The 72089-nt window shown below is 38.2% G+C and overlaps 1 pseudogene; it reads left to right on the forward strand.

Annotated features, from left to right (window-relative positions):
* Positions 1 to 24246: 24246 nt before the first annotated feature.
* On the forward strand, positions 24247 to 33867 carry LOC100718620 (vomeronasal type-2 receptor 116-like; annotated as a pseudogene).
* Positions 33868 to 72089: the final 38222 nt, after the last annotated feature.

The following is a 72089-nucleotide window of genomic DNA, read 5'->3' on the forward strand; positions in this document are numbered from 1 at the left end:
TGTGAGGAATCTCCAAACTGAACTCCACAATGATTGCACCAGTCTACATGCCCACTAACAGTGCAGGAGAGTTCCTTTTTTCCCACAGCCTCTCCAGCACTTGTTGTTGGTTGTTTTCTTGATTCTGGCCATTCTTTCTGGAGTGAGATGGAATCTCAGTGTGTTTTAAATTTGCATTTCTCTAATGACTAATGATGACAAATATTTTGTCATGTATTTACTTACCATTTGTATTTCTTCATTTGAGAACTATGTATTCATCTCAGAAACCATTTTTGGATTGGATCTTTGATTTTGGGGATCTGATTTTTTTTAATTCTTTGTATGTTTTAGACAAAAGTCCTTTGGCAGAGGAACAGTTCACTAAGATTTTTTCCCAGTTTGTGGGTTTTCTTTTACTATGCTGGAGATTCCTTTTGACATGCAAAAACTTTATAATAAGATGTAATCCCAGTTATTGATTCGGGGGAGTATTTCCCATGTGGTTTGATTCCTGTTCATGAATTTGCTACCTACTCCTATGTCTGCAAGGTTTACCGAATCTGTCTCCGAATAGATTTCGTGTTCTGTTTTAATATTCAGATCTTTGATCCATTTAGATTTTAATTAGTACATGGTGATACACATGGTTCTAGTGTTAGTTTTCGGCATATGGAGAGCCAGTTTTTCCAACACCATTTATTAAAGACATTGTCATTCTTCCAGTGAACATGTTTGGCACCTTTATCAAAAATTAAGGGGGTTGAGTGTGTTTGTAGTTGTGGCCGTATCTTCTAATCTATTCCATTCATTTTGGACTCTGTTTTGATTCCAGTACCATGTTGATTTTACTACTGTTGCTTGTAGTATAACTTCAGCTCAGGAATTGTGATGCCTCCTGCCTTGCCTTTGCTGCTTAGAACCGTCCTTGCTATTCTGGTTCTCTTCTCGCTCCAGATGAATTTTAGGAGTGATTTCTTGAGTTCTATGAGGTGTGTTGTTGGTATTTTTATTGGGATTGCATTAAATCTGTATAACAGTTTTGGGAGAATGCCCATTTTCAAAATATTTATTCTTCCTATCCGTGAGTAAGGGGTATTTTTCTATTTTCTGAGATTATCTTCAATTTCTTTTTTCAATGGATTATAATTTTCCCCATATAGATCTTTCAGTTCTTTCAGTAGATTAATTCTTAAATATTTCTTTTTTTTTTTTTTGCTTACTAGTCTGAAGAATGTGGCTTCTCTTATTTCTCTCTCTGTGATTTAGATGTTATTGTACAGAAATGCGATTGATTTTTCAGTATTGATTTTGTATCCACTTACACTGCTGAATTTATGTATTATATCTAGGAGTCTTTCAATGCAGTTTTGGGGTTTTCTATGTACCGTATCATGTTATGTGCAAATAATGATACTTTAACTTCCTTTTTTCCCATCTTCTGCCATTTTATTTCTCTCTCTTGTCTAATTGCTCTGGCTAGTATTTCCAGTACTATATTAAATAGGAGTGGTGATAAGAGATACCTTGTCTTGTGCCTGATTTTAAGGAAAATGCCTTCAGTTTTTGATCATTTAGTATGATAGTGGCTGTTGGTTTGTCATAGATGGCCTTTATCATATTGAGATAAAAACCATCTATTCCAATTTACTGTAAGGTTCTTATCATAAATGAATTTTGGACCTTATCACAAGCTTTTTCTGCATCTGTAGAAATGATCATGTGATTCATACTTTTGGTTTTATTGATATAGTGGATTACATTTATTGGTTTACGTGTGTTGTACCATCCCTGCATGCCTGTGATCAATCCCAGTTGGTCATGGTGTATAATCTTCTTGATGATTTGCTGCATCCTATTTGCCAACATTTTATTGAAGATTTTGCATCTGTGTTCATTAGGGAGACTGGCCTGTATTTCTTTTTTTTTTTTAATTTTATTTAAGGAGAAAAAGGGGAAAAAAGCAGGAAAAGGGTACATTTTATACAGAATTTCAGAAAAAAAATAAACAGTAGGAAATCACTAGTTAATGGAGTACATATTGTCATCTTAGAAATAGTTGTTCAAGTTACAAAATTAAAACATATAAAGTGGACATTCAAACAGTGAGACTGCAAACAGTTCTGTTCAATGATCCAACAAAACTCAGTAATATCATTGTCTACCTTATACACTTAAATATACATGCAGTTATATCATTTAGAGCACTTTCTTTTCCTCTCTTTTGTACAGTGACTATTACACATTTTGAGTTTTATTACTCCCACAGTGCTTATTACTTTTTTTTTGAAGAGAGTAAAACCCAATGTGATATAATAGAACAGAATCAGTCAAATCAAAAGGGTGGACATAATAGATAATGTAAAAACATAATACAAGGTGATCGATAATGGTTACCACAATGCCTCCCACTATCTCAAAAAGAATTGCCTATATCATCAGTTATAATAAAATTATAACTGATGAACAAAACAGTAAAGAATGAAACCAACAAAACCAAAACATTGGAGACATTGCAGGTCTTCAAAAGGAGGTAATAGTCAACCAGAATGGGCCTCATAATGAATCCCACTATCTTCACAGCTGTTGCCTAAACTTTCGAACGTGGTACTATCAAGTAAAACAGAATAGAAGGACATCAGTCAAAACAAGATGGTGAGAGCAATACAGGGCTTCAAATCAAGTTAACAGAAAATCAGAGTGGGTTACTATAATATATCCTGCTATTTTCTATTTATTTTTCCCTTAATTAAAAGGACAAAAATAAAAAAGTAAACAATAAAATGGAGATTGGGATAAAAGAGGGCATAACAACAAAACAGCACAGATGAAAACATAACCATTTAAGCAAAATAGTGTTTCACCACAAGATAATCCTGACATAAAAGTAGTTACCATATTGTCTCTTTCCTTGAAATCTTTGAGTATAACTTTGTATACTGTAGCATCAAATATATCAAAACAATGTAAAACCATTCAAGAAAATGATAGTATTACAGGGTATTTAGAATCAACTAACAGAAAATGAACAATGGTTTCTGCAAAATCTCCTTGTCTATAAAAGTTTTTGTTTATACTATCACATATAATAAAATCCAATAAGATACAACATGTTAAGACCTATGGAGACAGAAGAACAAAAGCTTGATGGGACTTCAAAACAAGATGATATTGGGCTGGGGGTTCAGGTCAGCAGCATAAGCACCTGCCTTGCAAGCAGGCAGTCATGAGTTCATTCCCAGTATCGATAAAAATGAAAAAGACAAAAAAAATTATAAAAAAAAACAAGATGATATTAAGTCAGCATTATGTATTATGACGTCGTTTTCTCCAAAATAGCTGTTCCTATCATCCGATCTTCTCTGCTTCACTTCTGTTGAGCTCTTTTTCTGTCATTAGTTGTCAGTTTGTCTTCTTCATTTTGTTTTCTGCTCCATTCATTGTGTCCTCTCTGCCACTATTTCTGGATTCTTCGTATTTTTCTTTTTTAGAATATCCTGCAGTATTCTCTGTAGAGTTGAATTGGTTGGTTGCATATTCCCCTAGTTCCTCTTTATCCTGGAAGCACCTTGTTTTTTCCATCAATTTCCAGGGACACTTGTGCAGGGTATATCAATCTTGGCTGGAGGTTATTACCTTTCAAAGCTTGAATTATTTTCCCCCATGCTCTTCGTGATTTGATGGTCTGTGCCCATAAGTCTGCTGTAATTCTGATGGGTGTTCTCTTGTAAGTGATCTGTTTCTTGTCTCTGGCGGCTTTTAATATTCTCTTCTTATATTGGATTTCTGGAATTTTAATTATTATATGCCTGGGTGTAGCTTTGTTTGGGTTGTAGGTGGCTGGGGTCCTGTATGCTTCATACATCCGAGTATCTTTACCTTTGCTAAATTAGGAAAATTCTCTTGGATTATTTCTGTGAATAGCCTTTGTGGTTCATTTGTTTGTGTCCCTACCTCTTCTTAAGTTATAGATCCTCTTATCATCTTCTAGCCTTTGTATTATTGCTGTTTGTTTCTTTGTTATTTTTAAGAAGTTTTTCATTTCACGCTCCCATATGACAAATCTGCCCTCCAGTTCAGATAATCTAGCCTTAGTTTCTTGAAGTTTCTTTGAACTGTTATGCCAGTTTTCGATAGAGATTTTAGTTTCCTGGTAATCTCTTTGAACCTGCTTCATGTATTCTATGTTTTCTCTATTTTCTCCATCAAACAATTCTCCCCTTTTTTTCTGTTCTTCCATTCCACCATCTGTTTTTTCTTGGGCGGTGCTTAGCATTTCTCTAGCTATTCTGCTTATGTCTCGCTTCAGGTCATTAATAACTTCATTCTTGAACTTGTCTATGAGGCTCTGGAGATAGCGCTTTATGTCTATTGGTGTCGTGTCTGCTATTGCATGCTTCTCAGGATTAGGGGGCCAAGGAGCCTTTCTTGTTACTATCTCTTCCCATATTCTTTGTTCCTTATATACAAGCATATATAGGAGGCCGAGCTTCCTTCCCTGTTGGCCACAGTCTGATTGAATTGCGCCAGCTAGGTGTTCCCGTCCACCACAGCACACCAGGGAGATACAGACCAGGCAGCCTATGCGGGGCCTGCCCCTCCAGGTCAACCTACTGAAGGCCTCACCACTAGGGTGCACCTCCAGGCACTGGGACCTGGGTTGTGCTAACCTACTGGGTCTCAGCCAGCAGCGTCACGTAGGCTAGGCACTGCTCACCAATCCCACTTGAGAGGGGGATATGTGACAAAAGTCACTACAGTGCCCTGTTCCGGCAAGTCTGCCCAGTCCCAGAATGTCCTCTGTTGGAGCCTCCTATACCGTGGAAGAGACCCCGTTTCCCTCACTCACCGCAGGTGGGTGCACGGCTCCCCACCCTTCCCACTTTCAACTCCGTTCACTGATTTCCATTCTCAGAGCTTGCGCGTGTCTCTCTCCCTGCCAAGCCGATTCAGACGCAGCAGCAGCAGGAAACCCAAATTGTAGCTTCCAATGGTGCAGGCTCCAGCTTCCATGCTGAGGCTTTATCTGTTCCTGTTATAGCACCAGGATTGCATTCCCAGTTGGTTTCTCTCAGCCCAGTTCGTACTTGGGTCAGCAGGGTATATCTCCTCTTGCTTAGGATTCCTCACTCCGCACCATTCCTGGATTCTAAGCTGGATCTTTAGAGAGCCTCTGTAGCTGCTGCTATCTGTCTGCCATGTTCTCCCGAACTAGTTCTCTTTTTCAACTGGGTCTTTCTTAGGTTTTGGTACTAGAGCAATATTTGCTTCCAGGAATGACTTAGGAAGGATTGCTTCCCTTGCAATTTCATTGAATAGTATCAGCATTAAGTCTTCTTTGTACTTCTTGTAGAATTCTGCAGTGAATCCATCTGGGCCTGGGCTCTTATTTGTTGGTAAGGACTTAATTACATTTTCAATTTCATTAATAGAAATTGAGTTGTTCAGCAATTTTATATCTTCTTGACCTAGCTTTGGTACTTCATATGTTTCTAGGAATCTGTCTGTCTCTTCTGTGTTATCAAATCTAAGAGAGTAGACATTTTCAAAATAGGTGTTGATGATCTGTATTTCTACAGAGTCTGTAGTGATTTCACCTTTTTCATTCCTTATTGCATGAGTTTGAGCTTTTTCTTCCCTTTTTTAAATAAGGTTGGCTAGGGGCTTATCAATTTTATTTATTCTTTCAAAGAACCAACTATTTGATTCATTGATTCTTTGGATTTTTTTTAGTCTCTATTGCATTAATTTCTGCTCTGATTTTTATAATTTCTTCTCTTCTTTTGGCTTTGTGCTTGACTTGCTCTTCTTTTTCTAGATGTTTGAGGTGTAGCATCAGGTTATATATTTGTATTCGTTCTGTTTTTCTGATGTGGGAACTCAGTGCAACAAATTTTTCTCTGAAGACTGCTTTCATAGCATCCCACAGATTCCATGAAGTTGTATTTGTATTTTAGTTTTCTTGTAGGTATTGTTTGAATTTCTTGTTTAATTTCCCCTGTGATCCACTAATTTCTCAAGAGTTTGTTATTCAGTTTCCATGTGTTTGTGGGATTTTTGCAGTTTCTTTAATCATTAATGTCTGGTTTCATGGTGCTATTATTTGATAATATGCATGGGATAATTTCAACTCTTTTACATTTATTTTTAAATGTTCTGTGGGCTACTATATGGTTTATTTTAGAGAATGACCCATGTACTACTGAGAAGAATGTGTATTCTGGTGTTGTTGGATGAAACACTCTGTATATGTCTATTAAGTCCATTTGTTCACAGGTGTTCTTCAGTTCTGTTATTTCTTTGCTGATTTTCTGTCTGATTGATCTGTCCCCTGGTGTCAGTGGTGTGTCAAGGTCTCCTGTTATAATTGTGTTATTGCTAATTTGGTTTTTCATTTCTATTAATACTTGCTTTTTATAACTGGGTGCTCTGGAATTTGGTGCATACATATTTAAGATTGTAATCTCTTCCTCTTGAAGTTTTCCCCTAACCAGTATATAATGACCTTCTTTATCTCTTCTGATCATTATTGGTTTGTAGTTCACATTGTCTGCAAACAGAATAGCTACTCTGGCTTTTGTGAGGGAGAGGGTGTTCCTGTTGCATGAAGTATTGTTTTCCATCCTTTGACTTATAGTCTGTGTGTATCCTTTTGGGTTAAATTGGTTTCCTGTAGACAGCATATGGTTGGATGTTGTTTTTTGATCCATTCAGCCAATCTGTTTCTTTTAATTGGTGAATTGAGACCATTTACATTAATGGTTATAACTGTTATATGTTGGTTTATTGTTGACATGTTATCTTTCTGCTGCTGCATCTTCATCTTTCCATTCTGTTTAATTGTCTGCTTTGCTTAGTGGTTTTTTCCTAAGTGTATCTAAACTGTCTTTCAATGTTCTTTGCAGGGTTTGCTTGGTGATCATGAAGTTCTTCAGCTGTTCTTTGTCATGGAAGTATCTTATTTCTCCATTGATTTTGAAGGACAGTTTTTCAGGGTACATCAGTCTAGGTTGGAAATCATTTTCCTTTAGGATCTGAAATACTTCACTCCATGCTCTTCTTCACTTAATTGTTTGTGCTGAGAAGTCTGCTGTGATTCTGATAGGTTTTCCTTTATAGGTGATCTGTCTTTTCTCTCTGACAGCTTTTAATATTCTATTCTTATGTTGGATTTCTGGGATGGTGATTATTATATGTCTGGGTGTAGTTTTATTTTGGTTTTGGCTATTTGGAGCTCTCTATGCTTCACTGATCCTGATATCAGTTTCCATTCTCATGTTTGGGAAATTTTCAGCTATTACTTCTGTGAATAGCCTCTTGATGTCATTTGTGTTGTCCCCTTCTTTTTCATTTATCCCTATCAATGTTATGTTGTTTTTCTTTGCATCATTTTTCAGCTGTTTAATTGTTATTTCCTGATTCCTTGTTATTTTTAAAAGATCTTTAAGTTCCTGATCACTAGCTGCAAATTTGTCTTCGAGGTCTGAAATTCTGTCTTCACTTTCATTGAGGTGGTTTTGACAACTTTCAATGGAGTTTTTGATTTCTTGTATATCTCTTTGTTTCATGTATTCTGTTTCTTATATTGTTCATCCAGGGATTCTATCTTTTTGTTTTTATCCTCTAATTTTTTAACTGTGTTTTCTTTAGATATGTTCAACATCTCTTTCATTTCTTTTATCATTTCTTCTTTTATCTGGGAGATTATTTCTAGTTTGAATTCCTTTAAAGCTTCCCATAGCTGCTTCTTTATTTTAGTCGCTATTATTTCAGGTATTTCAGGTGTATGGCATATATTTTTTTCTATGTACATAGCTCCTAAGGTTTCTTAGGATGGGCTGAAGTTTTGAGATTGTATTTTGGTCTTTCATTTTGTCATTTTCTTATATTTCCGTGTTTCAAGTGTTATTCCCAGGCTTCCTGGGCCTGTTGCAAATTCTCTTCTATGCCCTAAGCTCCTGGGACTCTGGACACCCAGTTCCCTGGATTGAAAGAGGATCACTGGGGATGGGGTAGCAGTGTGTGGCAGGAAGCTGTGAAGTTCCTTGGCTGGTGGGAGCAAAAATCTTAAATTCCTGGGGCTTGGGATGGTGTGGGGACACTCACCTCCCCCTGCTCAGTTTCCAGAATTGAGGGTGCAAGCAGGCCCAAGGTCCCCTGTAGCCAGCTGAGCACAGCCGGAAGCTGGGAAGTTGATCCAGGCTGGCCCAAGACCCTCAGAGTCTGCAGAGGGTGGCAGGAAGCCAGGAAATTCCATGACAGGAGGGGGCAATGATCCCAAACTCCAGGGCTCGGGATGGTGTGGGGACACTCACCTCCGGCTGCCCAGTCTCCAGAACTGAGGGCACAGGCAAGTCCAAGATCCCCAGAGCCGGCCAAGCACCAGTCTACTCATTTTCATTCAAGTAAATTAATATATGTATCCCAAGGGGAATACAATTGTTGTACAAATGAAGAAACTAGAGATAAAAGATAATGAATTTATAGAAAAAGTCCAGATGAAGGCTGGGCATTGCAGCCAATAATCCCACCACTGGGGAGGCTGAGGCAGGAGGATTACAGAGAGGATGCCATCCTCGAACTACAAAGTAAGTTCAAGTCCAGACTGAATTTCAAAGTGAAATCTTGTCTCAAAAAGATAAAGATTACAAAAGAGAGGAAAAGAAAGTGCTCTAAACGATATAACTGCATGTATATTTAAGTGTATAAGATAGATAATGATATTACTGAGTTTTGTTGGATCATTGAACAGAACTGTTTGCAGTCTCACTGTTGAATGTCCACTTTGTGTGCTTTAATTTTGTAACTTGAACAACTATTTCTAAGGTGACAATATGTAATTTGTCAACTAGTGATTTCTTAGTGTTTATTTTTTTGGAATTTTGTATTATTGCTTCCCTTTTTTCTGTTTTGCTTTTTTTCTCTTTAAATAAAATAATTTTTTAAAGATATCTGAGCTCTAAAGATAAGCACTTACCCACACATGAAGGACAGAATGATTTCTTAAACAGAGCCCCACACTTGACCCACTTGATCACTTTCTGGTTATAAGGCTGGGATATAAAAGAACTTTAGACTGTAAGCAAAAAGTTGTGTAAATGCTTTAATACTGAATTTATTGAGACATCCCGAGAATAATACAAGTTACCTTTGGCCTCTATTATTACAAGAGATTCACAATGTGATGACTGTTAGCTTATGGGTATTTACTATTATGGTGAATTCAAAATGTATATTCTCTCTCTCTCTCTCTCTCTCTCTCTCTCTCTTTCTCTCCATATACATGCTTTTTTCACTGACTTTTTTCCTTTTGAAACCCCTCAAACTCTAGTCTTGAAAATTTCACTTATTTTATGGCCTATAGATTGTAGTTTAAATACTTCTTTAACAGTTAGATCTCAAATAGTGAGTGAACTTTGGCTAAATCCCCCAAAAGCCTCCTCCTCTCCCTTAATTGGCCATAAAAACTATGCAAAGGGAAACAAACGGGTTTATCTCAAGGCATCAGATTGTGTGGTGTCCACATTCTGTGTGTCAGTTAATCAGATGTGTAAGAAGGTCTTGTAACATTCAAAAGCAATGATAGTTCTGCAAGGGTGGTATCCATGGAAACTCCCCGACCACATGAATTCATACAGGGGTATACAAGGGAACAAAGGAATCATGCCAGGCAGCCAGTAGCCAGGAGTTTCCAGGACAAAAGCTGACTGACCACTGCAGTTTGAAATAGATCTTGCTTGTTCCTGGAACTCGGTGTCTCATGGATAAATTTCTTGAGAATGCCATGACAACAGGAAATTAACAATAGTCAATATACTGCATATTATTATCTTCAAAATAGTTGTTTATATTACAAGATGGGGCATGCAAAACAGATCAAACGATATAAAGCAATCACAGTTTCTTTCCTTGAACTAATAGGATCAATAGTACACTTATCTTAGCTATCTTGTGTATATATATTTTTTCTCTTCCTTCTTTTCTCTTTGCTCCCATCCCAGTTGTTCTTTCCTTGTGAGCAGTTTCATTCTCTTTCACAATATCTTTCACTATTGTACCTTTTAGATCTTATTTAGTCTTTCAGTTTCTTATGTAAGGGAGACAACACAATGTTTACACATGTGAGTCTGACTTATTTCACTTACGATCATGGTCTCTTACAATCATGGTCGCTAGTTGCACCCACTTACCTATAAAGGTTTCTGGTTTATCCTTCTTTGTAGCTGAATAGTATTCCATTGTATAAAAATACTAACATCTTTTTATCCATCCCTCAGTTGATAGGAATTTGGGTCATTTCCAAGATTTAAGTATTACAAATTGTGCTGCTTTGAATATAGGTGCACATATATCACTGTGATATGATCTTTTTAATCCTTCAGGAAATTACCCAGAAGAGGAATAACTGGGTCAAATGGAACTTCTAATACTGGCTTTTTGAGGAATCTCCATACTGATTTCCACATTGATTGGAGCAGTCTACCCTCCCATTGACATTGAAGAAGGGTTCCCTTTTCCCCACGGGCCCATAAGCATTAGTTACTGGTTGATTTCTTAATGATAGCCATTCTTTCTGGAGAGAGATGCAATCTCAGTGTGGTTTTAATTTGTATGTCTCTAATGACCAATGATGCTAAACATTTTTTCATATATTTATTTGCTATTTGTATTTCCTCATCTAAGGAACATATATTCAACTCTGATGCTCATTTTTGATCCACTCTTTGCATTTTGGGGGCCTGATTTTTTAAATTCTTTATCTGTTCTAGATAAGAGTGCTTTGATGGACAGTTCGCTAAGATTTTTTCCCAATTCATGAGTTTTCTTTTCACTGTTGGAGACTTCTTTTGACATGCAAAAGAAAAGACAAGATTCTGGCTGATGATTCTGTGAAGTATTTCCCATGTGGTTTGGTTTTTGTTCATGTACTCTCTGCCTATCTCTACATCTTCAACATTTCTACCTGCTTTGTCCTCTAGCAGGTTCAGTGTTTGTTTGTTTGGTTGGTTGGTTTTTTTTTTTTTTTTTTTTGAGACAGGGTCTCACTCTGCAGATTAGGCTGGCCTTGGGCTCACTTTGTAGCCCATGCTGGTCAGCCTCAGAAGTGCTGGGATTACAGGAATGCACTACCATGCCTGGCTTTATTTTAATAACCACCCATGTTGGAGTGTTAGGATACAGAGGATCCCCTTTGTCCTCTGGCAGTGTCTTCTTGAGAACAATGTGGCCACTGCAGAGGATTCAACTCCAGCTTTGCTGACATTCTTCCTGGATCCATTTTCCCAGAACAGGTGCCCCTGAACTGGGACATGAGACTGACAGAGGGAAAAGTTGCCTTCATGGGTCCCTATTGCTGCTTGGGTTCTGAGCACTCCTGAATCAAGCCCAGTTTCTCAAGGCCTTTCTTCATGGTACTACAGCCCATTCAAGGTGGAAATTCCAAAAAGGGAAATGCACAGTGGTGAAGGCCTTCAGATTCCAGGCTGGATTTCCCACAGTCTGCATTGTGGGTGCTAGAGACTCATCATCCATCTGTGGAGAAAGCAACTTCTCTGACCCAGACACTGGCTGATGACTCCTTGGAAAAACCTAGGAGGCTTGCAGAAGAATGAGCCCTACATCCCTGCAGACTGCCACTCTCTGGGCCACCTGAAGAAGAGGAAGAATAAATAAGGAATTAAAAATGAAGAAAATCAACGAAATCACACTGATGAAAAATATCGGTTAAGGAAAAGAAATTATGAACATGAAGAAACAATAATATATTATTTTAAATGAATGTTCTCTATTATTTAACCTTTTTATACAGTGAAATCAAAAAGAGAGAAAGGGAGAGGGAGAGGGAGAGGGAGAGGGCACCCTTGTCTTCCATGAAGCCCTAATTTCTAAATTACACAATGGAAGGGCTATTTGTGCTACTAAAATCTCCAAATTTATAGGTTATTTTGAAATGTATGCATGAATGTTTGCTCTTATAGAAAATAATCCTGTGGAGAAGAAAGTATTTAAATATATAATTAAACAATTTAGGAAAGAATCTTCACTTAGAACTTGGACATTTCATAAGATATCTTTGGCTTGCGTATTGCAGAATTTCTTCAAGTCAAATGATGCTAACGCAAACAGGAAAAGCCAGAGGCTGCCTGGAAGCCCTGAAGTTCCTTCTCTGCACCTGCGCCTTGAACCTGGCCTGTGCTCAGTGGACCCTGTCTGCCCCCTGCTGGTGCTGAGCGGCCCTGCAGAATTTCGCCTGTGGATGCACACTAGTGTCCTCTGACTCTTGCACCGTGAAACACTGCCAGGTCCTCGGCTCTGAGGCCGTTGATTTGCAGATATAGCATTTTTTTCTTAGAGAAAAGTAAACAAAAACAAAAACAACAATACAGAGTTTCTAAACAGGATAATGAGGAAGTCATACTGGCTACTATATTGCATATTGCCATCTTCAAAGTGGCTGCTTCGATGACAAGATATAGGCAAGCAAACTTAATCAGCCAATCTAAGCACCAAGCAATCTTTGCTGCATTCCACTATCTATACATTCTATCTCAGAGAGACTCTTTTTCTGCTGTTCACCACCTGCCATTTTCCATGAATAAAAATTTAAATTTGCAGCTAGTCAAAATAAAAAGTGTGCTTCAAGTTCAAAATACAGGAGTTTTAATTTTTTGTGTGGAAATAAATGACTCATAACTCAGTAATTAATGTTTATATTATGACCAGGTGTGGTAGTGGATGCCTGTATGCTCAGCACTTGGGAAGTGGAGACTGGAGGATCGCTGTGAGTTTGATCCCAGCATGTGCTTCATACTGCTCCAAGGCCAGCCTGAACTACATACCAAGATCCTGTACCAAAAAAAGTTTTGTATACTGGGCAAAAGTCATGTTAATACCAGATGACTCTAGAGCTCACATTCCCTACCTCACCTGCAAGGCTTGTGGACCTGGCTCCCCACCTGGTGGATGGTCAGGTGGGCTGCCTGGAGAGAGAGGAGGGCAGGGCTGGACAGTCAGCTTACAGACAACTGTACAGAACTTCTGCAAGGCCCACAGCTACATGCAGAAGAACGCACAATCTGACCTGGTCGTATTCATGTTCCCATGGAATCTGGTCAGAGTTACCAGTGCAGGAGAGAAGACTTAGGAGACAAAATACCTGGCCAACTAAAGGAGCATTACTGGCTGTGCACGAAATGCTCAGAGACCTCTGTAACCCACAGAGCTAGTCCATACAGGACAGTTGTTTCAGATAATACAGGATCAACAGTATGTGATCTCAATGAACCATTTGAACAGTCCACATAATAATAACACCAGAGTACTGAACATAAGAAGAATTGAAACTCGTGAGCAGGAAAGGGCAGAAGCAATTTCAGTGCTTAGTATCTCAGTGCAGAAGAAATGGGTGATGAGCAGAATGAAGACATTTTACATTTAGCGCTTAGGAGGAAAACAAAGAATAATTACAGTTTCTTGCTGAGATTTTGCTTCTTTGGGGGAAAGGAAGCATAACTCCGGATGGCTATGAGACTGGTAAGATACCTGAAGCCTTTTACTTCTGAGAAATTTCAAGCACAGCCTTTGCACACCATTCCAATAAACACCCAAGTTCGAGTCATCTAGTGCAATCCATTAGCAATGCTCCAAATGGCTTCAATGCAAAGGACTCAGGCATGGCAGCAAATCCGTCCAAGAGGAGGTGACTCTTGGGATGTTGCTATTTGTGAATTTGTTGAAATGATAGTGCCTCTAGGTGGAGATAATGTTGCTCAAATATTATTTCCAGCTTGTGTCTTTCACCTGGACACCAGGCCTCAGATGTAGAGCCACGAGAGAAATGATGGCAACTTCCTCCTGGGGCATGACAAAGGCTGAGTTGAAAGAAATCTGAGGGATAAGAGTGTCCACCTGGGTCACACATCCACAGAAATATAAGATACGCACAACCCTGACTGACGCTGCGTGTTTTCTCTTCTTCAAGACTTAAGGATTTGTGGACACTTCTAAAATGTTCCCTTTCATTGTCATCTTCCTTCTCCTCCAGCTTCCTTTCTGGGTGTGCAGTGTGGAAAATGATGTCTGCCTTCGCAGTAGGAGTACCAAGGTGCAGAAGAATGGAGATGTGGTGATCGGAGGATTTTTCTCCCTTTTTGTCTATTTATACTATACTGGCATTTTTGATCTAACACCTGTGAAGGACTTCTTTATTATGCCGTAAGTGTCTTTTCATGTATTCATTTCCTTCTTGGATATCAGGAAGAGTAACTTCTATGTCCTGTGGATAGATACATATATAAAAAGATGCTACATGCCCTCTGCTGGTCTTCCTACTCACACATGAACAGGAATGTAGATAAATTGCTGTGCATTTTTCGTGCTTTTTTTCACTTTCTGAAAGGAGGAGGAGGATATTGTTTTTATTTTCTTTTTTTTTTATTTAAAGAAAAGGAAACGAGAAAAAAAATACATGGAGATAAAAAAAAAGGGTAGAAATAATACAAAATTACAGACAAACAAAAGGTAAGAAATTGCCGGTTGATAAGTTACAAATTGTCATCTTCGAAATAGCTGTTCAGGTTATAGAATTAGAATATTTAGAATTTAGAATCAAAAAAGTGACCCTACAAACCATTCTGCTCTATGATCGAACAAAAGCTCCGTAATATGATTATCAGTCCCACCTATTTGTTTTACATCTCAAAGAGGGTAAGGTTAACCATATCAAAACAGAACAGAACATTTTAAAAAGATAAAAAACAATTTAAAGAAATACAGATTTCATAGCAAGTCCACTGGAGATCTTCCTTATCTAACTGTCTCTAGCTTCTTACAAATAGTTGTCCCTAACTTCACCCACTTTATATACTTATTGCATATTATAGAACTAATCAAATCATTACAGGATGATGAAGTCTTTTTAGGTCCTCAAGTTCCAAATTAGGGAAGACAATAGCAACTACCATCGCATCTCTCATTCTCTCTGTGATAGCCGTCCCCATCTCTGCATATGCTAAAGTTGAACTGAAGAAACCAGTCCAATGTCATTCTAATCAGCAAACAATAGATTGCTATAATTTATATTATAATGCTACAAAATAAGCCTCGGGTTTTTCAGGTCTCTTCCTCAGAGTATTTGTTCCTATCCTCTCTGTATTATAGGGAAAACCAAGTCATAACAAGACAGCAAAACAATTTCCTAGAAAAACATGCAATGGATAAGACATATAAAACTATAATATAAATGATCTTCCGTAGCTACTATGTTTTCTCTTGTTATTTTCAATAGATTTGTCCACAACACTGGCTTATTATAGTTAAACATACTATCACCTATTTTCATAAAAACTTAACTTTGACTGCATTGTAGTATTTGAGAGCTGTTACTGATTCGTACCAGTATGGATATCCTTTACATCTTGTCATGCTCAGAGTAGTTTCCTCTACTTTTAGGGTTGATTCTAACATGCATACTAATTTCAAATAGGATCAGTCAAGGCCAACCAATAGTCTTATGATTCAGATACAATTAAGATCAGTCATAGTAAGACAATGTAAGTAATACAGGATTTCAGCCTAAGTCGATAGGAAAGTAAGGATAGTTACCATGGTATAACCTGCTATTTTTGGTTCTAGAGGTCTGTGTCCTCAAATCTGACATGAGTGAACAGATCAGAACAAATTTAATTCAATCTAAATATGGCACTAGGACTACTGTGTCTTTTAAATCGTTATACACCATTAGCAATGACCTCTGCTTTTTTTTTTTAAATATAGTTTCAGAGCTGTCTCTACTAAAGACTAGCTTACCGTCTCTGCCTTATGTCTGCTACTCCACTTTTCTGCTATAATTTGTCCACCTTATTCCCTCATTCCATTGTCTGCCCCGTTCACTGAGGCCTCTCTGCCACTGTAGCTGGAATCCTGATATCTCTTCCTCTCTTTCTCTATAATGTCCTTCAGCGCTCTCTGTAGGGTTGGATTGGTGGCCACGAACTCCCACAGTTCCTCCTTGTCTTGAAAGTATCTTATTTCTTCATTAATTTTTAGAGAGAGTTTTGACGGATATATGAACTTCGGTTGCATATTTTTTTCCTTCAGGACTTGGAATATTTCTCCCCACTCCCTTCTTGACTTAAGAGTTTGTGTTGATAAGTCTGCTGTTATTTTGATAGATTTCCCGTTATAGGTAACCTGCATCTTTTCTCTGGCTGCTTTTAATATTCTGTTTTTATTTTCCTAGCTTCTTGTTTTGAGGGTTACAACTTCAGTGAGATGTCACCCAACTCTGGTCCACTCTCTGTGCCCCTGACCTGTCTGGTTGAGTGCATGATACTGAGACAGGTTCCCTAGAAACACAGCCCAGACATTGGATTGAAGTCACTGCTAAGTGACTAGAGCAAAATACCCTTATATGGGGCTGGAGATTTAGCTCAGTGGCTCAAGTGTTTGCCTGGTAAGCTCAAGGTCATGAGTTTGATCCCCATTACCAAAAAAAAAAAGAAAGTAAAATACCCCTAGGTTCAATCCATGGCCTGGTGGTTCTTTGATGATGCACATTATCCCATTGATGCGGTTACTCTACTTGTCCAAGATATTTCTCTAAAAATTACTCTTCTACTTCATCGGTGTTTTCAGCTTCATGTGAATTTCATTTTTGTGATATGAAGCATTTGATGATGTGTCCATATGCACAGTTATTTTACTTCTTGATATCAAGGACAATTCATAAAACACTTATTCCAATTCACTTCATGTATGTGGAATTTAAAAAGGACCTCCTGCATCCCAAGTTGTGTTTCGTATGAGAAATTCAGATTCTCAGGTTTTATGTGAGCCAGTTTTTCCAAACACAGGTTCTACTTTCTGGTAGTTTGTCTTTAATTAAGATACTGACATAATTCAGCTCGCTGCATGAAAACAGACCACAAATTGATTGATATGCAAACTCAGAAAATCAAGAGAGTATCATTTTCAACTTTATTTTCTAAATTAAATTTATTGCTAAATTTTGGTTATACATAATGATAACATTCATCATAGAGAATTTGCTCCAGTGCATGATATATCTTTATTCCACACAGTGATGGTTCCTACTTAGTAATGACTGTCAATATATCCTCACATAACTGAAGGATGAAGCATCTCTCTCTCTCTCTCTCTCTCTCTCTCTCTCTCTCTCTCTCTCTCCTTAAAAGGGCATTAATAGAATACATGAGAGATCTACACTTGGACTCCGCTACTGCTAATTACCCCCTAAAAACTTCTAACAGTATCACATTTTGTCTTAGGTTCTTATGAAACGATGTGGGGAAGACCATAATTGTTTAGTTTATATTTGGTCTTATGCTAGTTTGGAAGATAATCATGAACTAAGTCTTTCACATAAAGGCTTCTATACTCCATTTGTAGGCTTCTGTCCAGCAACTACCAGCATTTCCTAGCCTTCATTTTTGCTATAGAAGAGATCAACAGTGACCCTTATCTTTTACCCAACATATCTTGTTGGGAGCCGCGTCTGTGATAGCTCGCCTTGCGTGGCGGACGTGCGGCCTGTGGTAAAGAGCAAAGCCTGAGGTAGATTACCCCTCCCATCGAATATGTTAGTTTCCTGCTTACCGCGTAAACAACCCGCTCAACAATATAGTCTGCCTGGCAACTGATGATGTTAGCCAATCAGCTTGCCTTGCTTACTTTAACATGATTGGACACTGTACCCGTATATATACCGGTGCCACCCCTGGGCGGAAGAAGAAGCCAGGTAGAAGCCCAGAAGTAAAAACCCAAAAGGAGCCGCGGAGAGCGGACCGGTAGAGGCTTTGGGGCAGACTGAAGCACAAAAGGAGCCGCGGGGAGCGGACCAGAGGAGGCTTCAGCTGGGAGAACCCAGGGCAGGCTGTACGGAGAAGGAAAATAAAAAGAAAAGGTTGTCCACTACCAGACTTTGTCGTGTGTCCTTCCTGCCGGCCGGGAGCGGACATCGACATTTGGAGGCCCGCCCGGGGACTGATCACCCCCGAGACGTGGAAGTGGACAACGCTCCAGTACAGAGCTGCGAGACAGGTGAGTTGGGGATAAGCCTGGGCTCTGGGTGGCGCGCACCTACAGGGCTTTTAGACTCCCCTCAGGCTCACGCGTAAGTGGCGGATTCCTTGGGCCTCACGCGGTGAGTAACATATTAAAAGATGGGAAACATGTTAGGTAGCAACACTAAGAGCGAGGGTGGTTGTGGAGAAAGCTCTCAAGAGCTTACAAAAGTACGCAGGGTATCTGAGCAGGCCCAGTCAGGGAGCTCCCGAGAGGGGTCCGTCAAGGGGAACAAGGATGCTAAGGAGGAGGACGGGGCTCTAGCCTCGGAGTCGTCTGACTCCGAGGACGAGGGAAAGTTGAATGGCAAGGAGGCCAAAGAGACCAGCTGTCAGGAGCCTAAATCGCTCAATAAGGAGTCGCAGGGTTCTTTTCCAGCGTTGCCCCGCGAATTGCGCTCTGCTCAACCTGGTCTGCGGAGGAGTAGAGAGCTCCTGAGCGCTCCCCGGCGCGAGAGGGAGGCGAAGCCTTCCGCCCCACCTTGGGGGCCGTTTCCGGAGGCGATTCCTTGCCACGAGGCGGCCGCCTGGGAGCTCTCTCCCCTTTCGCCAGAACAGGAAGTGATGCACGGGCCCCCATTTTCCGCCCAATCACGGCCGCTGTCTTATGCTCCGCCGCCGGCGGGTCGGTATTTTTACAGGCGGCTTTGGCAGGGGGGACGCTTGTCTCATGAGGTACATCCACCTGGGATAGATAGTGGCCCCTACGGGATATTTCCTGTACAAGTAGCTATGGGCCAGGGACGCAATGTATGGGAGCCTTTTGAGATAAAGCAGATTAGAGAACTTAAAAATGCAGTTACAACCTTTGGGCCGACTGCGCCTTACACCATTGCCATGCTGGAGAATCTGTCTTCTGGGCCCCTCACCCCCGCGGACTGGATTCAGCTGGCAAAGGCGTGTCTGCCCTCAGGCAGTTACCTGGATTGGCGAGCCTGGTACGCAGAGTTCTCTGCAGAGCAGGCTGAGAGAAACGCCAATCGGGGAAACCGGGGGTGGAACAAGGAAATGCTTATGGGAGAAGGTCGGCACGCTGATGACCAGACCCAGTTCCCCGGCGCTGTCTATGAACAAATCAATGCCATAGGGCTCCGCGCCTGGAAACAGGTAAGTGGTGCCGGAACAGCCTCCTTGTGTCTTTCAAAAATAATTCAGGGTACCACAGAGCCATTTGTTGACTTTGTGGCCCGAATGCAAGATGCTGCCGATAAGATATTTCCTGATCCGGGAGTGGCTCAACCGCTGGTAAGACAGCTGATTTTTGAGCAATGTACAAAGGAGTGCAAGGCAGCGATAGCTCCTCATAAGAACAAGGACCTCAACGCCTGGATTAGGATATGCAGAGAGATAGGGGGGCCGCTCTCCAACTCGGGAGTGGCTGCTCTCCTGGCCGCGGCTGTACAGCAGAGGGGACCTCGCGGGTTAGAAGGGGAATGTAAGGCTAAAGGGTGTTTTGCCTGCGGGGAGCCAGGACACATTAAACATCATTGCCCAAACAATGCAGATGCTAGGCCTCGCCCTAGGAATGAAGAACCATATGTTTGTGGGCGATGCAAAAAGGGATCACACAAAGCTGAGGAGTGTAGGTCGGTCTTTGATGCTCAGGGCAACCGTATTTGTGGACAAGATGCTAGAGAGCCAAAAAACGGCCAGAGGGGGCCCCCTTCACAGGCGGGCCCCCGCCCCAGAGACAGGACAGCTCAGGGTGGCAGCCTTCAACAAGGGCCACCCCTGGGTCAGCAGGTGTGGACCTCAGTGTCGCCTCAGGACTTATATTAGTGCCTGATATGGGTGTTCAAGTGGTTGAAACCACCTTTAAGGGACCGTTACCCGAAAATTCCGTGGGTCTGGTGATCGGGAGATCCTCCACGGCCCTTCGGGGTCTCACAGTAGTCCCAGGGGTCATAGACTCAGACTACACAGGACATATTAAAATTATGGTTCAATCTCTTGTGGGTACTATGGTAATCAATAAAGGAGACAAGATAGCGCAGCTCTTGCTGCTCCCCAGTCTCCACAAGAGATTTCCCTCAAAGCAGAAAATTAGAGAAAGTCAAGGTTTCGGTTCCTCAGGGGAAGTCTTTGAGGGACTCCATATGACACTTGGTAAAAGGCCCATGCTCTCACTTAAGGTCAATGGCAAGAATATAACAGGGCTCCTAGACACAGGAGCTGACCGTTCCATTATCTCCAGAAAGGATTGGCCTTCCAACTGGCCCACCAACACTGCAGATAACACGCTGCAGGGCCTGGGGATGGTGTCAGCTCCTCAGGTTAGTGCTTCAACCCTGCTCTGGTGCGATGAGGAGGGTCATCAGGGCCATTTCCAACCGTTTGTGTTGCAGTTGCCAGTGTCTCTATGGGGAAGGGACATCCTCACTCAGATGGATGTCACGCTTACGTCAAACTGCTCCCCCCAGGCTAAGGATATACTCAGGAACCAGGGATATACCCCCGGCAAAGGCTTGGGCAATGCCCTGCAGGGTCGGACATCCCCAATACCAGTAGAAAACAAAAAAGGTAGGCAAGGATTGGGTTTTTCTTAGGGGCCGCTGAAGAAGCTCTCCTACCCACTTTGATCAAAATCACCTGGAAATCAAATGATCCGGTTTGGGTACCTCAGTGGCCCCTGCCTAAGGAGAAGCTATTAGCCTTGTCAGAAATAGTCAGTACACAACTTAGATTAGGACATATTAAGCCGTCAACCTCCCCATGGAACACCCCCATTTTTATAATTAAGAAAAAGTCTGGCAAGTGGAGGCTGCTCCATGATCTAAGGGCGGTCAACGCGCAGATGCAGCCCCTGGGGGCGGTCCAGAGGGGGCTGCCAGCTCTCTCAGCCATCCCTCAGTCCTGGCCAGTTTATGTTATAGACCTTAGAGACTGTTTCTTCTCAATTCCCCTGCACCCAGAGGACACTCATAGGTTCGCCTTTACTTTGCCCACCATTAACCAAGAAAGCCCTGATCTCAGATACGAGTGGGTAACGTTGCCCCAAGGTATGGCCAACAGTCCCACTATGTGTCAGATTTACCTTGATTCCCTACTGGCCCCCCTACGAAAATCCTTTCCCAAGATAAGATGTATGCATTACATGGACGACCTTTTGCTCAGCGGCAGGGACCCAGACATGCTAAATAATATGCTCAGCCAGTTGGTCGAGGCCCTGAGACAAGCTAATCTGCATGTTGCCCCTGACAAGATTCAGGGAGGAGAAATGGTGACCTACTTAGGCGCGAGAATCTCCCCTATGCTAGTCTCTCCGCAGAAGGTCACCATTAGGATGGATGGCGTTAGGACCCTAAATGACATGCAAAAGCTATTGGGAGACATTAATTGGATTAGGCCATATTTACATATACCAAATTCAGATCTCAAACCCCTGTTCGACCTTCTGAAGGGAGACCCAGATATAGCCTCCCACAGGAGGCTCACTCCTGAGGCAAGAGCTGCCTTACAGAGAGTGGAAAAAGCCTTAGGTGGGGCTACCTTACACAGAATTGAACCAGGGCGACCCTTTGATGTCTGTTTGCTACAGACTAGTCTACAGCCCACAGCGGTGATTTGGCAGAAAGGACCACTACTGTGGATACACCCTAAGGTCTCACCTACAAAAGTCATAGAACATTACCCAGAGGCAGTCGCTTCATTGGCCCTTGAAGCGCATGATAGAGCTGTCCAACATTTTGGCTCAGGACCACAAGCCATCCGAGTACCCTATACCGCCAGCCAGATCAAGACCCTGGCTGCCTGCATAGATACCTGGGCCATTCTGAGATGTGTTTTCCATGGGGATATAAACAATCAATACCCTAAAGACCCTATCTTGTCATTTGTCACTCAGCACCCTATAATTTTTCCAAAGGTTACTGCCTCTGAGCCATTAGTCCTAGCAACTACAATATACACAGATGGCTCCAAGACGGGGATAGGCGCCTATGTGATCCTAGGCAAGCCCCCGGTTACCATACAATTTAAACCAGATCAGCCTCAGGTGGTAGAACTGCAGATCGTTAAAATGATTCTTGAACGGTTCTCAGAAGCCATTAACATTGTCTCCGATTCTAGGTATGTGGTCAATGCTATGCAAGTGCTTGAGACTGCCAGTTTAATTAGATCCACTTCCACAGTGGCTGGACTGTTCCTGTCTATCCAGACATTGCTTCAGAACAGACACCATAAGGTCTTCACCACCCACATAAGAGCACATACATCCCTGCCAGGGCCCATGGCACAGGGGAATGCGGCTGCTGACACTGCCACTCGCCCGTTATGGATTTTTACCTTACTAACACCAATCGAGCGAGCCCGTGCCTTCCATGATAAATTTCATGTTAATGCCAGGACACTAGCAAACCATTTCCATGTTTCTAGAGCAGATGCACGAGATATCGTGCGACTATGTGACTCCTGTGCCACATACAAACCTGCCATACCGATGGGAGTAAACCCTCGAGGTTTGATCCCTGGTGATGTTTGGCAGATGGACATCACACATATACAGGAGTTTGGGACTCTTAAATATGTTCATGTTTCCACAGACACCTGTTCTCACGTCATATTCGCAACAGCAGAAACAGGTGAAAAAGTGTCTAATGTGATCAATCATTGCCTGGCAGCTTGGGCCGCATGGGGCAAACCAAAAATATTAAAAACTGATAATGGACCAGCCTATATAGGCAAAGCCTTCAATGAGTTCTGCAAAATGATGGAGGTTCAATTAAAACATGGTATCCCATACAATCCCCAAGGTCAAGGAATCATTGAGAGGGCTCATAGAAGCCTCAAAGAAATTTTACAAAAACAAAAAGGGGGAGTAGGCCAAGGCCTGGCCCCAAAGGCACGATTATCCATGGCACTATTCACACACAATTTTTTAAATTTAAATAATGATAATCGCTCCCCAGCTGTGGAGCACTGCAACCCTTCCCCCAACCATAAAGGGTGGGTGAAGTGGAAAGATGTCCTGACAGGACAATGGATGGGCCCGGATCCAGTGGTCAGCTGGAACCGAGGCGCGGTTTGTGTTTTCCCACAGGAACCGGGACGAGAACCACTGTGGATACCGGAGAGACTGACACGGGCAACAAAGCCCTCGACTGAAGATCAGACCTGCCCTACTGGAGATCCATCACAGACCAACCAATAAGATGAATAGAAATAGCGGTAGCCCGAAATGGACAAGAAGATCCTCAGGCATATGCATGGCTTGCTCAATTGGCCCACGACCGAGTCTAGATATGGCGGGCATCCCTCATTCTCCTCCATAAGGTGACAATACACAGCAGGGTAGGTGAGTCAATGACGGGTAAGAGCATGCCTCCCCAGCACGACTCGACCTAAGCCAGGCCCTACCCCATCCTGCACGTAAGCCGCTGGACTGTTAGATGCTGCCCAGGTCTAAATTTCTCTCCGAGGGGATTTCTTTACGGAGAGGAAATGAGTGCAAGCTTGTGTGCATCCAGGTTCCGTCCAGTTTGTGCCTGGCCCTAGAAAAAGGACGAGGGCCTCAGGGCCTTGGCAGACCATGGCATGGCCAACCAGGGTCTAAGCCAAGGACCTACGGTGGACCTACACATAGGGCATAAGCCTCTGCACCCAGTCCAGGAAGGGCTACGATGCGCACATTCATAAAAAATAAAATAGGGGGAGATGTTGGGAGCCGCGTCTGTGATAGCTCGCCCTGCGCGGCGGACGTGCGGCCTGTGGTAAAGAGCAAAGCCTGAGGTAGATTACCCCTCCCATCGAATATGTTAGTTTCCTGCTTACCGCGTAAACAACCCGCTCAACAATATAGTCTGCCTGGCAACTGATGATGTTAGCCAATCAACTTGCCTTGCTTACTTTAACATGATTGGACACTGTACCCGTATATATACCGGTGCCACCCCTGGGCGGAAGAAGAAGCCAGGTAGAAGCCCAGAAGTAAAAGCCCAAAAGGAGCCGCGGAGAGCGGACCGGTAGAGGCTTTGGGGCAGACTGAAGCACAAAAGGAGCCGCGGGGAGCGGACCAGAGGAGGCTTCAGCTGGGAGAACCCAGGGCAGGCTGTACGGAGAAGGAAAATAAAAAGAAAAGGTTGTCCACTACCAGACTTTGTCGTGTGTCCTTCCTGCCGGCCGGGAGCGGACATCGACAATATCTCTGGGATACGAGTTCCACAATTTCCTTTACAGTCACTGGAGAATGCTGGAGAGTTCCCTCATTTTGCTCACAGGCCAGGATGAGATCCCCAATTACTCCTGTAGGACAGAAAGCAAGTCCATAGCAGTGCTAACAGGAACCTCATGGGACACAGCTACTCACACTGGAAGCCTGCTGGAGCTCTACAAATTTCCACAGGTGAGGGTTGTGGGACAGGGGAAGATGAAACTCTGTGTTTGCTGGTTCCTTTCTCATGAGTATCAAAGAGGTAAAAGAAAGAAACTGGGTTTATGCATCTTTCCATGTGCATAATTTCAAAGAATAGGTACACAGAGACTTGGTGTGTTAGCTGTAAATTCTATCTCTGCACAAGGAGGAGAAAAAAGCAATACAATGAATTTTCCTGAAAGTTTGTATCTGATGCGTTACGTTCTAAAAATGGTATTAAAAATGGTAGTAGGGGTTGAAATGCACTATTTCCAGCTGTTATTTACTATACTTTGGTTCTGATACTTTTGGTTTGTATCAGTGATTTTCTACAGACTGTTTCCAATTCTTTTCCTTTTAGGTTTCCTTTGGCTCATTTGACCCTATGCTGAGTGACAGTGCCCAGTTTCCTTCTCTGTATCAACTGGCCCCCAAGGATGCATCTCTGGCCCTCGGCATGGTCTCCTTGATGCTTCATTTTGGCTGGACCTGGGTGGGACTGGTCATCACTGAAGGGCATAGAGGTCTTCACTTTCTCTCAGACATGAGAGCAGAGATGGACAGGAACAGAGTGTGTGTAGCATTTGTGAAATTTATTCCAACTCCTCTTGTGTCGTATGTCTCAAGTATACAGTCCACTGACATCCTGACAAAGGAAACATCACTAGTGAACGTGGTTGTCATTTACTATGACAGTGGTGGTTTAAATAAAGTAAACTATAACATAGGGCAACATTTAGTGACATGGAGAGTGTGGATCACAAACTCACAATGGCAAGCTGACATGACTGGGACCAGTTTCATACTTGACCCATTCCATGGGACTCTCATTTTTTCCAATCACCATGAAGAGATTTCTGGTTTTAAAAATTTTGTCCAGGCAGCCAACCCTCTCAAATACCCAGAAGACACTTACCTCACTATGTATTGGCACAAAAATGTCCACTGCTCATTCTCTGACTCTGACTGTGCACTGAGGAACTGTACACCTAATGCCTCTCTGGCATGGCTGCCTGTGAGTCATTTTGACCCAGCCATGAGTGTCACGAGTTACAATATATACAATGCCGCGTAGGCAGTGGCCCATGCCCTCCATGCGATGCTTCTTCAGCAAGAACAAAGACAAGAAGTTGGAAGTAAAAAAGCGATGGAGTTTTCTGCCTGGCAGGTACTGTGTTTTCCATTGGGTGGCATGCACTATCATCAGGGTGTCTAAGATTTCCAAAGCACTGCATCGAGAATGTTTGAAATTCTTTTCCAACAGTATGAGAAGTTGTGCACCAGGTAACTGTTAAGCAGGTAAATATTGATCTGGATAGAAATGATCACCAACCCAGAAACCACTCTCAAGATGAACACACATAGGAGGCAAGATCATTACTTTGGTTTAAGGAATGTCAAAGCCTTGCCTACCTAATATTTCTTCAAAAGTCTCATCAAGTGCTTAATGGGCAGTGAAAAATTTGTAGTTCTTTATGAACCAAAATGACTCTAAATCATAAGCTTGAGATATTATATGAATTTTCTCTTTTAATTATGAAACCTCTCATGATGATAATTTCATTTTGCGGATAGATGCTGTGGGAACTGAGAGAAAATAAGTATTGAAAGCTTAGATGACAGAGGTGGTTTCTTGCCTAACATGATTACTCACTATTTAAATAACCCTGGGTGAAATATTTTCTACTGAAAGTGACATTTTTTAAGCATTATGATATTTTAGACTTCCAGAGTGGTTAATTTTTCCTATATCATTAGATGTCAGTGCTAAAGTTGCATTATGAAAATAAAATGAAAGCCACTAGCCACTTGTTCCTATATTGATGTTTTCTGTCTTAATCGTGGAGCCCTGTTCACCATGGGATGATGTGTCTTTTTTAGCTCCACCCCTTTCTGAAGAATATCCAATTTAATAATCTTGCTGGAGACCAAGTGAACTTGAATGATGAAAGGAAGCTGCATGCAGAGTACGACATTCTCAATTCTTGGAATTTTCCTGAAGGCCTTAGACTCAAGGTCAATGTAGGAATGTTTTCCCCCCATGCTCCTCTTGGCCAACAGTTGTCTTTGTCTGCTGACATGATAGAGTGGGCTGCCACGATCACAGAGGTGTGTGATACCCAAAGATAATGCATGTCATTAACTATAAATAACATCATGATTATTATAGGTACTTTGTCCCAGATTTGACCATGAAAGAGAGAAATATTTAAGATGAATGATTCATTTTTTAATTTGAATCATTGAACAGTTTCTAATGAATGAGAAACATGCATTTCATCATAATTTGTGTATGTTTGTATATTTCATATAGTAAAATAGATGTGGCACTCAATTCCATAGTTGTATTTGTTTATGTATACAAATTAAGATTATTCCTCTAATTCTGAGGATAAAACCCTAAGAAGTAACGGGTGTACATGGTTTCTTTTAGACTCCCCGCTCTGTGTGCAGCGAGAGCTGTAACCCTGGGTTCAGGAAATCCTCTCAGGAGGGGAAGCCTGCCTGCTGTTTTGACTGCAACCCTTGCCTGGAGAACGAGATCACCAATGGCACAGGTAAGACTGCCTGAGGGACAAGCTCCCCACTCCCGTTTTACATTGACTGATCCATCCAAAAAGCAGGGAAAAATCTTGTAGAAGACACCATTGGTAGTAAACATCTTTCTTCCTAAAGTTTGAAATTTATTCATTCTGCTCAGTACTACAATGTCTTTAAAAACACTTTATGCCTTAAATTATGCTCCTTTATTGATTTTTTATTTTTCTGTCCTTTTCTTCTTTTTCCCTCTTTCCTCGCATTTCTGTGGAGTGAATCAAGGGCAGCTGTGCCACTGAGCAAACTCCAGTCACTTTTATTTTGTTTTTTTTAGATAGACTCACTGAATTTCCCCAGGTTTGTCTCACACGTGTGATCAGCTTGCAGCTTGGCTGGCGTTACAGGCACGCACCTTCTCTCCCCACACAGCTTTTCTAAGTTCTACCCCTCACATGAACTTTAAAGTACAGTCTTACTAAGTGCCAACAGTTTTGCATTTTTTTGAAACTACATTTCCATCACAGAAAGACAAGGACCCAGCATGTTCTAGTTTTGCAATTCCTAGCACTTTTCTTGACCAAAGTGGGTCCTCTAAGAGATTTTGTTTTGTTTGAAACAGAGGTATATCTTTGATGTAAACATGCTTATAATGCTGTGTAGCCCCCATTACTAAGTTTTTATCAGCACTGTTCATGAATTCACACATGACTGGAAGACATGACCTATGTGACGAGTTACAGTTCATGCCACACAGCTGCAATGGTCATATGCTTATAGATGAAGGGATTTCCTCAGTGATGCTGTCTACATTTTGGAAGGTGTCAAAGACCATTTACAGAGACAGTGACACCAAATCTAAAGAGTTGAAGCTTTAGGGACAAATGTACATCCTATACTATGCATACTAATGTGCTTTTGTATATATTTAAGTGCAGAAATACTGAAGTTCTACATTTTATTTTATTTGTTTTGTTTTTAGACAGGGTTTTGCTTTTTAGTTCAAGTTGGACTTGAATTCACTATGGAACCCAGGCTTCCCTCAAACTTATGGCAATTCTCCTGCCTTATCCTCCCACGTGCTGGGATTACAGGGATGTACAATTATGCTCAGCAAGTTCTGCACTTTAAATACTCATCACAAACTAAAAATGAAGAAGAAATTAAACAAAAATAAAATAACAGATAGGAAGCAATGTAACAGGGAATCCTAAACAATTAAAAGACATATATAAAGAAAATAAAATTAAAGTTGATTCTATTAAAAATAATTATAAAATCCAAATATATTTGAACATATAAAAAAGAAAAATGGCAAAATAATACAATACTGTGACCAAGAAGTAGATGATATGTGCATATATGCATTAAATTCCTATATAAATACACTAGAAATAATTCAACATCAATAGATACGAATGTTTACTTAAACTAAAATTCACAGGGAAATTCATCAGCAAAAGTCCTAAAGAAAATAAAGAATTGTCATAGTAACCAGTCTAACAAATTTGAGTGCATAGTTTAATATTTTCTCACAGTATTTATGTTGAGTAAAAGCATTAGTGGTAAAATTTGTGAACACTTGAGAGTCTGATGCTTCTGACTATGTGCTGACTTTAAGAACAGCATTAATGATTGTTTTGTCATAGCTGAAAATTCCATCATAAGGTACTGACTTGACAGACCACTTCTTATGACTGAACTAAACTTACGTATTTCATTCCACATTGAGACGTATATTCAGGAAGTCCATATTCAGTTTATGAAATACAATTAATATATTAGTTTCTGGAAATAGAGAAATGATATCTGTATGTGAAAAATATGTAACAAAACTGAACCCATTTCCACAACTTAAAATAATAAGAAAAGCAATGCTTGCAAAATTAGGACCAAGACAGTAACCAGCTTGGTAGGCAGGCAGCAGCCCACTCTGCCCAGTCACGCATCCCAGCAACCATAGGAAGCCAGTGCTTGCTGACAGCCAGCTCGGTAGGGAGGCAGCAGCCAGCCCAGCAACAGCACACCCAGTGCTACCATTGGATACCCATAGACAACACTGGCCAGGAGAACCCAATAGTCACACTCTAGAGAAACTGTAGCCAATGCAGGAAGTGCCTGGGACTCCACTACCCACTTGTTTGGAAGAACCCAAGAAAATGTCAAGACAAAGAAATGAAAGGCAGTCCCTGAACCCCAACCCAAGCACAGAAAATCCAGGAGATGAAAACATGGAAGAGACTAGGAATCAGATACCTGAAGTCTCTAAAACAAAGACAATTGATTTAAAGAAACAACTTCATGAGGCTACAAAAGAAATTATGACAGAAATACTATCTCAGGTAAAAGAAGAAGTTAAAAACATAATAAAAGTATTGCTAGGCCGAGGATTTAGCTCAGCGGCATAAGCACCTGCTTTGCAAGCATGTGGTCATGAGTCTGATCCCGGTACCAAAAAAAAAAAAAAAAAAAAGAATTGCTAAGCACCTCTAAAGAAGATATAGATTTAAAAAATAGAGAAGCATCAGAAAATGAGGGAAACCATGAATTAACAATATAAGACAGATTTAGAATGCATAAAACAGATTCAAAGAGATATCCAGAAAATTAAAAACTCCATTGAAAGCTGGCAAAACCACTTGAAAGAAACTAAAGGTAAACTTTCAGATCTTGAAGAAAGATGGGCAGCTTGCAATCACAAAAGGAAAGATCTCTTAAAAATAACAAGGAACCAGGAAATAACAGGACAATCACTGCAAGATGATGCAAAGAAACATAATTTAAGAATAATAGGTGTGAGTGAAAAATCAGGGGTCAACACAAATGATAGTACAATTCTGTTTACAGAAGTGATAGCAGAAAGCTTCCCAAACATGGTGAATGACATGATATTCATATAAATGAGGTATATAGAACTCCAGCTAGCCATAACCAAAGTAAATCTATACCCAGACATATAATAATCAAGATCCCAGAAATTCAACACAAGAACAGAATATTAAAAGATGTTAGAGGAAAAAATTAGATCACCTATAAAGAAAAGCCCATCAGAATCATGACAGACTTCTCAAAAAAAAATCAACTCAGGAAGAGCTTGTAGTGAAGTATTTCAAGTCCTGAAAGAAAACAACCTCCAACCGAGATCGATGTACCCTGAAAAACTATCTTTCAAAATTAATGGAGAGGGCTGGGGATTTAGCTCAGCAGCATAAGCATCTGCCTTGCAAGAGGTGGTCATGAATTTGATCCCTGGTACCGATAAAAAAAAAAAGAAACAAAATTAATGGAGAAACAAGATACCTCCATGACAAAGAATAACTGAAGGAAATCATGACCACCAAACAATCCTACAATGAACACTGAAGAATACTCTAAAGAGACATTTTTAAAAAGACCATGTTTCCAGAAACAGTGGCAGACGGGAATCACTGAGCAGGGCAGACAGTTGAATGGAGGGGAAAAGGAGGCAGCCAATGACAGGAAAATAGCAAGACAGAGATGAGCCAGTGCATGTTGGCCACAACCATTAATGTAAATGGCCTCAATTCACCAATAAAAAGAAACATAGACAGTGGATCAGGAGACAAGATCCATCAATAGGCTTTATTCACATTTAACTCAAAAGGAAGAACCATTTAACTCAAAAGGAAATTCTTAGACTAGAAGTCAAAGGAGAGAAAACAATGCTCTATGTGACACGGAATCAGAAAAAAGTAGGGATAGTTTGCCCATCAACTGCAGGATGAATAAGATAGTTATGGCATTTTTATACAATGGAAAGTTACTCAGCTATAAAGAAAGATAATCTTGAGGTTCTTGTAGGTAAATGGACACAACCTGAGATCATGCTCAGCAGTGAAATGGTTCAGAGTCACGTAGGTGAACATCGTGTTGTCTCCCTAGCATAAAAAACTGAAGGAGTTAGTGCAATCCAAAATGCACAACAGATGTGAAAATGAAAGGGACGGAGATGTCTAGAGGGGACAGTAGTGGCCATTGTTAATCTACATCCTGTTTTGAAACCCTGCATTGTTTTCATTGTTCTGTTCAGCTTGATTTTATTCTGTTTTGTTTTGATTTTTTCATATTTGATGGCATGCCATTTCAAAAATAACAAAATGTATTAGAGTAGCCATTCTTGATTTTCTATTATCTTGTTTTGAAGTCCTATATTGCTTTACTTGTTTTCTTGTTATTGATTTTGTTCTATTTGTTTTGTTTGATTTTATTATTTCTGATGGTATAAACAGCTACGTTGAAGATAACAAAGATACATTATGGTGGCTACTGTTATCCTGTTGTCTTGTTTTGAAGTCCTGTATTGCTTTCACTGTTTTGTTTTGATTGGTTTTGTTCTGTTCTGTTTGATTTTATTGTGCATGATGCTATGGAAGTTATTTTGAAGATAGCAAGAGGCATCATGGTAGACATTGTTGGTTTCCTTCTATCTTGTTTTGATGTCTTGTATCACATACATTGTTTTGTTTTGATTGTCTCTAAACTGTTTTATTTCTTTTGGTTTTATTCTCTTCAAAATAAAAACACTAGGACCAGAAACAAACTGTCTAAATCCTATCATGGTACTTATAAAATCTTAAAGTAAACTTTATATTTTGTGACTCAGTTTTTGAAACAATAGGACAAGAGGGCCAGGAATTTAGCTCAGTGGCATAAGTGCTTGCCTGGCCAAGTGCAAGGTCATGAGTTTGATCCCTGGTACAAAAAAAAAAATACAACAACAACTTCCCAAGCTACTTATACCAGATAACTCACCACAAGTTTAGGGCCAACCTGAATTACACAGCAATAGGTTCAGGAAAATGCAACCAAACAAAGGAAATATTTTGGAAAGGAAGAAATATGACTGATGTTTTTTTTTCCAGTGTATAACTTAATTTTGAATGTGTAACTTAAAAATCCACATAGACCAAACTAAAACACACACACACACAGCAGAGATAACAATACTACTAATCTGTTAATTCATCAGAAAGAACAATTTGTACTTCCATTGTTTGTTCTGGTCATTTTTTTCATGCCTAAATCTTGTATTCTGAACAATTACTTGGAAGATAACAATACATGATATGTTAATTAGTGTTAATTTTTAATTATTTTGTTTGAATTCTGTACTGTTTTTATTTTTATTGTTGTTTTGTTTTTAAAAGAAAAAATTACATTTGGCTACATCTTAAGTATTAGGTACCTACTTGTAAATCTTCTAGGAGTTTTGAAGAATATCATCATTTAGCTAAAGAAAGCATCTCACAAAAAAAAGGAAATAAGTAGTTTAATAAAGCACATTTGTGGATGCAAATGTTCAGTAAAGGGAGGATAGCAGTACTTAGCATTTTAGCCACTGATTCAAATCTACTGGCTTAAACATTGTAATCCTTCTTTTTTTGGTGCAAAATACAAACTTTAGTGAGGTGGCCATACTTACTCTGCCTGACATTAAGTACTATTTCTCATACATGTAATTTATTGGTATACAGCAAACATGTTGGTCCTTCAATCAGTGATAGTTCATTGAAGTAATCCCAAAGGGCATCACACTCAGAGGCTTTATTTAAATAAATAGGTCTATTAATCTTTAAAGAAACTAAAAATATATTTTAATGAATATGACAAATTAATAAGGAAAAAATAATAATGTTCTTCACTATTTAAGAAATGGGCAGTATTGTTGGGGGTGCATTTTCTCTATGGCATTCTTTTACTTGATGTCCATAGAAACAAAAGAAAAGCCAGGTGTACATAATGGTGAATGTCTGTAATCACAGCACTCTGAGAGCATTGCAAAACAATTGAAGTTGGATCTCAATCTAGGGAATATAGTGACTCAATTATATACTGTGTCAAAATATAAAACTTGTGAATTTAGCTCAGGTGCTCAATCAAACCTCCAATATTGCAAAAAGTAATATGAAATAGGAAAAAAGAAAGGAAATTTAAAGATTCTTAATCTATGTCTATGAATAAGAAAAAAGAAGGAACTTGAAGTTATGGCAATTTGAATTTCAAAACAGATATGGAGCAGTGTGTGAAATGTCCAGATCATCAGTATGCCAACACTCAGAGAAATCGCTGTCTTCCAAAAGTTGTGACCTTTCTGGCTTATGAAGATCCTTTGGGAAAAGCTCTGGCTGGCTCCTCCCTGAGTCTCACTGTCCTCACAGCTGCTGTCCTTGGGCTCTTTGTGAAGCACCGAGACACTCCAATTGTCAAAGCCAACAACCGGACTCTCAGCTACACCCTGCTCATCTCCCTCACCTTCTGCTTCCTCTGCTCCTTGGTCTTCATTGGCCGTCCCAACACAGCCACCTGCATCCTCCAGCAGACCACATTCGCAGTTGTCTTCACTGTGGCTGTTTCCACTGTCTTGGCCAAAACTATTACTGTGGTGCTGGCCTTTAAGGTCACTGCTCCAGGCCGAAGGATGAGGCAGTTCCTGGTATCAGGGGCACCAAACTACATCATCCCCATCTGCTCCCTGTTTCAACTCACTCTCTGTGGCATCTGGATGGGGGTAAATCCACCCTACATTGACACAGATCCCCACTCTGAACATGGCCACATCATCATTGTGTGCCACAAGGGCTCCCTCACTGCCTTCTACTGTGTCCTGGGATACCTGGGCTCCCTGGCCCTGCTCAGCTTCACTGTGGCTTTTCTGGCCAGGAACCTGCCTGACACTTTCAATGAGGCCAAGTTCCTGACATTCAGCATGTTGGTGTTCTGCAGTGTATGGATCACCTTCCTCCCCGTGTACCACAGCAGCAAGGGGAAGGTGATGGTGGCCATGGAGGTCTTCTCCATCTTGGCCTCCAGTGCAGGGCTTCTGGGCTGCATCTTTGCCCCCAAGTGCTACATTATTTTGTTAAGACCAGAAAGGAATTCTCTGCACAGGTTCAGAGATAAAACACATTCTGGGGCCATAAACACCTGAGAAGCCCTGGCAAAACCTAGCTGTCTGGGACTGCCACTGATGAGCCTGTCCCTCCGTGGGAACATGTGGGTCACCCTGGCAGACCTGGGTTGTCTTAGACTACCACTGCAGGCCTGTCCCTTGGGGAACCCACTCACCTCCTAGACCTAGTACTGCAGAGGATCTTTGGATCCAACCCCTTCTCCCAGAACCTTGGGTTACATAAGATTACCATGCTGGATCAATGGGAGACTCAGGAACCCCTCACCCAAGCAGAAGACCTCAGCAGGCTCCAGTCAGTGTGGCCAGTATGCCCCTAAAATAGAGGTAAATAAGAGTGGAAGTGAAACTCCCTCCAACTATAAGCCTTTGATGAACCTGGCAAGAGAGTGGGTAATCCCCTGCTCCATAGAGAGAACATCAGACAGATTGAGGAGTGCACCAATAAAGCCTCTGCCAACTTGGAGAACATTAAAAGAGTTTATGAGACCTCCAGTGACACAGTAGGGCCTCAACTGGCATAAACACTATAGACAGGGAGAGTTAGTGACCTGCAACAACCTCAAGACACAGCAACAGCATGAACTAAGAGCTGACCTACATCAATACTTCTAAGCTAATTAGCCCAGAAAGAATATAGAACTCACCCAAAAGGCTCTGTAGGAGGAATTCAGGTGACTGGCTCTCCTTTACATTGTGGTGCCCAGCAATTGGACAAACATCAACCACACAGTTGGACCCTAAAACTCACACTATGGACAGTTGAGACTGTTGAGATTTAAAAACCAAATATTTACCCAAAAGGTGAAAATGCCAAAATAAAAGGCAAAATGCAATCTCAAACATCTAGTCCATCAGGAGTGTGTACAGGAGATACTGAAATAGAGGACTGTAAAAGTCATATACCAGGCATCTCTGAAAAGATAGCAAATGAAGTAAAAAAAATCCATGAGGCTATAGAGGAAATCAAATTAGAAATAATGTCTTATGTAAAAACAGAAATAACAACATTAGAAAATAAGTTGCTCAACATATCTAGAGAAGAAATAAATTTTAAAAAATACAGGAGGCTCACCAGTTCCAGAGGCCCTCGGCCTGCAGTAAGTCCCCAGAGCACTCTGCCTGAAGCCCAGACTGTTCAGGACCCTCCCGGCTTCCGGGTGCACTGAAGTGGCTAACTGGGTCTGAGGGGCCTACATCCGCCTCTCCATTCAGGCTGCGCTCCGAGAATGGTGGAGTTTCCAGCAAGCATGCAGGCGCACACTATCCCCGGAGCCCAGCCTATTTGGGACTCTTGCACCCTCTGGGTGCAGAGTGAGGGCTGGGCGGGTCTGGGGCACCTGCATCTGCCTCCCCGTATGTCTAGAGGACCGTGGATCTCTCAGCAAGCAGGTGAGCATCATCAGTTCCAGAGGCCCTGTGGCCTGCGGTAAGTGCCGAGTGCACTCGGCCCCAAGCCCAGACTTACAGGACCCTCTAGCCTTCCTGGTGCAGTGAAGTGGCTAAACAGGCCCCAGGCACCTACATCCACCTTCCCATTCCGGCTGCACTCGGAGAACTGTGGAGTTTCCAGCAAGCAGGCTGGCGCACAGTGTCCTTGGAGCCCAGCTTATCTGAAACTACGGAGTTCTAAACAGGCAGAAAAGGGGCACTGGTTTCAGAGGACCAGCAGCCTGGGGGAACTGGGTGCCAGAGTCTCAGGAGCTGTGAAGATAGAAGTAGATTTCCAACAGACACTGAGGAAGTTTTCAAATAACTCTTGAAACATAGAAATATAGGAAAATGACAAAACAAAAGACCAAATTACAACCTCAAACCTACAGCCCATCTCAAGAAACCCTAGGAGTGATGTATATAGAAGAAAATGTATGCCAATACACCTCAAATATTGGACATAATAGCTACAAGCAACCCCAGGAAGTTTTACAGGAATTCAAACTCGAAATAATCTCCCAGGTAAAAGAAGAAATGATAAAAGAAATGAAAGAGATTCTCAATATATCTAAAGAAAACACAGTTAAAAAATTGGAGGAACTAAAAGGCGGAGCTGGGCGGACCCGGAGTGCCTGCAGAAGCCCGTTCCTTTGTCTGAAGGACTGAATACTTCTGCAAGCAGGGAGGCATCGCAGCTTCCTGAGGCACCTCAGCCTGTGGTGAGTGCCCAGCACAGTCTGCCCAAATCTCAGACTGTTCCGGACCCCCCAGGCTTCTGGGTGCAGTGAAGTGGAGCAGTGGGTTAGAGGCCACTACAGCTGCCTCCCCATCCCCCCCGGCTACACTTGGAAGTCTGCTGAGTCCCTTCCTTTGCCTAGAGGACTGTGGATATCTCTGTAAGCAGGGAGGGATCACAGGCTCCTGAGGCACTGCGGCCTGTGGAGAGCACCCTAACCCGGCTGCAATTGAAGAGCTGTGGATCTTCCAAGGGGCAGGTGGGCGCACAGTGTCCCTGAGGCCCAGCTTGTCTGGAACTGTGGAGTTCTGAGCAGGCAGAGGAGGGACACTGGTTCTGCAGGCCCAATGGCTTGGGGTAGTGCGGTGTCAGAGTCTCAGTAGCTCCAAGCATAGAAGGGGATTTTCAACAGATCCTGAGGAAGCATTCAAATAACACTTGAAACACAGAAATATACAAAATGACAAAACGAAAGACCAAATTACAACCTCAAACCTCCAGCCCATCTCAGGAAACCCTAGGAGCAATGTATATAGAAGAAAATATATCCCATCCACCTCATATATCGGACATAATAGCTACTGAAGTTGACAAACAACTCCAGGAAGCTTTAAAGAAATTCAAACTCGAAATAATCTCCCAGATAAAAGAAGAAATGATAAAAGAAATGAAAGAGATTCTAAATATATCTAAAGAAAACACAGATAAAAAATTGGAGGAACTAAACAAAAAGATAGAATCCCTAGACGAGCAATATAAGAAACAAACAGAATACATAATGCAGATGCACAGAGATATACAGGAAATAAAAAACTCCACTGAAAGTTGTAAAAACTGCCTTAATGAAAGTGAAGATAGAATTTCAGACCTTGAAGACATGATTGCAGCTAGTGAACAGGAAAGGAAAGATCTTTTGAAAATAACAAGGAATCAGGAAACAACAATTCAACAACTGCAAGACGATGCAAAGAAGAATAACATAAGAATGATAGGGATTAATGAAAGAGAGGGAGACAACATAAAGGATGTCAAGAGGATATTTAGAGAAGTAATAGCTGAAAATTTCCCAAGCATGAGATCAGAAACTGACATCAAGATCAGTGAAGCATATAGAACTCCAAACACTCATAACCAGAATAAAACTAAACCCAGACATATAATAATCACCATCCCAGAAATCCAACACAAGAATAGATTACTAAAAGCTGTCAGAGAGAAAAGACAGATCACTTATAAAGGAAAACCTATCAGAATCACAGCAGACTTCTCAGCACAAACGATAAAGTCAAGAAGAGCATGGAGTGAAATATTCCAGATCCTAAAGCAAAATGATTTCCAACCAAGACTGATATATCCTGCAAAACTATCATTCAAAATAGATGGTGCAATACGATACTTCCATGACAAAGGACAGCTGAAGAACTTCATGAACACCAAACCGACCCTGCAAAAAATATTGAAAGACAGTTTAGATACACAAAGGAAAAAACCACTAAGCAAAGCAAATAATTAAACAGAACAGAAAGATAAAGATGCAACAGCAGAGAGATAACATTCCTACAATTAACCAGCATTTAACAGTAATAACCATTAATGTAAATGGTCTCAATGCACCAATCAAAAGAAACAGACTAGCAGAATGGATCAAGAAACAAAATCCAACCATATGCTGTTTACAGGAAACCCATCTAACCCAGAAGGATACTCACAGACTGAAAGTCAAAGGATGGAAAACAATTCTTCATGCAACAGGAATCCAGAAAAAGGCAGGAGTAGCCATTCTGTTTGCAGACAACGTGAACTTTAAACCAACAATGACCATAAAGGACAAAGAAGGTCACTACATACTTGTAAGGGGAAAACTCCAAGAGGAAGAGATAACTATCTTAAATATATACGCACCAAACTCCAGAGCACCAAGTTATATAAAACAATTATTAACAGAAATGAAAACTCAAATTATCAGTAACACAATTGTAACAGGAGACCTTAATACGCCATTGACACCAAGGGACAGATCAACCAGACAGAAAATGAGCAAAGAAATAACAGAACTGAATCATACCTGTGAACAAATGGGTTTGATAGACATATACAGGATGTTCCACCCAACAACATCAGAATACACATTCTTCTCAGCAGTACATGGATCATTTTCTAAAATAGACCATATATTAGCTCACAGAACATATTTAAACAAGTGCAAAAGAGCTGAAATCATCCCTTGCATGTTATCGGATCATAGCACTCTGAAATTAGAAATTAATGATAAAAGATACTGCAAAAATCCCACAAACACATGGAAACTGAATAACACACTCTTGAGTAATCAGTGGGTCACAGAAGAAATTAAAGAAGAAATCAAACAATACCTAAAAGAAAATGAAAATACAGATACAACTTACCGGAACCTGTGGGATGCAATGAAAGCCGTCCTGAGAGGAAAATTTATTGCACTGAGTTCCCACATCAGGAAAACAGAACGAATACAAATAAATAACTTGATGCTACACCTCAAACAGCTAGAAAAAGAAGAGCAAGTCAAGCCCAAAGCCAGAAGAAGAGAGGAAATTATAAAAATCAGAGCAGAAATCAATGCAATAGAGACTAAGAAAACAATCCAAAGAATCAACAAATCAAAGAGTTGGTTCTTTGAAAGAATAAATAAAATCGATAAGCCCCTAGCCAACCTTATTAAAAAAAGGGAAGAAAAAGCTCAAATTCATGCAATAAGAAATGAAAAAGGAGAAATCACTACAGACCCAATAGAAATACAGAAGATCATCAACACCTATTTCGAAAACCTCTACTCTCAAAAGTTTGATAACACAGAAGAAATAGACAGATACTTAGAAGCATATGAAGTGCCAAAGCTAGATCAAGAGGATGTAAAACTGTTGAATAACCCAATCTCTGTTACTGAAATTGAAAATGTAATTAAGTCCTTACCCAACAAGAAGAGCCCAGGCCCAGATGGATTCACTGCAGAATTCTACAAGAAATACAAAGAAAACCTAATGCCGACACTTCTCAAACTATTCAATGAAATTGAAAGGGAAGCAATCCTTCCTAAGTCGTTCCTGGAAGCAAATATTACTCTAGTACCAAAACCTGAGAAAGACCCAACTAAAAAAGAGAACTATAGACCGATCTCCCTAATGAACACAGATGCAAAAATCCTCAATAAAATATTGGCAAATAGGATCCAGCAAATCATCAAGAAGATTATACACCATGACCAAGTGGGATTCATCCCAGGAATGCAAGGATGGTTCAACATACGCAAATCAATAAATGTAATCCACCATATCAATAAAGCCAAAAATAAGAATCACATGATCATTTCTATAGATGCAGAAAAAGCCTTCGATAAGGTCCAACATTTATTCATGATAAAAACTCTACAGAAAATTGGAATAGATGGTCTTTACCTCAATATAATAAAGGCCATTTATGACAAACCAACAGCCAGCATCATTCTAAATGGCCAAAAGTTGAAAGCCTTTACTTTAAAATCAGGCACAAGACAAGGATGTCCTTTATCACCACTCCTATTTAATATAGTACTGGAAGTACTAGCCAGAGCAATTAGGCAAGAAAGAGAAATAAAAGGGGTAAAGATAGGAAAAGAAGAAGTTAAGATGTCGTTGTTTGCAGACGACATGATACTCTACATAGAAGACCCCCTAAGCTCCATTGAAAGACTCTTAGATACAATAAATAAATTCAGTAATGTGGCTGGATACAAAATCAATACTCAGAAATCAATAGCATTCCTATACTCAAACAACAAAATCACAGAGAGGGAAATAAGAGAAACTGGATTATTCACATTAGCAAGCAAAAAAATGAAATATTTAGGAATTACTCTTACGAAAGAAGTGAAAGACTTATACACTGAAAACTATAATACACTGAAAAAGGAAATTGAAGATGATCTCAGAAAATGGAAAGACATCCCTTGCTCATGGATAGGAAGAACAAACATTGTGAAGATGGCCATTCTCCCAAAACTCTTATACAGATTCAATGCAATCCCAATAGAAATACCATCAACATACCTTATAGATCTAGAGAAATCACTCCTAAATTTCATCTGGAACCAGAAGAGACCTAGAATCGCAAAGGCAATTCTAAGCAGCAAAGGCAAAGCAGGAGGCATCACAATCCCTGACTTGAAATTATACTACAAAGCAACAGTAGTAAAATCAACATGGTATTGGAATCAAAACAGAGGCGAAGATCAATGGAATAGATTAGAAGATACAACCACAACTACAAACACACTCAACCACCTTATCTTTGATAAAGGAGCCAAGCAGGTTCACTGGAAGAACGACAGTCTCTTTAATAAATGGTGCTGGAAAAACTGGCTCTCCATTTGCCGAAAACTAAAGCTAGACCCATGTCTATCACCATGTACTAAATTAAAATCTAAATGGGTCAAAGATCTGAATATTAAAACAGAAACACTAAATCTATTGGAAGACAAAGTGGGTAGAAACCTTGGAGACATAGGAGTAGGTAGAGAATTCATGAACAGGACTCAAACCGCACGGAAACACTTCCCAGAATCAATAACTGGGACCACTTCTTATTAAAAAGTTTCTGCATGTCAAAAGAAATCTCCAGCATAGTGAAAAGAAAACCCACAAACTGGGAAAAGATTTTAGTGAACTCTCTCTCAGACAAGGGACTCTTGTCTAAAACATATAAAGAATTAAAAAAACTCAGACCTCCAAAATTCAAAGATCCAATCCAAAAATGGGCATCTGAGATGAATACGCAATTCTCAGATGAAGAAATGCAAATGGCAAATAAATATATGAAAACATGCTCATCATCATTGGTCATCAGAGAAATGCAAATTAAAACCACACTGAGATTCCATCTCACTCCTGAAAGAATGGCCAGGATCAAGAAAACCAACAACAACAAATGCTGGAGAGGATGTGGGGAAAAAGGAACTCTCCTGCACTGTTGGTGGGAGTGTAGACTGGTACAGCCTTTGTGGAGGTCTGTCTGGAGGTTTCTCAAAAAGTTGGGATTGGAAATCCCATTTATTCCAGCTATTCCACTTCTAGGCATATTCCCAGAAGAACTGAAAGCATCATACCACAGTGATTTATGTGCACCTATGTTTATAGCAGCACAATTTGTAATCGCCAGATCTTGGAAACAACCCAAGTGTCCATCAACTGAGGAATGGATAAAAAAGTTGTGGTATTTCTATACAATGGAGTATTATTCAGCTATAAAGAAGGATCACATTGAGATATTTATCAATAAATGGGCGCAGCTTGAGACCATACTCATAAGTGAAATAAATCAATCTCGCATGTATGAATACCGAATAGTTTCCCTAATGTAAGTAATGATTCAAATATATGAAAATATGTGGCAATCATGATTCCCCATTATGTGGCCTTGAAGCCTTATAAAATTTTCACTTATTAATTAGAAAGGCTTTATTCTGGGCTTCTTGATATGGAAATATTTGAAGCTATAGTATATGAAGTTTTATCCAAATATCTCAAGGAAAAAGACAGACACTATGGTAACTATTATTCTTTAAAAAAATTATTTAGTTATTTCTTATGTTTATTTTAATTAAGGGAAAAATTTAAAAAATTAGGATATATAATAGTAACTCTTTTCGATTTCCTATTAACTTGTTTTGAAGTCGTGTAATGCTCCCACGATCTTGTTTTGACTGATTAGACTCTGTTCCATTCTGTGGGATAGTATCAAGTCTGAGGGTATAGGCAACTACTTTGAAGGCAATAAGATTCACTAAGATGCCCATTCTGGTTTGACTATTGTCTCCTTTGGAAATCCTGTAATGTTTACAATGCCTAAGTTTTATTGGTCTTGTTCTCTACTGTTTTGTCCAACTTTATAATATCTAATGAGATAGACAAATCTTTTTAAGGAAACAAGAGACAACGTTGATAACTATTGTTAATAACCGTGTACTCTGTTCTACATCATGTGCTAAGTCTATCCTTGGTTTTGACTGACAGCTTTGTTTTGCCATATTTGACTGTATTCTCTCCCCCCCCAAAAAAGTAATAAGAACTAAGGAGTAATAAAATCCAAAATGTGTAAATTTTGTTGTAAAAAAGAGAGGGGAAAAAAGGCTCTAACGGATATAACAGCAAGTGTGTTTAGGGGTGTTAAATAGCTGACTATATTAATGTTTTTGGATCACTGAACACAGCTGTTTGCAGTCTCTCTGTTTGAATGTCCACTTTGTATTCTTTGATACTGTGATTTGAGCAACTATTTCCAAGATGATAATATGTAATCTATTAACAGGTGATTTCTTACTGTTACTTTTTTTTTATAGTTCTGTATTACGTGTCCCCTTACACCACTTTGTTTTGTTTTGTGGTTTTCTCTTTTTCCTCTTAAATTAAAAAAAAAATTAAAAAAAAAATTAAAAAATTGGAGGAACTAAACAAAAAGATAGAATCCCTAGACGAGCAATATAAGAAACAAACAGAATACATAATGCAGATGTACAGAGATATACAAGAAATAAAAAACTCCACTGAAAGCTGTAAAAACCACCTCAAGGAAAGTGAAGATAGAATTTCAGACCTTGAACACAGGATTGCAGCTAGTGAACAGGAAAGGAAAGATCTTTTAAAAATAACAAGGAATCAGGAAACAACAATTCAACAACTGCAAGACGATGCAAAGAAGAATAACATAAGAATGATAGGGATTAATGAAAGAGAGGGAGACAACATAAAGGATGTCAAGAGGATATTTAGAGAAGTAATAGCTGAAAATTTCCCAAGCATGAGATCAGAAACTGACATCAAGATCAGTGAAGCATATAGAACTCCAAACACTCATAACCAAAATAAAACTAAACCCAGACATATAATAATCACCATCCCAGAAATCCAACACAAGAATAGATTACTAAAAGCTGTCAGAGAGAAAAGACAGATCACTTATAAAGGAAAACCTATCAGAATCACAGCAGACTTCTCAGCACAAACGATAAAGTCAAGAAGAGCATGGAGTGAAATATTCCAGATCCTAAAGCAAAATGATTTCCAACCAAGACTGATATATCCTGCAAAACTATCATTCAAAATAGATGGTGCAATACGATACTTCCATGACAAAGAACAGCTGAAGAACTTCATGAACACCAAACCGACCCTGCAAAAAATATTGAAAGACAGTTTAGATACACAAAGGAAAAAACCACTAAGCAAAGCAAATAATTAAACAGAACAGAAAGATAAAGATGCAACAGCAGAGAGATAACATTCCTACAATTAACCAGCATTTAACAGTAATAACCATTAATGTAAATGGTCTCAATGCACCAATCAAAAGAAACAGACTAGCAGAATGGATCAAGAAACAAAATCCAACCATATGCTGTTTACAGGAAACCCATCTAACCCAGAAGGATACTCACAGACTGAAAGTCAAAGGATGGAAAACAATTCTTCATGCAACAGGAATCCAGAAAAAGGCAGGAGTAGCCATTCTGTTTGCAGACAACGTGAACTTTAAACCAACAATGACCATAAAGGACAAAGAAGGTCACTACATACTTGTAAGGGGAAAACTCCAAGAGGAAGAGATAACTATCTTAAATATATACGCACCAAACTCCAGAGCACCAAGTTATATAAAACAATTATTAACAGAAATGAAAACTCAAATTATCAGTAACACAATTGTAACAGGAGACCTTAATACGCCATTGACACCAAGGGACAGATCAACCAGACAGAAAATGAGCAAAGAAATAACAGAACTGAATCATACCTGTGAACAAATGGGTTTGATAGACATATACAGGATGTTCCACCCAACAACATCAGAATACACATTCTTCTCAGCAGTACATGGATCATTTTCTAAAATAGACCATATATTAGCTCACAGAACATATTTAAACAAGTGCAAAAGAGCTGAAATCATCCCTTGCATGTTATCGGATCATAGCACTCTGAAATTAGAAATTAATGATAAAAGATACTGCAAAAATCCCACAAACACATGGAAACTGAATAACACACTCTTGAGTAATCAGTGGGTCACAGAAGAAATTAAAGAAGAAATCAAACAATACCTAAAAGAAAATGAAAATACAGATACAACTTACCGGAACCTGTGGGATGCAATGAAAGCCGTCCTGAGAGGAAAATTTATTGCACTGAGTTCCCACATCAGGAAAACAGAACGAATACAAATAAATAACTTGATGCTACACCTCAAACAGCTAGAAAAAGAAGAGCAAGTCAAGCCCAAAGCCAGAAGAAGAGAGGAAATTATAAAAATCAGAGCAGAAATCAATGCAATAGAGACTAAGAAAACAATCCAAAGAATCAACAAATCAAAGAGTTGGTTCTTTGAAAGAATAAATAAAATCGATAAGCCCCTAGCCAACCTTATTAAAAAAAGGGAAGAAAAAGCTCAAATTCATGCAATAAGAAATGAAAAAGGAGAAATCACTACAGACCCAATAGAAATACAGAAGATCATCAACACCTATTTCGAAAACCTCTACTCTCAAAAGTTTGATAACACAGAAGAAATAGACAGATACTTAGAAGCATATGAAGTGCCAAAGCTAGATCAAGAGGATGTAAAACTGTTGAATAACCCAATCTCTGTTACTGAAATTGAAAATGTAATTAAGTCCTTACCCAACAAGAAGAGCCCAGGCCCAGATGGATTCACTGCAGAATTCTACAAGAAATACAAAGAAAACCTAATGCCGACACTTCTCAAACTATTCAATGAAATTGAAAGGGAAGCAATCCTTCCTAAGTCGTTCCTGGAAGCAAATATTACTCTAGTACCAAAACCTGAGAAAGACCCAACTAAAAAAGAGAACTATAGACCGATCTCCCTAATGAACACAGATGCAAAAATCCTCAATAAAATATTGGCAAATAGGATCCAGCAAATCATCAAGAAGATTATACACCATGACCAAGTGGGATTCATCCCAGGAATGCAAGGATGGTTCAACATACGCAAATCAATAAATGTAATCCACCATATCAATAAAGCCAAAAATAAGAATCACATGATCATTTCTATAGATGCAGAAAAAGCCTTCGATAAGGTCCAACATTTATTCATGATAAAAACTCTACAGAAAATTGGAATAGATGGTCTTTACCTCAATATAATAAAGGCCATTTATGACAAACCAACAGCCAGCATCATTCTAAATGGCCAAAAGTTGAAAGCCTTTACTTTAAAATCAGGCACAAGACAAGGATGTCCTTTATCACCACTCCTATTTAATATAGTACTGGAAGTACTAGCCAGAGCAATTAGGCAAGAAAGAGAAATAAAAGGGGTAAAGATAGGAAAAGAAGAAGTTAAGATGTCGTTGTTTGCAGACGACATGATACTCTACATAGAAGATCCCCTAAGCTCCATTGAAAGACTCTTAGATACAATAAATAAATTCAGTAATGTGGCTGGATACAAAATCAATACTCAGAAATCAATAGCATTCCTATACTCAAACAACAAAATCACAGAGAGGGAAATAAGAGAAACTGGATTATTCACATTAGCAAGCAAAAAAATGAAATATTTAGGAATTACTCTTACGAAAGAAGTGAAAGACTTATACACTGAAAACTATAATACACTGAAAAAGGAAATTGAAGATGATCTCAGAAAATGGAAAGACATCCCTTGCTCATGGATAGGAAGAACAAACATTGTGAAGATGGCCATTCTCCCAAAACTCTTATACAGATTCAATGCAATCCCAATAGAAATACCATCAACATACCTTATAGATCTAGAGAAATCACTCCTAAATTTCATCTGGAACCAGAAGAGACCTAGAATCGCAAAGGCAATTCTAAGCAGCAAAGGCAAAGCAGGAGGCATCACAATCCCTGACTTGAAATTATACTACAAAGCAACAGTAGTAAAATCAACATGGTATTGGAATCAAAACAGAGGCGAAGATCAATGGAATAGATTAGAAGATACAACCACAACTACAAACACACTCAACCACCTTATCTTTGATAAAGGAGCCAAGCAGGTTCACTGGAAGAACGACAGTCTCTTTAATAAATGGTGCTGGAAAAACTGGCTCTCCATTTGCCGAAAACTAAAGCTAGACCCATGTCTATCACCATGTACTAAATTAAAATCTAAATGGGTCAAAGATCTGAATATTAAAACAGAAACACTAAATCTATTGGAAGACAAAGTGGGTAGAAACCTTGGAGACATAGGAGTAGGTAGAGAATTCATGAACAGGACTCAAACCGCACGGAAACACTTCCCAGAATCAATAACTGGGACCACTTCTTATTAAAAAGTTTCTGCATGTCAAAAGAAATCTCCAGCATAGTGAAAAGAAAACCCACAAACTGGGAAAAGATTTTAGTGAACTCTCTCTCAGACAAGGGACTCTTGTCTAAAACATATAAAGAATTAAAAAAACTCAGACCTCCAAAATTCAAAGATCCAATCCAAAAATGGGCATCTGAGATGAATACGCAATTCTCAGATGAAGAAATGCAAATGGCAAATAAATATATGAAAACATGCTCATCATCATTGGTCATCAGAGAAATGCAAATTAAAACCACACTGAGATTCCATCTCACTCCTGAAAGAATGGCCAGGATCAAGAAAACCAACAACAACAAATGCTGGAGAGGATGTGGGGAAAAAGGAACTCTCCTGCACTGTTGGTGGGAGTGTAGACTGGTACAGCCTTTGTGGAGGTCTGTCTGGAGGTTTCTCAAAAAGTTGGGATTGGAAATCCCATTTATTCCAGCTATTCCACTTCTAGGCATATTCCCAGAAGAACTGAAAGCATCATACCACAGTGATTTATGTGCACCTATGTTTATAGCAGCACAATTTGTAATCGCCAGATCTTGGAAACAACCCAAGTGTCCATCAACTGAGGAATGGATAAAAAAGTTGTGGTATTTCTATACAATGGAGTATTATTCAGCTATAAAGAAGGATCACATTGAGATATTTATCAATAAATGGGCGCAGCTTGAGACCATACTCATAAGTGAAATAAATCAATCTCGCATGTATGAATACCGAATAGTTTCCCTAATGTAAGTAATGATTCAAATATATGAAAATATGTGGCAATCATGATTCCCCATTATGTGGCCTTGAAGCCTTATAAAATTTTCACTTATTAATTAGAAAGGCTTTATTCTGGGCTTCTTGATATGGAAATATTTGAAGCTATAGTATATGAAGTTTTATCCAAATATCTCAAGGAAAAAGACAGACACTATGGTAACTATTATTCTTTAAAAAAATTATTTAGTTATTTCTTATGTTTATTTTAATTAAGGGAAAAATTTAAAAAATTAGGATATATAATAGTAACTCTTTTCGATTTCCTATTAACTTGTTTTGAAGTCGTGTAATGCTCCCACGATCTTGTTTTGACTGATTAGACTCTGTTCCATTCTGTGGGATAGTATCAAGTCTGAGGGTATAGGCAACTACTTTGAAGGCAATAAGATTCACTAAGATGCCCATTCTGGTTTGACTATTGTCTCCTTTGGAAATCCTGTAATGTTTACAATGCCTAAGTTTTATTGGTCTTGTTCTCTACTGTTTTGTCCAACTTTATAATATCTAATGAGATAGACAAATCTTTTTAAGGAAACAAGAGACAACGTTGATAACTATTGTTAATAACCGTGTACTCTGTTCTACATCATGTGCTAAGTCTATCCTTGGTTTTGACTGACAGCTTTGTTTTGCCATATTTGACTGTATTCTCTCCCCCCCCAAAAAAGTAATAAGAACTAAGGAGTAATAAAATCCAAAATGTGTAAATTTTGTTGTAAAAAAGAGAGGGGAAAAAAGGCTCTAACGGATATAACAGCAAGTGTGTTTAGGGGTGTTAAATAGCTGACTATATTAATGTTTTTGGATCACTGAACACAGCTGTTTGCAGTCTCTCTGTTTGAATGTCCACTTTGTATTCTTTGATACTGTGATTTGAGCAACTATTTCCAAGATGATAATATGTAATCTATTAACAGGTGATTTCTTACTGTTACTTTTTTTTTATAGTTCTGTATTACGTGTCCCCTTACACCACTTTGTTTTGTTTTGTGGTTTTCTCTTTTTCCTCTTAAATTAAAAAAAAAATTAAAAAAAAAATTAAAAAATTGGAGGAACTAAACAAAAAGATAGAATCCCTAGACGAGCAATATAAGAAACAAACAGAATACATAATGCAGATGTACAGAGATATACAAGAAATAAAAAACTCCACTGAAAGCTGTAAAAACCACCTCAAGGAAAGTGAAGATAGAATTTCAGACCTTGAACACAGGATTGCAGCTAGTGAACAGGAAAGGAAAGATCTTTTAAAAATAACAAGGAATCAGGAAACAACAATTCAACAACTGCAAGACGATGCAAAGAAGAATAACATAAGAATGATAGGGATTAATGAAAGAGAGGGAGACAACATAAAGGATGTCAAGAGGATATTTAGAGAAGTAATAGCTGAAAATTTCCCAAGCATGAGATCAGAAACTGACATCAAGATCAGTGAAGCATATAGAACTCCAAACACTCATAACCAAAATAAAACTAAACCCAGACATATAATAATCACCATCCCAGAAATCCAACACAAGAATAGATTACTAAAAGCTGTCAGAGAGAAAAGACAGATCACTTATAAAGGAAAACCTATCAGAATCACAGCAGACTTCTCAGCACAAACGATAAAGTCAAGAAGAGCATGGAGTGAAATATTCCAGATCCTAAAGCAAAATGATTTCCAACCAAGACTGATATATCCTGCAAAACTATCATTCAAAATAGATGGTGCAATACGATACTTCCATGACAAAGAACAGCTGAAGAACTTCATGAACACCAAACCGACCCTGCAAAAAATATTGAAAGACAGTTTAGATACACAAAGGAAAAAACCACTAAGCAAAGCAAATAATTAAACAGAACAGAAAGATAAAGATGCAACAGCAGAGAGATAACATTCCTACAATTAACCAGCATTTAACAGTAATAACCATTAATGTAAATGGTCTCAATGCACCAATCAAAAGAAACAGACTAGCAGAATGGATCAAGAAACAAAATCCAACCATATGCTGTTTACAGGAAACCCATCTAACCCAGAAGGATACTCACAGACTGAAAGTCAAAGGATGGAAAACAATTCTTCATGCAACAGGAATCCAGAAAAAGGCAGGAGTAGCCATTCTGTTTGCAGACAACGTGGACTTTAAACCAACAATGACCATAAAGGACAAAGAAGGTCACTACATACTTGTAAGGGGAAAACTCCAAGAGGAAGAGATAACTATCTTAAATATATACGCACCAAACTCCAGAGCACCAAGTTATATAAAACAATTATTAACAGAAATGAAAACTCAAATTATCAGTAACACAATTGTAACAGGAGACCTTAATACGCCATTGACACCAAGGGACAGATCAACCAGACAGAAAATGAGCAAAGAAATAACAGAACTGAATCATACCTGTGAACAAATGGGTTTGATAGACATATACAGGATGTTCCACCCAACAACATCAGAATACACATTCTTCTCAGCAGTACATGGATCATTTTCTAAAATAGACCATATATTAGCTCACAGAACATATTTAAACAAGTGCAAAAGAGCTGAAATCATCCCTTGCATGTTATCGGATCATAGCGCTCTGAAATTAGAAATTAATGATAAAAGATACTGCAAAAATCCCACAAACACATGGAAACTGAATAACACACTCTTGAGTAATCAGTGGGTCACAGAAGAAATTAAAGAAGAAATCAAACAATACCTAAAAGAAAATGAAAATACAGATACAACTTACCGGAACCTGTGGGATGCAATGAAAGCCGTCCTGAGAGGAAAATTTATTGCACTGAGTTCCCACATCAGGAAAACAGAACGAATACAAATAAATAACTTGATGCTACACCTCAAACAGCTAGAAAAAGAAGAGCAAGTCAAGCCCAAAGCCAGAAGAAGAGAGGAAATTATAAAAATCAGAGCAGAAATCAATGCAATAGAGACTAAGAAAACAATCCAAAGAATCAACAAATCAAAGAGTTGGTTCTTTGAAAGAATAAATAAAATCGATAAGCCCCTAGCCAACCTTATTAAAAAAAGGGAAGAAAAAGCTCAAATTCATGCAATAAGAAATGAAAAAGGAGAAATCACTACAGACCCAATAGAAATACAGAAGATCATCAACACCTATTTCGAAAACCTCTACTCTCAAAAGTTTGATAACACAGAAGAAATAGACAGATACTTAGAAGCATATGAAGTGCCAAAGCTAGATCAAGAGGATGTAAAACTGTTGAATAACCCAATCTCTGTTACTGAAATTGAAAATGTAATTAAGTCCTTACCCAACAAGAAGAGCCCAGGCCCAGATGGATTCACTGCAGAATTCTACAAGAAATACAAAGAAAACCTAATGCCGACACTTCTCAAACTATTCAATGAAATTGAAAGGGAAGCAATCCTTCCTAAGTCGTTCCTGGAAGCAAATATTACTCTAGTACCAAAACCTGAGAAAGACCCAACTAAAAAAGAGAACTATAGACCGATCTCCCTAATGAACACAGATGCAAAAATCCTCAATAAAATATTGGCAAATAGGATCCAGCAAATCATCAAGAAGATTATACACCATGACCAAGTGGGATTCATCCCAGGAATGCAAGGATGGTTCAACATACGCAAATCAATAAATGTAATCCACCATATCAATAAAGCCAAAAATAAGAATCACATGATCATTTCTATAGATGCAGAAAAAGCCTTCGATAAGGTCCAACATTTATTCATGATAAAAACTCTACAGAAAATTGGAATAGATGGTCTTTACCTCAATATAATAAAGGCCATTTATGACAAACCAACAGCCAGCATCATTCTAAATGGCCAAAAGTTGAAAGCCTTTACTTTAAAATCAGGCACAAGACAAGGATGTCCTTTATCACCACTCCTATTTAATATAGTACTGGAAGTACTAGCCAGAGCAATTAGGCAAGAGAGAGAAATAAAAGGGGTAAAGATAGGAAAAGAAGAAGTTAAGATGTCGTTGTTTGCAGACGACATGATACTCTACATAGAAGACCCCCTAAGCTCCATTGAAAGACTCTTAGATACAATAAATAAATTCAGTAATGTGGCTGGATACAAAATCAATACTCAGAAATCAATAGCATTCCTATACTCAAACAACAAAATCACAGAGAGGGAAATAAGAGAAACTGGATTATTCACATTAGCAAGCAAAAAAATGAAATATTTAGGAATTACTCTTACGAAAGAAGTGAAAGACTTATACACTGAAAACTATAATACACTGAAAAAGGAAATTGAAGATGATCTCAGAAAATGGAAAGACATCCCTTGCTCATGGATAGGAAGAACAAACATTGTGAAGATGGCCATTCTCCCAAAACTCTTATACAGATTCAATGCAATCCCAATAGAAATACCATCAACATACCTTATAGATCTAGAGAAATCACTCCTAAATTTCATCTGGAACCAGAAGAGACCTAGAATCGCAAAGGCAATTCTAAGCAGCAAAGGCAAAGCAGGAGGCATCACAATCCCTGACTTGAAATTATACTACAAAGCAACAGTAGTAAAATCAACATGGTATTGGAATCAAAACAGAGGCGAAGATCAATGGAATAGATTAGAAGATACAACCACAACTACAAACACACTCAACCACCTTATCTTTGATAAAGGAGCCAAGCAGGTTCACTGGAAGAACGACAGTCTCTTTAATAAATGGTGCTGGAAAAACTGGCTCTCCATTTGCCGAAAACTAAAGCTAGACCCATGTCTATCACCATGTACTAAATTAAAATCTAAATGGGTCAAAGATCTGAATATTAAAACAGAAACACTAAATCTATTGGAAGACAAAGTGGGTAGAAACCTTGGAGACATAGGAGTAGGTAGAGAATTCATGAACAGGACTCAAACCGCACGGAAACACTTCCCAGAATCAATAACTGGGACCACTTCTTATTAAAAAGTTTCTGCATGTCAAAAGAAATCTCCAGCATAGTGAAAAGAAAACCCACAAACTGGGAAAAGATTTTAGTGAACTCTCTCTCAGACAAGGGACTCTTGTCTAAAACATATAAAGAATTAAAAAAACTCAGACCTCCAAAATTCAAAGATCCAATCCAAAAATGGGCATCTGAGATGAATACGCAATTCTCAGATGAAGAAATGCAAATGGCAAATAAATATATGAAAACATGCTCATCATCATTGGTCATCAGAGAAATGCAAATTAAAACCACACTGAGATTCCATCTCACTCCTGAAAGAATGGCCAGGATCAAGAAAACCAACAACAACAAATGCTGGAGAGGATGTGGGGAAAAAGGAACTCTCCTGCACTGTTGGTGGGAGTGTAGACTGGTACAGCCTTTGTGGAGGTCTGTCTGGAGGTTTCTCAAAAAGTTGGGATTGGAAATCCCATTTATTCCAGCTATTCCACTTCTAGGCATATTCCCAGAAGAACTGAAAGCATCATACCACAGTGATTTATGTGCACCTATGTTTATAGCAGCACAATTTGTAATCGCCAGATCTTGGAAACAACCCAAGTGTCCATCAACTGAGGAATGGATAAAAAAGTTGTGGTATTTCTATACAATGGAGTATTATTCAGCTATAAAGAAGGATCACATTGAGATATTTATCAATAAATGGGCGCAGCTTGAGACCATACTCATAAGTGAAATAAATCAATCTCGCATGTATGAATACCGAATAGTTTCCCTAATGTAAGTAATGATTCAAATATATGAAAATATGTGGCAATCATGATTCCCCATTATGTGGCCTTGAAGCCTTATAAAATTTTCACTTATTAATTAGAAAGGCTTTATTCTGGGCTTCTTGATATGGAAATATTTGAAGCTATAGTATATGAAGTTTTATCCAAATATCTCAAGGAAAAAGACAGACACTATGGTAACTATTATTCTTTAAAAAAATTATTTAGTTATTTCTTATGTTTATTTTAATTAAGGGAAAAATTTAAAAAATTAGGATATATAATAGTAACTCTTTTCGATTTCCTATTAACTTGTTTTGAAGTCGTGTAATGCTCCCACGATCTTGTTTTGACTGATTAGACTCTGTTCCATTCTGTGGGATAGTATCAAGTCTGAGGGTATAGGCAACTACTTTGAAGGCAATAAGATTCACTAAGATGCCCATTCTGGTTTGACTATTGTCTCCTTTGGAAATCCTGTAATGTTTACAATGCCTAAGTTTTATTGGTCTTGTTCTCTACTGTTTTGTCCAACTTTATAATATCTAATGAGATAGACAAATCTTTTTAAGGAAACAAGAGACAACGTTGATAACTATTGTTAATAACCGTGTACTCTGTTCTACATCATGTGCTAAGTCTATCCTTGGTTTTGACTGACAGCTTTGTTTTGCCATATTTGACTGTATTCTCTCCCCCCCCAAAAAAGTAATAAGAACTAAGGAGTAATAAAATCCAAAATGTGTAAATTTTGTTGTAAAAAAGAGAGGGGAAAAAAGGCTCTAACGGATATAACAGCAAGTGTGTTTAGGGGTGTTAAATAGCTGACTATATTAATGTTTTTGGATCACTGAACACAGCTGTTTGCAGTCTCTCTGTTTGAATGTCCACTTTGTATTCTTTGATACTGTGATTTGAGCAACTATTTCCAAGATGATAATATGTAATCTATTAACAGGTGATTTCTTACTGTTACTTTTTTTTTATAGTTCTGTATTACGTGTCCCCTTACACCACTTTGTTTTGTTTTGTGGTTTTCTCTTTTTCCTCTTAAATTAAAAAAAAAATTAAAAAAAAAATTAAAAAATTGGAGGAACTAAACAAAAAGATAGAATCCCTAGACGAGCAATATAAGAAACAAACAGAATACATAATGCAGATGTACAGAGATATACAAGAAATAAAAAACTCCACTGAAAGCTGTAAAAACCACCTCAAGGAAAGTGAAGATAGAATTTCAGACCTTGAACACAGGATTGCAGCTAGTGAACAGGAAAGGAAAGATCTTTTAAAAATAACAAGGAATCAGGAAACAACAATTCAACAACTGCAAGACGATGCAAAGAAGAATAACATAAGAATGATAGGGATTAATGAAAGAGAGGGAGACAACATAAAGGATGTCAAGAGGATATTTAGAGAAGTAATAGCTGAAAATTTCCCAAGCATGAGATCAGAAACTGACATCAAGATCAGTGAAGCATATAGAACTCCAAACACTCATAACCAAAATAAAACTAAACCCAGACATATAATAATCACCATCCCAGAAATCCAACACAAGAATAGATTACTAAAAGCTGTCAGAGAGAAAAGACAGATCACTTATAAAGGAAAACCTATCAGAATCACAGCAGACTTCTCAGCACAAACGATAAAGTCAAGAAGAGCATGGAGTGAAATATTCCAGATCCTAAAGCAAAATGATTTCCAACCAAGACTGATATATCCTGCAAAACTATCATTCAAAATAGATGGTGCAATACGATACTTCCATGACAAAGAACAGCTGAAGAACTTCATGAACACCAAACCGACCCTGCAAAAAATATTGAAAGACAGTTTAGATACACAAAGGAAAAAACCACTAAGCAAAGCAAATAATTAAACAGAACAGAAAGATAAAGATGCAACAGCAGAGAGATAACATTCCTACAATTAACCAGCATTTAACAGTAATAACCATTAATGTAAATGGTCTCAATGCACCAATCAAAAGAAACAGACTAGCAGAATGGATCAAGAAACAAAATCCAACCATATGCTGTTTACAGGAAACCCATCTAACCCAGAAGGATACTCACAGACTGAAAGTCAAAGGATGGAAAACAATTCTTCATGCAACAGGAATCCAGAAAAAGGCAGGAGTAGCCATTCTGTTTGCAGACAACGTGGACTTTAAACCAACAATGACCATAAAGGACAAAGAAGGTCACTACATACTTGTAAGGGGAAAACTCCAAGAGGAAGAGATAACTATCTTAAATATATACGCACCAAACTCCAGAGCACCAAGTTATATAAAACAATTATTAACAGAAATGAAAACTCAAATTATCAGTAACACAATTGTAACAGGAGACCTTAATACGCCATTGACACCAAGGGACAGATCAACCAGACAGAAAATGAGCAAAGAAATAACAGAACTGAATCATACCTGTGAACAAATGGGTTTGATAGACATATACAGGATGTTCCACCCAACAACATCAGAATACACATTCTTCTCAGCAGTACATGGATCATTTTCTAAAATAGACCATATATTAGCTCACAGAACATATTTAAACAAGTGCAAAAGAGCTGAAATCATCCCTTGCATGTTATCGGATCATAGCGCTCTGAAATTAGAAATTAATGATAAAAGATACTGCAAAAATCCCACAAACACATGGAAACTGAATAACACACTCTTGAGTAATCAGTGGGTCACAGAAGAAATTAAAGAAGAAATCAAACAATACCTAAAAGAAAATGAAAATACAGATACAACTTACCGGAACCTGTGGGATGCAATGAAAGCCGTCCTGAGAGGAAAATTTATTGCACTGAGTTCCCACATCAGGAAAACAGAACGAATACAAATAAATAACTTGATGCTACACCTCAAACAGCTAGAAAAAGAAGAGCAAGTCAAGCCCAAAGCCAGAAGAAGAGAGGAAATTATAAAAATCAGAGCAGAAATCAATGCAATAGAGACTAAGAAAACAATCCAAAGAATCAACAAATCAAAGAGTTGGTTCTTTGAAAGAATAAATAAAATCGATAAGCCCCTAGCCAACCTTATTAAAAAAAGGGAAGAAAAAGCTCAAATTCATGCAATAAGAAATGAAAAAGGAGAAATCACTACAGACCCAATAGAAATACAGAAGATCATCAACACCTATTTCGAAAACCTCTACTCTCAAAAGTTTGATAACACAGAAGAAATAGACAGATACTTAGAAGCATATGAAGTGCCAAAGCTAGATCAAGAGGATGTAAAACTGTTGAATAACCCAATCTCTGTTACTGAAATTGAAAATGTAATTAAGTCCTTACCCAACAAGAAGAGCCCAGGCCCAGATGGATTCACTGCAGAATTCTACAAGAAATACAAAGAAAACCTAATGCCGACACTTCTCAAACTATTCAATGAAATTGAAAGGGAAGCAATCCTTCCTAAGTCGTTCCTGGAAGCAAATATTACTCTAGTACCAAAACCTGAGAAAGACCCAACTAAAAAAGAGAACTATAGACCGATCTCCCTAATGAACACAGATGCAAAAATCCTCAATAAAATATTGGCAAATAGGATCCAGCAAATCATCAAGAAGATTATACACCATGACCAAGTGGGATTCATCCCAGGAATGCAAGGATGGTTCAACATACGCAAATCAATAAATGTAATCCACCATATCAATAAAGCCAAAAATAAGAATCACATGATCATTTCTATAGATGCAGAAAAAGCCTTCGATAAGGTCCAACATTTATTCATGATAAAAACTCTACAGAAAATTGGAATAGATGGTCTTTACCTCAATATAATAAAGGCCATTTATGACAAACCAACAGCCAGCATCATTCTAAATGGCCAAAAGTTGAAAGCCTTTACTTTAAAATCAGGCACAAGACAAGGATGTCCTTTATCACCACTCCTATTTAATATAGTACTGGAAGTACTAGCCAGAGCAATTAGGCAAGAGAGAGAAATAAAAGGGGTAAAGATAGGAAAAGAAGAAGTTAAGATGTCGTTGTTTGCAGACGACATGATACTCTACATAGAAGACCCCCTAAGCTCCATTGAAAGACTCTTAGATACAATAAATAAATTCAGTAATGTGGCTGGATACAAAATCAATACTCAGAAATCAATAGCATTCCTATACTCAAACAACAAAATCACAGAGAGGGAAATAAGAGAAACTGGATTATTCACATTAGCAAGCAAAAAAATGAAATATTTAGGAATTACTCTTACGAAAGAAGTGAAAGACTTATACACTGAAAACTATAATACACTGAAAAAGGAAATTGAAGATGATCTCAGAAAATGGAAAGACATCCCTTGCTCATGGATAGGAAGAACAAACATTGTGAAGATGGCCATTCTCCCAAAACTCTTATACAGATTCAATGCAATCCCAATAGAAATACCATCAACATACCTTATAGATCTAGAGAAATCACTCCTAAATTTCATCTGGAACCAGAAGAGACCTAGAATCGCAAAGGCAATTCTAAGCAGCAAAGGCAAAGCAGGAGGCATCACAATCCCTGACTTGAAATTATACTACAAAGCAACAGTAGTAAAATCAACATGGTATTGGAATCAAAACAGAGGCGAAGATCAATGGAATAGATTAGAAGATACAACCACAACTACAAACACACTCAACCACCTTATCTTTGATAAAGGAGCCAAGCAGGTTCACTGGAAGAACGACAGTCTCTTTAATAAATGGTGCTGGAAAAACTGGCTCTCCATTTGCCGAAAACTAAAGCTAGACCCATGTCTATCACCATGTACTAAATTAAAATCTAAATGGGTCAAAGATCTGAATATTAAAACAGAAACACTAAATCTATTGGAAGACAAAGTGGGTAGAAACCTTGGAGACATAGGAGTAGGTAGAGAATTCATGAACAGGACTCAAACCGCACGGAAACACTTCCCAGAATCAATAACTGGGACCACTTCTTATTAAAAAGTTTCTGCATGTCAAAAGAAATCTCCAGCATAGTGAAAAGAAAACCCACAAACTGGGAAAAGATTTTAGTGAACTCTCTCTCAGACAAGGGACTCTTGTCTAAAACATATAAAGAATTAAAAAAACTCAGACCTCCAAAATTCAAAGATCCAATCCAAAAATGGGCATCTGAGATGAATACGCAATTCTCAGATGAAGAAATGCAAATGGCAAATAAATATATGAAAACATGCTCATCATCATTGGTCATCAGAGAAATGCAAATTAAAACCACACTGAGATTCCATCTCACTCCTGAAAGAATGGCCAGGATCAAGAAAACCAACAACAACAAATGCTGGAGAGGATGTGGGGAAAAAGGAACTCTCCTGCACTGTTGGTGGGAGTGTAGACTGGTACAGCCTTTGTGGAGGTCTGTCTGGAGGTTTCTCAAAAAGTTGGGATTGGAAATCCCATTTATTCCAGCTATTCCACTTCTAGGCATATTCCCAGAAGAACTGAAAGCATCATACCACAGTGATTTATGTGCACCTATGTTTATAGCAGCACAATTTGTAATCGCCAGATCTTGGAAACAACCCAAGTGTCCATCAACTGAGGAATGGATAAAAAAGTTGTGGTATTTCTATACAATGGAGTATTATTCAGCTATAAAGAAGGATCACATTGAGATATTTATCAATAAATGGGCGCAGCTTGAGACCATACTCATAAGTGAAATAAATCAATCTCGCATGTATGAATACCGAATAGTTTCCCTAATGTAAGTAATGATTCAAATATATGAAAATATGTGGCAATCATGATTCCCCATTATGTGGCCTTGAAGCCTTATAAAATTTTCACTTATTAATTAGAAAGGCTTTATTCTGGGCTTCTTGATATGGAAATATTTGAAGCTATAGTATATGAAGTTTTATCCAAATATCTCAAGGAAAAAGACAGACACTATGGTAACTATTATTCTTTAAAAAAATTATTTAGTTATTTCTTATGTTTATTTTAATTAAGGGAAAAATTTAAAAAATTAGGATATATAATAGTAACTCTTTTCGATTTCCTATTAACTTGTTTTGAAGTCGTGTAATGCTCCCACGATCTTGTTTTGACTGATTAGACTCTGTTCCATTCTGTGGGATAGTATCAAGTCTGAGGGTATAGGCAACTACTTTGAAGGCAATAAGATTCACTAAGATGCCCATTCTGGTTTGACTATTGTCTCCTTTGGAAATCCTGTAATGTTTACAATGCCTAAGTTTTATTGGTCTTGTTCTCTACTGTTTTGTCCAACTTTATAATATCTAATGAGATAGACAAATCTTTTTAAGGAAACAAGAGACAACGTTGATAACTATTGTTAATAACCGTGTACTCTGTTCTACATCATGTGCTAAGTCTATCCTTGGTTTTGACTGACAGCTTTGTTTTGCCATATTTGACTGTATTCTCTCCCCCCCCAAAAAAGTAATAAGAACTAAGGAGTAATAAAATCCAAAATGTGTAAATTTTGTTGTAAAAAAGAGAGGGGAAAAAAGGCTCTAACGGATATAACAGCAAGTGTGTTTAGGGGTGTTAAATAGCTGACTATATTAATGTTTTTGGATCACTGAACACAGCTGTTTGCAGTCTCTCTGTTTGAATGTCCACTTTGTATTCTTTGATACTGTGATTTGAGCAACTATTTCCAAGATGATAATATGTAATCTATTAACAGGTGATTTCTTACTGTTACTTTTTTTTTATAGTTCTGTATTACGTGTCCCCTTACACCACTTTGTTTTGTTTTGTGGTTTTCTCTTTTTCCTCTTAAATTAAAAAAAAAATTAAAAAAAAAATTAAAAAATTGGAGGAACTAAACAAAAAGATAGAATCCCTAGACGAGCAATATAAGAAACAAACAGAATACATAATGCAGATGTACAGAGATATACAAGAAATAAAAAACTCCACTGAAAGCTGTAAAAACCACCTCAAGGAAAGTGAAGATAGAATTTCAGACCTTGAACACAGGATTGCAGCTAGTGAACAGGAAAGGAAAGATCTTTTAAAAATAACAAGGAATCAGGAAACAACAATTCAACAACTGCAAGACGATGCAAAGAAGAATAACATAAGAATGATAGGGATTAATGAAAGAGAGGGAGACAACATAAAGGATGTCAAGAGGATATTTAGAGAAGTAATAGCTGAAAATTTCCCAAGCATGAGATCAGAAACTGACATCAAGATCAGTGAAGCATATAGAACTCCAAACACTCATAACCAAAATAAAACTAAACCCAGACATATAATAATCACCATCCCAGAAATCCAACACAAGAATAGATTACTAAAAGCTGTCAGAGAGAAAAGACAGATCACTTATAAAGGAAAACCTATCAGAATCACAGCAGACTTCTCAGCACAAACGATAAAGTCAAGAAGAGCATGGAGTGAAATATTCCAGATCCTAAAGCAAAATGATTTCCAACCAAGACTGATATATCCTGCAAAACTATCATTCAAAATAGATGGTGCAATACGATACTTCCATGACAAAGAACAGCTGAAGAACTTCATGAACACCAAACCGACCCTGCAAAAAATATTGAAAGACAGTTTAGATACACAAAGGAAAAAACCACTAAGCAAAGCAAATAATTAAACAGAACAGAAAGATAAAGATGCAACAGCAGAGAGATAACATTCCTACAATTAACCAGCATTTAACAGTAATAACCATTAATGTAAATGGTCTCAATGCACCAATCAAAAGAAACAGACTAGCAGAATGGATCAAGAAACAAAATCCAACCATATGCTGTTTACAGGAAACCCATCTAACCCAGAAGGATACTCACAGACTGAAAGTCAAAGGATGGAAAACAATTCTTCATGCAACAGGAATCCAGAAAAAGGCAGGAGTAGCCATTCTGTTTGCAGACAACGTGGACTTTAAACCAACAATGACCATAAAGGACAAAGAAGGTCACTACATACTTGTAAGGGGAAAACTCCAAGAGGAAGAGATAACTATCTTAAATATATACGCACCAAACTCCAGAGCACCAAGTTATATAAAACAATTATTAACAGAAATGAAAACTCAAATTATCAGTAACACAATTGTAACAGGAGACCTTAATACGCCATTGACACCAAGGGACAGATCAACCAGACAGAAAATGAGCAAAGAAATAACAGAACTGAATCATACCTGTGAACAAATGGGTTTGATAGACATATACAGGATGTTCCACCCAACAACATCAGAATACACATTCTTCTCAGCAGTACATGGATCATTTTCTAAAATAGACCATATATTAGCTCACAGAACATATTTAAACAAGTGCAAAAGAGCTGAAATCATCCCTTGCATGTTATCGGATCATAGCGCTCTGAAATTAGAAATTAATGATAAAAGATACTGCAAAAATCCCACAAACACATGGAAACTGAATAACACACTCTTGAGTAATCAGTGGGTCACAGAAGAAATTAAAGAAGAAATCAAACAATACCTAAAAGAAAATGAAAATACAGATACAACTTACCGGAACCTGTGGGATGCAATGAAAGCCGTCCTGAGAGGAAAATTTATTGCACTGAGTTCCCACATCAGGAAAACAGAACGAATACAAATAAATAACTTGATGCTACACCTCAAACAGCTAGAAAAAGAAGAGCAAGTCAAGCCCAAAGCCAGAAGAAGAGAGGAAATTATAAAAATCAGAGCAGAAATCAATGCAATAGAGACTAAGAAAACAATCCAAAGAATCAACAAATCAAAGAGTTGGTTCTTTGAAAGAATAAATAAAATCGATAAGCCCCTAGCCAACCTTATTAAAAAAAGGGAAGAAAAAGCTCAAATTCATGCAATAAGAAATGAAAAAGGAGAAATCACCCAATAGAAATACAGAAGATCATCAACACCTATTTCGAAAACCTCTACTCTCAAAAGTTTGATAACACAGAAGAAATAGACAGATACTTAGAAGCATATGAAGTGCCAAAGCTAGATCAAGAGGATGTAAAACTGTTGAATAACCCAATCTCTGTTACTGAAATTGAAAATGTAATTAAGTCCTTACCCAACAAGAAGAGCCCAGGCCCAGATGGATTCACTGCAGAATTCTACAAGAAATACAAAGAAAACCTAATGCCGACACTTCTCAAACTATTCAATGAAATTGAAAGGGAAGCAATCCTTCCTAAGTCGTTCCTGGAAGCAAATATTACTCTAGTACCAAAACCTGAGAAAGACCCAACTAAAAAAGAGAACTATAGACCGATCTCCCTAATGAACACAGATGCAAAAATCCTCAATAAAATATTGGCAAATAGGATCCAGCAAATCATCAAGAAGATTATACACCATGACCAAGTGGGATTCATCCCAGGAATGCAAGGATGGTTCAACATACGCAAATCAATAAATGTAATCCACCATATCAATAAAGCCAAAAATAAGAATCACATGATCATTTCTATAGATGCAGAAAAAGCCTTCGATAAGGTCCAACATTTATTCATGATAAAAACTCTACAGAAAATTGGAATAGATGGTCTTTACCTCAATATAATAAAGGCCATTTATGACAAACCAACAGCCAGCATCATTCTAAATGGCCAAAAGTTGAAAGCCTTTACTTTAAAATCAGGCACAAGACAAGGATGTCCTTTATCACCACTCCTATTTAATATAGTACTGGAAGTACTAGCCAGAGCAATTAGGCAAGAGAGAGAAATAAAAGGGGTAAAGATAGGAAAAGAAGAAGTTAAGATGTCGTTGTTTGCAGACGACATGATACTCTACATAGAAGACCCCCTAAGCTCCATTGAAAGACTCTTAGATACAATAAATAAATTCAGTAATGTGGCTGGATACAAAATCAATACTCAGAAATCAATAGCATTCCTATACTCAAACAACAAAATCACAGAGAGGGAAATAAGAGAAACTGGATTATTCACATTAGCAAGCAAAAAAATGAAATATTTAGGAATTACTCTTACGAAAGAAGTGAAAGACTTATACACTGAAAACTATAATACACTGAAAAAGGAAATTGAAGATGATCTCAGAAAATGGAAAGACATCCCTTGCTCATGGATAGGAAGAACAAACATTGTGAAGATGGCCATTCTCCCAAAACTCTTATACAGATTCAATGCAATCCCAATAGAAATACCATCAACATACCTTATAGATCTAGAGAAATCACTCCTAAATTTCATCTGGAACCAGAAGAGACCTAGAATCGCAAAGGCAATTCTAAGCAGCAAAGGCAAAGCAGGAGGCATCACAATCCCTGACTTGAAATTATACTACAAAGCAACAGTAGTAAAATCAACATGGTATTGGAATCAAAACAGAGGCGAAGATCAATGGAATAGATTAGAAGATACAACCACAACTACAAACACACTCAACCACCTTATCTTTGATAAAGGAGCCAAGCAGGTTCACTGGAAGAACGACAGTCTCTTTAATAAATGGTGCTGGAAAAACTGGCTCTCCATTTGCCGAAAACTAAAGCTAGACCCATGTCTATCACCATGTACTAAATTAAAATCTAAATGGGTCAAAGATCTGAATATTAAAACAGAAACACTAAATCTATTGGAAGACAAAGTGGGTAGAAACCTTGGAGACATAGGAGTAGGTAGAGAATTCATGAACAGGACTCAAACCGCACGGAAACACTTCCCAGAATCAATAACTGGGACCACTTCTTATTAAAAAGTTTCTGCATGTCAAAAGAAATCTCCAGCATAGTGAAAAGAAAACCCACAAACTGGGAAAAGATTTTAGTGAACTCTCTCTCAGACAAGGGACTCTTGTCTAAAACATATAAAGAATTAAAAAAACTCAGACCTCCAAAATTCAAAGATCCAATCCAAAAATGGGCATCTGAGATGAATACGCAATTCTCAGATGAAGAAATGCAAATGGCAAATAAATATATGAAAACATGCTCATCATCATTGGTCATCAGAGAAATGCAAATTAAAACCACACTGAGATTCCATCTCACTCCTGAAAGAATGGCCAGGATCAAGAAAACCAACAACAACAAATGCTGGAGAGGATGTGGGGAAAAAGGAACTCTCCTGCACTGTTGGTGGGAGTGTAGACTGGTACAGCCTTTGTGGAGGTCTGTCTGGAGGTTTCTCAAAAAGTTGGGATTGGAAATCCCATTTATTCCAGCTATTCCACTTCTAGGCATATTCCCAGAAGAACTGAAAGCATCATACCACAGTGATTTATGTGCACCTATGTTTATAGCAGCACAATTTGTAATCGCCAGATCTTGGAAACAACCCAAGTGTCCATCAACTGAGGAATGGATAAAAAAGTTGTGGTATTTCTATACAATGGAGTATTATTCAGCTATAAAGAAGGATCACATTGAGATATTTATCAATAAATGGGCGCAGCTTGAGACCATACTCATAAGTGAAATAAATCAATCTCGCATGTATGAATACCGAATAGTTTCCCTAATGTAAGTAATGATTCAAATATATGAAAATATGTGGCAATCATGATTCCCCATTATGTGGCCTTGAAGCCTTATAAAATTTTCACTTATTAATTAGAAAGGCTTTATTCTGGGCTTCTTGATATGGAAATATTTGAAGCTATAGTATATGAAGTTTTATCCAAATATCTCAAGGAAAAAGACAGACACTATGGTAACTATTATTCTTTAAAAAAATTATTTAGTTATTTCTTATGTTTATTTTAATTAAGGGAAAAATTTAAAAAATTAGGATATATAATAGTAACTCTTTTCGATTTCCTATTAACTTGTTTTGAAGTCGTGTAATGCTCCCACGATCTTGTTTTGACTGATTAGACTCTGTTCCATTCTGTGGGATAGTATCAAGTCTGAGGGTATAGGCAACTACTTTGAAGGCAATAAGATTCACTAAGATGCCCATTCTGGTTTGACTATTGTCTCCTTTGGAAATCCTGTAATGTTTACAATGCCTAAGTTTTATTGGTCTTGTTCTCTACTGTTTTGTCCAACTTTATAATATCTAATGAGATAGACAAATCTTTTTAAGGAAACAAGAGACAACGTTGATAACTATTGTTAATAACCGTGTACTCTGTTCTACATCATGTGCTAAGTCTATCCTTGGTTTTGACTGACAGCTTTGTTTTGCCATATTTGACTGTATTCTCTCCCCCCCCAAAAAAGTAATAAGAACTAAGGAGTAATAAAATCCAAAATGTGTAAATTTTGTTGTAAAAAAGAGAGGGGAAAAAAGGCTCTAACGGATATAACAGCAAGTGTGTTTAGGGGTGTTAAATAGCTGACTATATTAATGTTTTTGGATCACTGAACACAGCTGTTTGCAGTCTCTCTGTTTGAATGTCCACTTTGTATTCTTTGATACTGTGATTTGAGCAACTATTTCCAAGATGATAATATGTAATCTATTAACAGGTGATTTCTTACTGTTACTTTTTTTTTATAGTTCTGTATTACGTGTCCCCTTACACCACTTTGTTTTGTTTTGTGGTTTTCTCTTTTTCCTCTTAAATTAAAAAAAAAAATTAAAAAAAAAATTAAAAAATTGGAGGAACTAAACAAAAAGATAGAATCCCTAGACGAGCAATATAAGAAACAAACAGAATACATAATGCAGATGTACAGAGATATACAAGAAATAAAAAACTCCACTGAAAGCTGTAAAAACCACCTCAAGGAAAGTGAAGATAGAATTTCAGACCTTGAACACAGGATTGCAGCTAGTGAACAGGAAAGGAAAGATCTTTTAAAAATAACAAGGAATCAGGAAACAACAATTCAACAACTGCAAGACGATGCAAAGAAGAATAACATAAGAATGATAGGGATTAATGAAAGAGAGGGAGACACTAAAGGATGTCAAGAGGATATTTAGAGAAGTAATAGCTGAAAATTTCCCAAGCATGAGATCAGAAACTGACATCAAGATCAGTGAAGCATATAGAACTCCAAACACTCATAACCAAAATAAAACTAAACCCAGACATATAATAATCACCATCCCAGAAATCCAACACAAGAATAGATTACTAAAAGCTGTCAGAGAGAAAAGACAGATCACTTATAAAGGAAAACCTATCAGAATCACAGCAGACTTCTCAGCACAAACGATAAAGTCAAGAAGAGCATGGAGTGAAATATTCCAGATCCTAAAGCAAAATGATTTCCAACCAAGACTGATATATCCTGCAAAACTATCATTCAAAATAGATGGTGCAATACGATACTTCCATGACAAAGAACAGCTGAAGAACTTCATGAACACCAAACCGACCCTGCAAAAAATATTGAAAGACAGTTTAGATACACAAAGGAAAAAACCACTAAGCAAAGCAAATAATTAAACAGAACAGAAAGATAAAGATGCAACAGCAGAGAGATAACATTCCTACAATTAACCAGCATTTAACAGTAATAACCATTAATGTAAATGGTCTCAATGCACCAATCAAAAGAAACAGACTAGCAGAATGGATCAAGAAACAAAATCCAACCATATGCTGTTTACAGGAAACCCATCTAACCCAGAAGGATACTCACAGACTGAAAGTCAAAGGATGGAAAACAATTCTTCATGCAACAGGAATCCAGAAAAAGGCAGGAGTAGCCATTCTGTTTGCAGACAACGTGGACTTTAAACCAACAATGACCATAAAGGACAAAGAAGGTCACTACATACTTGTAAGGGGAAAACTCCAAGAGGAAGAGATAACTATCTTAAATATATACGCACCAAACTCCAGAGCACCAAGTTATATAAAACAATTATTAACAGAAATGAAAACTCAAATTATCAGTAACACAATTGTAACAGGAGACCTTAATACGCCATTGACACCAAGGGACAGATCAACCAGACAGAAAATGAGCAAAGAAATAACAGAACTGAATCATACCTGTGAACAAATGGGTTTGATAGACATATACAGGATGTTCCACCCAACAACATCAGAATACACATTCTTCTCAGCAGTACATGGATCATTTTCTAAAATAGACCATATATTAGCTCACAGAACATATTTAAACAAGTGCAAAAGAGCTGAAATCATCCCTTGCATGTTATCGGATCATAGCACTCTGAAATTAGAAATTAATGATAAAAGATACTGCAAAAATCCCACAAACACATGGAAACTGAATAACACACTCTTGAGTAATCAGTGGGTCACAGAAGAAATTAAAGAAGAAATCAAACAATACCTAAAAGAAAATGAAAATACAGATACAACTTACCGGAACCTGTGGGATGCAATGAAAGCCGTCCTGAGAGGAAAATTTATTGCACTGAGTTCCCACATCAGGAAAACAGAACGAATACAAATAAATAACTTGATGCTACACCTCAAACAGCTAGAAAAAGAAGAGCAAGTCAAGCCCAAAGCCAGAAGAAGAGAGGAAATTATAAAAATCAGAGCAGAAATCAATGCAATAGAGACTAAGAAAACAATCCAAAGAATCAACAAATCAAAGAGTTGGTTCTTTGAAAGAATAAATAAAATCGATAAGCCCCTAGCCAACCTTATTAAAAAAAGGGAAGAAAAAGCTCAAATTCATGCAATAAGAAATGAAAAAGGAGAAATCACTACAGACCCAATAGAAATACAGAAGATCATCAACACCTATTTCGAAAACCTCTACTCTCAAAAGTTTGATAACACAGAAGAAATAGACAGATACTTAGAAGCATATGAAGTGCCAAAGCTAGATCAAGAGGATGTAAAACTGTTGAATAACCCAATCTCTGTTACTGAAATTGAAAATGTAATTAAGTCCTTACCCAACAAGAAGAGCCCAGGCCCAGATGGATTCACTGCAGAATTCTACAAGAAATACAAAGAAAACCTAATGCCGACACTTCTCAAACTATTCAATGAAATTGAAAGGGAAGCAATCCTTCCTAAGTCGTTCCTGGAAGCAAATATTACTCTAGTACCAAAACCTGAGAAAGACCCAACTAAAAAAGAGAACTATAGACCGATCTCCCTAATGAACACAGATGCAAAAATCCTCAATAAAATATTGGCAAATAGGATCCAGCAAATCATCAAGAAGATTATACACCATGACCAAGTGGGATTCATCCCAGGAATGCAAGGATGGTTCAACATACGCAAATCAATAAATGTAATCCACCATATCAATAAAGCCAAAAATAAGAATCACATGATCATTTCTATAGATGCAGAAAAAGCCTTCGATAAGGTCCAACATTTATTCATGATAAAAACTCTACAGAAAATTGGAATAGATGGTCTTTACCTCAATATAATAAAGGCCATTTATGACAAACCAACAGCCAGCATCATTCTAAATGGCCAAAAGTTGAAAGCCTTTACTTTAAAATCAGGCACAAGACAAGGATGTCCTTTATCACCACTCCTATTTAATATAGTACTGGAAGTACTAGCCAGAGCAATTAGGCAAGAGAGAGAAATAAAAGGGGTAAAGATAGGAAAAGAAGAAGTTAAGATGTCGTTGTTTGCAGACGACATGATACTCTACATAGAAGACCCCCTAAGCTCCATTGAAAGACTCTTAGATACAATAAATAAATTCAGTAATGTGGCTGGATACAAAATCAATACTCAGAAATCAATAGCATTCCTATACTCAAACAACAAAATCACAGAGAGGGAAATAAGAGAAACTGGATTATTCACATTAGCAAGCAAAAAAATGAAATATTTAGGAATTACTCTTACGAAAGAAGTGAAAGACTTATACACTGAAAACTATAATACACTGAAAAAGGAAATTGAAGATGATCTCAGAAAATGGAAAGACATCCCTTGCTCATGGATAGGAAGAACAAACATTGTGAAGATGGCCATTCTCCCAAAACTCTTATACAGATTCAATGCAATCCCAATAGAAATACCATCAACATACCTTATAGATCTAGAGAAATCACTCCTAAATTTCATCTGGAACCAGAAGAGACCTAGAATCGCAAAGGCAATTCTAAGCAGCAAAGGCAAAGCAGGAGGCATCACAATCCCTGACTTGAAATTATACTACAAAGCAACAGTAGTAAAATCAACATGGTATTGGAATCAAAACAGAGGCGAAGATCAATGGAATAGATTAGAAGATACAACCACAACTACAAACACACTCAACCACCTTATCTTTGATAAAGGAGCCAAGCAGGTTCACTGGAAGAACGACAGTCTCTTTAATAAATGGTGCTGGAAAAACTGGCTCTCCATTTGCCGAAAACTAAAGCTAGACCCATGTCTATCACCATGTACTAAATTAAAATCTAAATGGGTCAAAGATCTGAATATTAAAACAGAAACACTAAATCTATTGGAAGACAAAGTGGGTAGAAACCTTGGAGACATAGGAGTAGGTAGAGAATTCATGAACAGGACTCAAACCGCACGGAAACACTTCCCAGAATCAATAACTGGGACCACTTCTTATTAAAAAGTTTCTGCATGTCAAAAGAAATCTCCAGCATAGTGAAAAGAAAACCCACAAACTGGGAAAAGATTTTAGTGAACTCTCTCTCAGACAAGGGACTCTTGTCTAAAACATATAAAGAATTAAAAAAACTCAGACCTCCAAAATTCAAAGATCCAATCCAAAAATGGGCATCTGAGATGAATACGCAATTCTCAGATGAAGAAATGCAAATGGCAAATAAATATATGAAAACATGCTCATCATCATTGGTCATCAGAGAAATGCAAATTAAAACCACACTGAGATTCCATCTCACTCCTGAAAGAATGGCCAGGATCAAGAAAACCAACAACAACAAATGCTGGAGAGGATGTGGGGAAAAAGGAACTCTCCTGCACTGTTGGTGGGAGTGTAGACTGGTACAGCCTTTGTGGAGGTCTGTCTGGAGGTTTCTCAAAAAGTTGGGATTGGAAATCCCATTTATTCCAGCTATTCCACTTCTAGGCATATTCCCAGAAGAACTGAAAGCATCATACCACAGTGATTTATGTGCACCTATGTTTATAGCAGCACAATTTGTAATCGCCAGATCTTGGAAACAACCCAAGTGTCCATCAACTGAGGAATGGATAAAAAAGTTGTGGTATTTCTATACAATGGAGTATTATTCAGCTATAAAGAAGGATCACATTGAGATATTTATCAATAAATGGGCGCAGCTTGAGACCATACTCATAAGTGAAATAAATCAATCTCGCATGTATGAATACCGAATAGTTTCCCTAATGTAAGTAATGATTCAAATATATGAAAATATGTGGCAATCATGATTCCCCATTATGTGGCCTTGAAGCCTTATAAAATTTTCACTTATTAATTAGAAAGGCTTTATTCTGGGCTTCTTGATATGGAAATATTTGAAGCTATAGTATATGAAGTTTTATCCAAATATCTCAAGGAAAAAGACAGACACTATGGTAACTATTATTCTTTAAAAAAATTATTTAGTTATTTCTTATGTTTATTTTAATTAAGGGAAAAATTTAAAAAATTAGGATATATAATAGTAACTCTTTTCGATTTCCTATTAACTTGTTTTGAAGTCGTGTAATGCTCCCACGATCTTGTTTTGACTGATTAGACTCTGTTCCATTCTGTGGGATAGTATCAAGTCTGAGGGTATAGGCAACTACTTTGAAGGCAATAAGATTCACTAAGATGCCCATTCTGGTTTGACTATTGTCTCCTTTGGAAATCCTGTAATGTTTACAATGCCTAAGTTTTATTGGTCTTGTTCTCTACTGTTTTGTCCAACTTTATAATATCTAATGAGATAGACAAATCTTTTTAAGGAAACAAGAGACAACGTTGATAACTATTGTTAATAACCGTGTACTCTGTTCTACATCATGTGCTAAGTCTATCCTTGGTTTTGACTGACAGCTTTGTTTTGCCATATTTGACTGTATTCTCTCCCCCCCCAAAAAAGTAATAAGAACTAAGGAGTAATAAAATCCAAAATGTGTAAATTTTGTTGTAAAAAAGAGAGGGGAAAAAAGGCTCTAACGGATATAACAGCAAGTGTGTTTAGGGGTGTTAAATAGCTGACTATATTAATGTTTTTGGATCACTGAACACAGCTGTTTGCAGTCTCTCTGTTTGAATGTCCACTTTGTATTCTTTGATACTGTGATTTGAGCAACTATTTCCAAGATGATAATATGTAATCTATTAACAGGTGATTTCTTACTGTTACTTTTTTTTTATAGTTCTGTATTACGTGTCCCCTTACACCACTTTGTTTTGTTTTGTGGTTTTCTCTTTTTCCTCTTAAATTAAAAAAAAAATTAAAAAAAAAATTAAAAAATTGGAGGAACTAAACAAAAAGATAGAATCCCTAGACGAGCAATATAAGAAACAAACAGAATACATAATGCAGATGTACAGAGATATACAAGAAATAAAAAACTCCACTGAAAGCTGTAAAAACCACCTCAAGGAAAGTGAAGATAGAATTTCAGACCTTGAACACAGGATTGCAGCTAGTGAACAGGAAAGGAAAGATCTTTTAAAAATAACAAGGAATCAGGAAACAACAATTCAACAACTGCAAGACGATGCAAAGAAGAATAACATAAGAATGATAGGGATTAATGAAAGAGAGGGAGACAACATAAAGGATGTCAAGAGGATATTTAGAGAAGTAATAGCTGAAAATTTCCCAAGCATGAGATCAGAAACTGACATCAAGATCAGTGAAGCATATAGAACTCCAAACACTCATAACCAAAATAAAACTAAACCCAGACATATAATAATCACCATCCCAGAAATCCAACACAAGAATAGATTACTAAAAGCTGTCAGAGAGAAAAGACAGATCACTTATAAAGGAAAACCTATCAGAATCACAGCAGACTTCTCAGCACAAACGATAAAGTCAAGAAGAGCATGGAGTGAAATATTCCAGATCCTAAAGCAAAATGATTTCCAACCAAGACTGATATATCCTGCAAAACTATCATTCAAAATAGATGGTGCAATACGATACTTCCATGACAAAGAACAGCTGAAGAACTTCATGAACACCAAACCGACCCTGCAAAAAATATTGAAAGACAGTTTAGATACACAAAGGAAAAAACCACTAAGCAAAGCAAATAATTAAACAGAACAGAAAGATAAAGATGCAACAGCAGAGAGATAACATTCCTACAATTAACCAGCATTTAACAGTAATAACCATTAATGTAAATGGTCTCAATGCACCAATCAAAAGAAACAGACTAGCAGAATGG

Source organism: Cavia porcellus, unplaced genomic scaffold (assembly GCF_034190915.1).
Source record: "Cavia porcellus strain 051 isolate PalLab524CR breed Dunkin Hartley unplaced genomic scaffold, mCavPor4.1 scaffold_17, whole genome shotgun sequence".
Taxonomy (NCBI): Eukaryota; Metazoa; Chordata; class Mammalia; order Rodentia; family Caviidae; genus Cavia; species Cavia porcellus.